Genomic DNA, 70635 nt, shown 5'->3' on the forward strand with positions numbered 1-70635 from the left:
CACGCACACGTGCACTTACACACGCACGTGCGCACACACGCGGCCCGTCTGCTGAGGAACCTGGCAGCACAGGGCTGCCTCGCGTGGCCCTTTTAAATGGGTCATTCTGTATCAGTGCTACAGCCTTCCCCAGACACAGCTCTTTCCCTGAATTCCATCTCCGCCACCCCCCCTCCCCCTGCCCCAGTTCCTTTCTGTAGGGGCCGAGCTGCTAACAAACCCTCCTTCCCCCTAAGATATGCATGTGTGTGTGTGTTGTGTGTGTGTGTGTGTGTGTATGTACGAACAGCACAACAGAGAGAAACAGACGTGAGTTCATAGGATGCCCGGTTTCCACGCCCTTCCCTGCCGCATGGGAAACAGCCCCGAGGCCCCCCCAAGTTCCCGCGGTGAGGCCAGAGCACCCCAAGAACCCTAGGGTGTGGGGTGGCGGTTGAGGAGGGAGGGGTGAACGCCCTTTTGTTCCAATTTACGCTTCTTTCTGGCAAGTAGCCCATGGCCTGTGGCGGTGGAGATGAGCAGTCCCACCGGAGAGCCCATTGCCCTTCTAGAAGGACATGGCTTTCCCTGGCCCCCTGGGAGCTTTGCAGTCCCCGGAGCTTGACATCTGTGGTAGCCTTTCCCTAGAAAGTTGTGTGGTGCTTGTTTGATGGGGAAAAAAATACCTCATGTTCTCATTAGAAAGATTGGTTTCCTTTCAACAAGAGGCCGCCTTTACCCGCAGTAGCTCAGAGCCCAGCACTTCAGAGATGTGTTAGGACAAACCCTATAAGATGGCCATTTTGGCGGGCCAGAAGCAAACATTGGCAGTTTCATGTGGTTCCGTCTGATAGATATGCTAGTATTTTAAATTGCCAAATGAAGATTTGCTCTGTGTGTATGTGCGCGCGCGTGTGCACAATAAAGTGCCTTGTCAGAACGGATAGGCGAAAAGAGCAAGACAGTCAGAAATCTGGATTTGAGTCCTGGTGTCACTACCTTAAGCCTCCGCTCCCTCATCAGCAACCCCTTCTCCACAAGGTAGTTGTGAGAAATACAGGAAAAGGATGGATGGAAAAATGCTTTCCATGTGGCGAATCACCACACAGCTGGGGGATCCAGTGTGTGCACACTTGTGTATGTGTGTATATGTGTGAATGTGTTTGTATATCCTCGAATACATGTAATTTTTATATTTATCCATTTTGCCTGTTATCTGCAGAGAACAATGAGGAAAATGCGTCCTTTTTACTTCAGATACAAAATAGAAAAGTGTTGAACACTTCTATTCTCAGGACTATTTAAGTGAGAGATTCTGCCTTAAATGAAAGCATGTCTTATTTTTCATAAAAATATTCTGAGTTCCAGGGATACTTGGCTGGCTCAGTCTGTGGAGCATGCCACCTTTGATCTCGGGTTTGTGAGTTTGAGCCCCACGTTGGGTATAGAGGTTACTTAAAAATAAAATCTTAAAAAAAAAAACCCAAACCACTTAGAGTTCCAAAAAGCTTGCAGTTTATATCGAGGGATTAAGTTCAGAAAATATTTCAACAAAAAAACTGGATGGCATAGACCTGCAATTAAGACTTGTTAGATTAGGGACGCCTGGGTGGCTCAGTAGGTTAAGCGTCTGCTTTGGCTCAGGGCGTGATCCCAGGGTCTTGGGATCGAGTCCTGCATCGAATCCTGCTCCTTGCTCAGCGGGGAGCCTGCTTCTCCCTCTGCTCCTCCCCCTGCTTGTGCGCTCGCTCTCTCTCGCTCACTCGCTCTCTCTGACAAATACATAAATTAAAAAAAAATCTTGAAAAAAAAACTTGTTAATTTAAATCCTAGAAGTAGGGGCACCTGGGTGGCTCAGTAAGTTAAGCGTCTGCCTTCGGCTCAGTGCATGATCCCAGGGTCCTGAGATCGAGCCCCACATTGGGCTCCCTGCTCAGCGGAGAGTCTGTTTCTCCCTCTCCCTCTGCCCACGACCCCCCACTCCCACCCGTGCTCATGCTGTCTCTTAAATAAATAAAATCTTAAAAAAAATAAATGCTAGAAGTATAAAGAAGAATAATTTATAAATTGCTTTTTGCTGGGGCCCACAGGCCAGCATTCCATTATTAAATATACAAGATGTTTTCTTACACTTCACTCCGTACAATGGATATTTCCCTAAAAAATGTTTGAGATCTCAGTTTTTGCAACAGGACCATATTGTCAAAGCACAAAGAAAGACTATTGTCTAAAAGACACCCGAGATCTCTATGTTGTAAGGCTCATTTTATTAATAAAAATCCTCTTGTAGGACAAGTAATCGCTCCCTAATTTATCTGTGTCATGCTCTCCCTTTCCTTGTGCTGGGTTTTCAGGAAGTTGTTTCTACCAGGATATGTAAAACCATCAAGCTCCCACCTGGGTTTCAACCTCTGTGCTCTTAACTGGTGAATGAGATGCCTAGGGTACTGGTCACCACCTTGTTTGCTGAGGGTGGGTTCTTTCTCACCCTGCAAGGCTCTGGGAGAGAAAAACACGAAAAGGCCTGCAAAAGATGTGTGTTCCCGGGGTCCGCAGGTGTTTCCACATTTATAGCAGCAGTGCTGGCTATAGGGAGATTCTCTTTTCTCTTATTGTTTCACTGCAGCGCATTTTATTGGAGGGAATAATGGGTTGGGAAAACGAAGCAGCTGGTGGGAAGGGGTGATTGTAGTTGAACCCCTCAGTGCTGTGAGACAAGTCATTGACCCATGTTCTCTAAGCTTTGGGGGTAACTGGAGCGGCCAGCAGGGACAGACAGAATGTGACCCTGTCTCGGAAGTGGGGCAGACAGAGCCCTGGACTCATTGTTAACTTACTCTGACCTTGAACCAGCCCTCCTGGACTGATTCTCAGTTTCTTCTTCCCCAAAGTGTAGGGTTGGAGATGTAACTGGATCAACCTGGCCAGTTCCAGTGCCGTCAGGGGCCAGGCAGTGATTCTAAAGGGAGCCGGCCTGGGGAAGCTGGGGAGGCTGGGAAGGCCAGAGCTGCCCGGCTAGACCAAGGTCATTCAGAAGTTTTAAAGGTGCTGTGCAGGGCAAACCCACTGTCTTTGCCTCAGGTCTCGATGATCATATCAGACACTTACATGATGCTTACCACATGCCAGGCAGTGTTCTTAGTGCTTTACGCATATGAATTCATTTTACTTTCACAACCCAGTGAGGTAGGTAATTGAGATAGGCACTAATGGTACCCCAGATTTACAAATGAAGACACCAGCCAAAAAGGAGTTCTGAGTCACCTCACCAATGGCTTTGCCAGACCAAAGATATGGAGGGTACTTTTGAAGACAGACCCCAGATAGGGCCTGAAGGGGACATGCATGGACCTCAGCTGAAGGACAGAGTGGCCAATATATTCTAGACTGACCTTACCTGATATTATCACTCAGAACACAGTGAAAGAGACTGACTTTAGGTAAGATGTTCATTTGGAGGGGTTTTATGAGGGAAAGGAATATTGGAAGTGTTCTGTATCACGTTTGTTTTTAATGGTGGTAAAATATACCATAGCATAAAATTTACCGTCTTAACCATTTTTTTAAAATTTTATTTATTTATTTGACAGAGAGAGACACAGCGAGAGAGGGAACACAAGCAGGGGGAGTGGGAGAAGGAGAAGCAGGTTTCCCGCGGAGCAGGGAGCCCGATGTGGGGCTCGATCCCAGGACTCTGGGATCATGACCTGAGCCGAAGGCAGACGCTTAACCACGGAGCCACCCAGGCGCCCCCTGTCTTAACCATTTTTAAGTATCCAGCTTAGTAGTGTCAAGTACATTCTCGCTGGTTGGGCAATCGTCACTACCATCTATCTCTAGAATTCTTTATCTTGCAAAACTGAAGCTCTGTATCTACTAAACAACTCCCCATTCCTCCCTCCCCCAGCCCCTGGCAAACACCGTTCTACTTATTTTCTCTATGAATTCGACCACTCTAGGTGTCTCATAGAAGTGGGCTCATACAGACAGTATTTGTCCTTTGGGGACTGGCTTATTTCACTTAGCATAATATCTTCAAGGTTCGTTCGTTACAACATGTCAGAATTTCCTTCCTTTTAAAGTGCATGATATTCCCTTGTAGCTCCATTCACCCGTGCATGGACACTGGTTTGCTTCCACCTCTTTTGGTTATTGTGAATCATGCTGCTGTGAACATGGGTGTCACTTTGAGGGGAGACTTAGGATCCGTGGGTGGACATCACAGGGAGGCAAAGCCTGGCTAGACGGTAGCAGGAAGGATTTTTCAGTGGTTAGAGCCCCTTCACAGGGCTGCCCCAGGGGTGTCCCAGTGGTGGGAGGGCCATTTTGTCAGCAGGGGGGCAGTAGGTGTTGCCCTTTGGGAGGAGATGGTCTGTCAGGTGACTCCTAAGCACCTGCCCATCCCAAGGTTTCCTCCCGGAAGACCATCAGCCAGCCGAGCTGGGTTCCATTGGGTTGCCAGATCCAATGGAGGCCACCAACCCCTGTTTTGTTCCCTGTCTTCTGGTGGGGCTTCTCTGTGGGCAGCCACCAGCAGGTGACAACGTTGCCCACCATCTGCTTCTTAGCACAGAACATGTCAGCAAGCAAAGATGAGACTTCCTCACCTGAAGAGGGGCTATGTGTTGCCCATCTCACCTTTTGTGACAAGGGCTTGCCTGTCAGTGGCGAATACTAGGGGAAAGGGAGGAGGTGTGCGGGACGCCGACTGCCTTCTGCAGGATTTCACCCTCTTTTTGGCAGTTGCCCTGCATCTTGCTCACTCCACCGAAGCTTCATAAACATTATTGTATGTGCCAGGGCTCAGGGCCCCTGGTAACGTTCAACACATGTGTTCCCCCAACATCAAAGGAGTACGAGATGTGCCCTCAGCTGGGCCTGGGCCAGGCGGCAAAGGCAGAGTGGGTGGGTGGGAGGCAACAGAAGCCCCTGGCTGTACGCAGTTGCCTCCTTCCCTAGGGCTGCTGTGTTCCAGGAAGATTCCAGACTCGTTTCTGTGTGTGCGTGTATCTGTATAAATGGAATGGTGCTTTGAATGCGCCGTGGGAGAGCCCCTCAAAGGAACCCCATGGCGAAGTCTTTTGTAAAGTGAAAAATCCTTTTGTAAGGTGAATAATTGTACTCTGTTTATCTGCTTTGGAGGTTCAGAGTGTTCTGAGATTCTCAGGGGAAAGGGAATTGTTTGGAGGCCCCCTTTTCCAATGCCTGATTCTGTAGAGCATCCCCTCCAAGTGATGTCAAGCCCCTGTTTGAACCTCTCAGTGATGGGAAACTCACGATCCCCCAAGATGGAATGTTCTGACTTATTAGAAATGGAAACATCTGGAGCTTAAAAAAATCCCTGAAGTTTTAATCTATGGAGTCTTCCGATTACAGATTACACTGAATGTGCCCTGTTCTTACCGTGACTCATTTGATACTTGACAACAGTGAACTTGACCCCCGGGTCTTCTCTCCATCCATTTCTCATAGGCTGGATTTTGATTTGTTTTATTATCCTGACGGTTCTGCTTTGACTTTGCTTGGTTTGCTGCCCTGCATCCCCTTCTGCAAACGTGGGATCCAGCAATCACTGCAGTTCTCAGGGGTTGTCTGCCCAAGTAGAGGGGACAGGGCCCTCATCTCCCTAGATCTGGATTCTCTTCCTACTTTACTCCAGCTCAAGCGCTTTTATGACAGTAATAAATTCACCATTGTCTGAAATCTCATGCTGGTGTGATCTGCTCACGACTGCCTCATTTAAGACTTAATGGAGACTATTTTTTTTAAGATTTATTTATTTATTTGAGAGAGCGAGAGAAAGAGAGAGCACAAGCACGAGCCGAGGGAGGGGCAGAGGGAGAGAATCTTTAATCAGACTCCCCGCTGAGCTGGGAGCCAGGACAGGGGGCTTGATCTCAAGACCATTGAGGTCATGACCTGAGCCCTGAAGCCAAGAGTCAGACTGAGCCACCCAGGCGCCCCAGTGTTAGGTTTTCTGAAGTGAGATACATCCGTAGAAGAGTGGTCAGATCTGGAACTAATGGCACTTTCTCCTTTTCCCCTAGAACTGGTCAGGCATGAAGTGTCAATTCAAGCTGCTGCGGATGGCTGTGGCCTTGATCTGTAGTAAGTGTGGGCAGGGCAGGCTGGGTGGGATGGAGCCCTGCCCCAGGCCTGGAGGACATAAAGATGGCGCAGTCCCTGCCCTGGAGGCCTTTGTGGTCAAAAAAAAAAAGGGAAACATGTCATCAGAGTGTGACAAAGTAGGGATGTTATGAGAGAAGTCTGGCCCACTCTGCTGCCACTTAGCCTTTCTTAAACTTTGTATTGACGTATAGTATGCACCCAGAAAAATACAGGATGAGTGTCCAGCTCAGTGACCAGTACCCAGATCAAGAAAAATAACTTCTTTTTAAAACATTTTATTTAAATTCAATTATTTAACATACAGCGTATTATTGGTTTCAGAGGTAGAGGTCAGTGATTCATCAGTCTTATTTGACACCCAAGTGCTCTCCTTAATGTCCATCACCCAGTGACCCCGTCCCGCCACCCCCCTCCCCTCCAGCAACCCTCAGTTTGTTTCTTAGAGTTAAGAGTCTCTTATGGTTTGTCTCAAGAAAAATAGCTTCTTCATAACCTTTTGGGTCATGGAGTCGATCCTTTGAGATCTCCTATTAGAAGCTAGAGACTCTTTCCCCAGGATAACTCAAGTATACACACGCATGTACACACACACACACACTTGCAGTTTAGCAGGTGAACAGACTGTAACTAATCCATGAAGCCCTGTGTACAGCGTGTGGTGGGGCCCTAGTCGGGGGAAGTCAGTTCTGCCTGCAGAGGTCATTTTGAGTGTCAAAGACAGCTCGGCGTTCACCGCGGAGGCAGGGTACAAGAGGACGTTTCGGGCAGAGATGCAGCGCGAACGTAGACACAGGTGTGGGGGAAGGGCCACGGCCATCAGGGCAGTTGACGAGACTGACAGCTTTGGGACTGCGTGTGTTAGTGATCAGAGATAATAGGAGTCGGGTCACGAGGGCTTTAAAGGCAAAGAGAAAGGTTGGACTTCATCCTGGATGCACTGGGAGGCCGCTGAAGGGCTGTAAACAGGAGAGTTACTGGCAGATTTGAGTTCACGAGACTATTCGTGAGACCAGAGGCCTCACAAGAGGCTCATTCTGAGGTGGAAAGAGGTAAGATGCGATGCAGGCAGAAAGAGAGACGAGGGGACACACGGTCTCTCATTCAGTCTTCAGGACACGGTTGTAGAAGAGGGTATTTTCTATAAGGCTAGGTTTGTAGGTAGACACTGGAGCTCATGTTCCTTGCCCACGGCCACCCAGCTGGAGGTGATAGAGGCAGAATGTGGAGCCGACCTGTGCCGTCGCTAATGCCCGCACTTTAGCCAGGCTGGGTGGGAGCACCTGAGCTGTCTGCCTGGATCCACCTGTGACCTGGGGAAGAGGAAGATGAACCAGGACAGACAGGGGCAGGAGGATGGGCCTATGCGGACTGCACTTCCGTCCACTTCCACATCCCTTGCTCTAAAGCCCACAGACTCTTTGAGCCAGGGCAGTGGGGGGCAGTGGGGTGCAGTGAGTGGGGGCGGGGTGAGCATAGCTTCCCTGTCTGCTCAGACTCTGAGTTTGTGTGCAGGGAAGGGAGGAGAAGCCTGCGTCTTTTTTTTTTTTTTTTTATAAAGATTTTATTTATTTATTTGACAGAGACAGAGACAGCGAGAGCAGGAACACAAGCAGGGGGAGTGGGAGAGGGAGAAGCAGGCTTCCTGCTGAGCCGGGAGCCCGATGCGGGACTCGATCCCAGGACCCTGGGATCATGACCTGAGCCGAAGGCAGTCGCTTAACCAACTGAGCCACCCAGGCGCCCTGCGTCTTGATGTTTAAAAAAATCCAACTCATAAAAACTAGAATGCTGTTTTGGAGCGGAGGGGGAGGTGAGGGGGGGAAACCAATGTCTTTCAGACCTCCTTTGTGGCACCCAGGGCCTGCTAAGCAAAGGCAGAAGGATGCCCCAGGGCCTGGGGAGGGCTTGGGGAGGACTCAGTGTCGGTCCCTGGCTGCTCCTCTCCTGCCATCTATTGGCCATCCTTGGACTTGCAGGGCCCAGGCCAGAAGATTAGGCGATCCCTGGGGAATGAACATCCCTGGAGGTCCTGGGTGCCCCCGCAGTGGCGACGGTGGAGAGAAGCACACTGGTTAACTAAATAAGTACAGAATTCCCCGCAAAGGACTTTCTTTCACTCGTCAAATTTGCCTTGGTTTCCTCATCTGCAAAATGGGGATAAGAATGCCTGCCCTTAGTGCTCTTTGGTGGTGGGCCGTGAAATGGCCATTTCCCAGCACCTATCCTTTGGAGAGAGTGCATCCCATGGGATTGGCCGACCCAACAAGTTCAGGCAAGAAGAGTCAACTGGAGGATGGGATGGGGGCATTTGAGCATCTGTTAGGAGGGAGACTCCAGCACTGTGTTGGGGCCGTGTATCCCCATTCTTTCTTTGTCCTTTTCTCCCTCCATCCCTTCCTTCCAATCACAAAAGTTCTGAGGGAAAGGTTTCTAAGGGTTTTGAAATAGCACACGAAAACACTTTCTAAACTATAACGTGCTAGCACATACTAAAGTTATTACTAATGTTCCAGCAGTGTAGCCTGGAACTCTGCAGATGGGGAAACTGAGCCTCCCAGACTCATGAACGTGGGGCCACAAGCCTCTTTGGGTTTCTGCACAAGCTCTCCCCTCTGCCTGGACTGCTCTTCTTAGGGTCTCCTCTTGATAGTCACGTCTCTGTGCACATTTCACGTCTCTAGGGAGATCTTGCCTGATTCCCCAAACTAACGAATCCCCCCTCCTTAGACCCAGCATTGATTTAAAATTACCTTTTTTTTTTTTTTTTTTTTTACCCCCTAGAATTTTTCTTACTGGAATTATCTGATGTATGTAATTGATCCTGGTCGATTGCCAGATCTGTAAGCCCTGGGAGAACAGGGGTTTGTTCGTCTGTCTTTCACTTCTCTATCTGCAGGGCAGAGAACAAACAGTGCTCGGCCTAGTGGGCAGTGAGTGAACTCACGGGTGGATGGGTGAGTGGGTGGCTGGGTGGCCGGATGGCGTGCAAGGCCTCTCCCTCCGCCCCTGCCCAGCGGCCCTCCTGTGACTTCTCTGTGCTTCCTCCCCTTGCAGTGAGCATGGAGTTCGGGCGGGCCGTGTGGCTCCGGTTCCACCCATCGGCCTACCCCCCGTGCCCTCACCCCAGCTTTGTGGCACACTTGGGCGGCGTGGCTGTGGGCATCACCTTGGGCGTGGTGGTCTTGAGGAACTACGAGCAGAGGCTGCAGGACCAGTCGCTGTGGTGGATCTTTGTGGCCATGTACACGGTCTTTGTGCTGTTTGCTGTTTTCTGGAACATCTTCGCCTACACCCTGCTGGACTTAAAGCTGCCACCCCCTCCTTAAGGCTCTGGGGGACCTAGGTCAGGGGTGGGAGGGCCTAGCAGCAGCAGGAAGGAACATGGACTTTCTTGTTCTCGGCACCAGCTCTGAGAGGCCAGGGAGGAGAGGACGAGATGCTGGGCCACGGTGATGTTGGTGTTCAGGTTTGGACAATGGGGCCTCTTTTTCTGAAAGGCGCCTGCTGGATGAGTTGGATGCTGCTACCATTGTTTTTCTAGACTGTTCTGAGGACATCAAGCCAGGGCGAAGGCCTGGGGTGGGGTAAAAGCAGCCCTCCCCTCGGGCTGGGCTTGTTCTGTGTGTTCAGGCGACGCTTCCCTCGTCACAGACTGAGCAGTAGCCTCCTCCCTCATCCCCACCCCGAGATGTCAGGAAGATCCGAGGGTGGGGTAGCCAGGCAGGCCCTTGTCCAGCCCAGAGATACAGTTACAGGCCAGGAAATGTTCGCTCTACAGCTGTTGGGTTTGGAGCTCTGGAGTGGAGGAGGGCCTGGCGGTGGACATGTTGGCTTTTGGTGTAGGAGAGCCCAGGGTGTGCTCCTGGTGGTGGACACTGGGGCAGGCAGAGGAGGGAGATGCTGTAACTCTAGGCCTCACTCTTGCCCTGGGGGTATCCAGTAAGAGAAACCCAAGTAGGAGGGAAAAAACTTCATCCCAAGCACTACCCTTGGCAAGGCCCAGTACCAGCTTTGGGTTTCTCCCTCCCTGTCTCCCAGAATGCTGACAACTCATATTGGTGCCCCAGCATCCCATGCCCTGCCTTGTTTTTAGAGCCTTTTCCTTCCCTTCCATTGCCCTGACCCTACATTGTGCCTCCCCTTTGGTCATGGGGATGTGTGTGTGTGTGTGTGTGTGGTTCGGTGGGTGAGGACATCCATCGGATGGTAAGAGATGCCATGGGAAGAACGTGAGGGAAGTCAGAGGCTGCAGAGGAAGCCCATGAGGGGCGTGGGGGTGTGTGGAAGGGTCTGCATGAGAGGAAAAAAGGCACTGAGAAGTGGGAGAGTGTGACCCCTGAGGATCTGGCTTTCGGCAAAGCTAGCCCCTTCTTTCCCATTCCTCATCCTTTCCAGGCGTCTCCCTGAAAACCATTGACCAGTGGGAGACTTGTCCTCAGTGGAGGGAGACCTTGGGCCCTCCTAGGGATGCTCAGGATGCCACGGTTGGCCTTTGCCAAGCTCCCTTCTTGTTCCCCTCTGGAATGACCTTCACATCTGAGATGGTTCTGTTCTGTTTTCCATAAGAGGGAAGGAACTTTGGGGGTGTCAGAGAGGCTGGGGCAGGAATATTGAAGCCATGTGTCCACTGAGTAGGGGGGACAGGAGGCTGCGGTACAAGAAATCCCAATTTAGGGGAAAACTGCTTCTGGACAATTGTTGGGTATTTGGATGAGGGTCAGAGGTGAGGGTAGCCCAGAGGCGCAGATGCTCAGAGCTTGGAGGGAACTTGGCTATTGTCAGGTCCATCCCCACCCCAAGGCACAAGTGGGAAAATGAGGCTAAGGGAATGACTCCCGAGCAGGAGCTGATACGGGCCCTGAGGAGAGGGGGAGGGGAGGATGGCTTTTGACAAAATATATGATTCCCTGTATACTGCTCTTGGAATTCCCAACCACTGACAACCCAGAAGGACAAAGAACTCCAGTCCGGGAGGCAGAGGGACTGGGTCCATGCAGGGGCGAGGGCAGGAGCTTAGTCTGGAGTCAGCCGGGCCAGGCAGTTGGGGGTCTTGGGCCGCTGTGGCTTCCTGTCCTCAGTGATCACATGTGAATGGACAGGGTCTCCATGCAGCCCCAGCCTATGCCAAGCCCTTCCCCCTCTTTGCCCAGTGCTCAATAGATTGTCTGGGTCCCCACGTGTGGCTCCTGAGGTCATGCTGCCCTCGTGCTGGTACAGTACTGAGGACTGCCAGGCCCAGTTGGCACAGGCCCAGATCGGGGGCTGGGCCGCGTCACCCTGAGGCATCTTGTCTGTGTCCTGCCAGTCTGTCTCTGCCCCACTGAGGGAAGGGTGTAGCTGGGAGAGTCAGCTTCCTAGGAGAGGAGAGTAAGTTGGAACTGGGGCTGAGAGGACTTGGGTAAGGATGGAGAGGGGGGCCCTGGCCATGGGCTGCAGCCCCCTAAACCTGAGTGGTGCTGTCCCTCCCTGGAGGAACGGAGGCAGCCGGTGCCCTCGGGGAGGCAGGGCGTCCCTCCAGGCCCCCCCCATATTCTGGGTAGTGGGTGGAGGGAGTGGAGAGTCCCCCCTGCCTTCGTCTGGTGCGGCCTGGAGAGGGGTCTACCTCTCGCAGGGGTGAGAAGAAGCCTCTAGAAAGACCTCAGAGAAGCACCCAGTTCCCTCAGGGCCGCAGATGGGAGCTTGCTACCAAGAAGGACTGCCTGAGGCGAAAATCCCATTTGCCATCCTGTCTCAGACCACCAAGGGAGCCTCATCTAGCCTCAGGCCACAGGCCCCAGCTGTTCCCTGTCAGCAGGGTCCAAAAGGAACCCCAAAGTTCTTTGGTCAGCTTCACACCCCCCTCCCCACCCTCGCCCAACCATCAGCTCCAAGCAGGGCCACCCAGTGGGGTCCACAGTCACTCCATACAACCCAGGTCTCCAAACCAGGACCAAAGATCATTGTCTGGTAAGAAAGGTTTCCGTTTTGGTGTCTGACTTTCTCCTCAGCCAGTCCGCGCACCCTCATCCCCAGCACCCTGCTGGCAACCCGTCCCTATCATCCCTCCTTCCTGAGCTCGTACAGCCACTGGCCCAGTGTGCCTCTTGGGACTGTGGAGGGTGGCTGGCCTTCCATCCACGGGACACGGAAACTGAAAGCTGGGGATTCCCCAAAAAGCAGCCATAGATTTGCTCGCTCGTTAAACGGAAGTGGAATCACAGAAACTAGGGAAGGGAAAACAAGTCTTCAAAGGAGAAATTTGGCTTTAATGACACCATTAGTCATTCATTTTTTTAATTAGGAAAAGCTCCCTAATGAGGTGTTTTTGCCAGCTAATAGGACTCTCCATTTCCACGAGGACCTTTCTTACTCAGAGGATTAGGGGAGTCATTGCTCACCAAACCCAGATCTTCCTCCAGGGTCCAATTTCGTTTTCAAAGAATGCAGATTCCTGGGTGCAGTGGAAGCCCTTTCCTGGCATCCTTCATGTTGCTCCCAGGGCTGGCCAAAAAGCACCAATACTCCTCTGCCTTAAAAAAACAGTGCCCATCCCTGAATTTCCGCACCCCCCCAAAGGACTTGAGTAAGTGGGAAACAAAAGGAAACACAAGCTGCAATGTTTGTTTCTAAATATTTTTGTATTGTGTACATTCTGTATATTTTTGTTGTAACATATTATTTGAACACAGATTCCATTAAAGATTTTTTTTTTTTTTTAAAGCCATCGGTGACTCAGGAAGTGACCTGAAGGGCTAGCACCGGAGCCTGTTTTGTCTCTGTCTGGGTCGGGGAGGTGGGAGGCGGCACATACAACACAGCTCCGGGGGTCGGTGCTTGGTGCTGGTGCTTCCAGCTCGGTGGTTCTTAACCGTTCTTGAATTACTGAACTCTTTTGAGTGGTTGATGGAAGCTGTGTTTTCTCTTGCTCTGAAAATGCATGGAGAGACAATGTGGAGGGGGGAGGTGGTGTGTGAATAAGGAAACTGGTCCGTGGTTTCAGGTCAAGAACTTCTGTGCCCGCTGTCCTGCCTGGCACCCCGTCTTCCTCTCCTCCTCTTACCCTATACTCTGACGGGAGATTAATATTTTGACTACTACTATTGGAGTGATCTTTGAAATATCTAGGCGCTTCCTTCTTTACCCCAATAGTCTATTCTTTAGGTCTTTCTAGGGGCAGTCAACACCTGGATCTTGAGGAAGGGATAGGAATTTTCTCAGGGTGAGAGGACATGGTTCACATACAGAAGGGGAGAGTGAGAGGGGCATAAATGGTAAAGTGTAGTGCTGGGTAAGTTTAATAATCAAATGGGCTTTGAATGGATGCAGTCTGAGAATTCAGTGAAGTGTTTTCTCCAGCTTTTCTAAACAGATGGCAGTATACACAGATTTGCCATTCATAACTGTTAAATTTTGTTGGGGGATTAAACGACCCTGTTAAATTCAGCATGGGAGCTGTTTCCCATAATGTTCTGTCACATCAGTTTCCTGTAGGTCATTGAAAAACATTTCTAAAAGCTGCAGAAGGCATCCCAGAACAAACTTGAGAGTAGAGCTCAGACTCAAGGTCAAAGAACTCATTTCTGTTTCCTGTGTGGATAAATAACTCCCCTGGAGGGAAAATCAGGACACTGTCTGAACCCCAGTGTACCCCCCAGTCAGTTCCAGGCTCCATAGCCGGGGCGCTTACTGGCAAGCCCCCTGGACAGCCAGAAGCTGTTTAGCTTTGGCCTCCTATCACTTCTCCCTTGACTTTTCTGGTTCCTCCCTCCTACCAGAGTCTCATTCTTCCAATAACTTTGTGAGACATCTACCGGTGATAAGTAACTATGAAGACAGTTTACTGATGACTTAGTATGTGCTGGGCACTGCACGAGCCATTTTCCACAGATTATCATCATTTAGTGCACAGCTACTCGGTGTGAAGTGGGTATCAATATGCTCATATTTATATGAGGGGCAGGCTTAGGGAAGTGTGGTGACTCCCGGGTACCTTATGGCATAGATGGATTCCCACTGTGGTTCCCGAGTTCATGCTCTCACTCCTCGGCTGTTTGTGTGGGACTTTAAGAGCACGAAACCCGTGGAAGGGCCAGGGCGTTCGTTTCAAGATCCAGTCTCACTGCATTAGTCACAGTAATGGACCTTGGAATATTCATTCCGTGCTCACTTGATAGGATTTCTGCTTTATCAGCCATCCTCAAATAGTTTACAAGAAAATCCACAGCTATGAATTCATTGTCACTCCCTATCACCGCCAACTTCCGGAATCTAGCATTTATGCAAGCTCAGAATGATTTGAAGTCTGTGACACATTCAGGAAGTTTAGCAGTTGCAGAGCTCTCCAGCTCTCTTAGCCCTCCAAATGGAAAGACTTCATCGATGCCGGGCTTTGGGGGGGGAGGGGGGGTGGGAATCTCCATGACTGAGAAGACACATGGCTGGGAAAATGTGGTCCTCATCTTACTTCCCAGATGCCAGCAGGCTTTCCTAGCATCCGGTATAGTGCACCTCTGGTAAAGGACAGGCATTCTGTCACGGTTAATAATGAATGAGAGTGAAGGGAAGGGACTTGGGTTATTGAGTTCTATGGGTGTAACTTCCCTGGACAATGAATAAAACATTGTGATGGAAATTGCCCTCACACCCTGCCTGATGCCTCCTGCAAGGTGCAGAAAGGTGTATTCCAGCAGGTGATGTGACTCTCTTCAACAAATTCCTTAGTGCAAGTATAATCTCCCCCTAAACTTGTTGCGCCTTAATAAAAATGTCAGACTTGAGAATGGAGCTAGTTAAATAAAAATGACTCTGCTGATGAGAAGCTAAGTTGGGTTATTATTATTACAAATATAATTACAATTAAACAGGCCATTTTTGATACATGACAAACATATATTTCCTCTGTAGAGCACACAAGCAATACATAAATGTATTCCACACGTGAACAAATCCTTTTTAAAACTTTAAAAACGAATACATTAGCTTATTAAAATTTGAGTACAGTACATGTTTCTGGTCATGAGCTCTTTGGGTTTCTTCTCATGGCCAACAAGATACTTGATTCCATGTCACCATTTTCCTTGCCTAGAATAGTGATAGTTTGTCATAGGCTTGTAATAAGACAGTATGGCACACAACTATGTACTGTAGTGACCCTGCATCACACAATATATATGTAGAAGTACACATAAGGAATAGCTAACTATACCTTGACTATATCCATAAATGGCTTGAAGCAGGTAATACATTTACTTTAAAATGCCATTTACATCATGGACTGTTGAACGATACGTGAATCTGAAAACGAAAAATATGTTTTTTAGACTCCAAGTGTTGGTGTCCTAATGTTGTCTATTAAAAAAATTGATTTCTAAATGAGTAACCAAGTACATTAGAAAAAGCCAGGTTCAAGGGCAGGTTCAATAAGCCTTTGAATTGCTTATTTCCCATGGTCATCCTGAATTTAATGCTATAAAAAATGCTATTTGGATTTTGTTTTCTACATTGCCTACAATCCAAGTTATTAAAATTTAAAACCATATGAGAGCCTTTATGAAGATCTTGAGAGTACAGCTGAATTGTATTTCTCATTAAAGGAAAAGAAATGGCTTGGTGAGTCATGTCCCCAGACTTCTGTAGAAGAGAAAGCATCAGGCCATTGTCAGTCATTTTCAAAGTTAAAACTCAGAACTTATGTATGAGTTTAGGAGAGGATTTTTATGGGCTTGTGTTCCTCTGAGCATCCTGAAGGCAGTGAGAATAAGACTCTGATCTTCTAACCAAAAATCATTATTAAATGGATTTATTAAAGAGCGTTGCAGAACAAACTGCCGTCATGTGTGTAGCTACAATTGGCTTCCATGGGAATTATAAATGGCTCCATTTTCAACTGATTCGGAGTAAAACAATATGAGGCTTATAACAAATATACAAAAAACTAAAATCAATAAGTAACTCTGATATGAAGAATCTGTTTGCATTCTTTATGTTACAGTTTGCTTGTAGAATTTGTGTACTTTGCTTCTTTTTTAACACTGTTGGAAAACTCCAGCATTTTCAACAGAAAAACAGAAAAGAAAATACAGGCTCTTGGCAGGTACCTGTGAACAAATGAATGAAGAAAGGGGCTGGCGGCCACTTCTGCAGTAGCTTTCTGTCAGAGATGATGTTTTGTCTTGAAGCTAGTGTATCTATTTTTAAAGCTCATTTAATTTCTTAAACAGTCATGATTTGTGTACTGACTTAACTTTGTCATCCATGCCATAATCAGACAAAAAAAAATCTATCCAAGCACCCACAGGATGCACAGATCTGTCTCTGAAATGGTGTCGCAGCGCTAATCTGTCCTGAGACTAGGAGGACTTTTTTTTTTTTTAAAGAAGCTATAGTATATTGAGAAAGGAGTATCACAATTTTTCTGGGAGGAAAAATTGCTAAATACTGCAGCCAACTCCTCAGAGAAGCCACAAAATGACCTTTCAAGATTTTTGAGCATCAACCCCCCGAGGCCTAGAATTTATGGGGCCAGCAGCGTCCTAAAATTCCACGACTCTAACACACATCTAAGACTCAGTGAAAATGGTCCTCGGATTTTTAGGTCTAAGTAAGTTAAATTTTAAAAGTACGAAATGAAGAAATCTAGAATGTGTCTGAAATAATCTTCAGTAGCAATCCTATGACAATTACAACAACCGCAGTTTCAAACACCAAGGCTGATATGTACAACTTCACAACACAATGATCTCAAAACATGTGATCAAAAACTTTGGACAAGAGCTTCTTTCATAAATTCTTCAAGGACAGCCACCACGTTTTTGGCTTCAGGCATTTCTTCGTGTTCCACTTTAACAATCTTCAAAAGGATATCTCCACTACCACAGTTCTTCAGGAACATGTAACATTTAAACAAAGCGTAATGATTCATTTCTGCCTGTCGGATAAATCTCTTCAAATTATTTGTGTCTTGTATGGCCTAGAAAAAGATTACCCAGTTAAGTATGTGTTTAGTGAGATAATAACGAAGCCTGAGAAATATCTCCTATCCAGCTGAGAGCTTGACATACGTTGCCGAGATGTTTGCTTTTTATTTTAAACATTTCCATCGTTCTTATTGCTAATATGCTTTGCCCTTGGGAGAACACAATTTCTTACATAAAGTAAAAATATTTTTAAAATCTGCAAAATAAAGTAACAATGCTCCTCCCCATCAGAATTTTGAAACCTTAGGCACCGAACCATTGTTTTTGGTGCTTTCCAACTAAAATACATCACAAATTAGAAGACTAATGTCCCTGAGATACAAGCAAGCACTCAACCCAATTAATTGGAACTGCAATGATATATATGCAGAAGCTCCTGGAAAATATAAATAAAGTAAATGCCTTCTGGGGATTCTAGTTTTGAGAACGTCCTATTTAATAGACATCACAGCTGTAAAGCAGATTTGTTACTCTGTCACTGGTACTAACTAAAATTCAGACAAAAATGATATGATGATATTTGGCACATAGCCAATTAATTACCTTTAATTTAAAGTTCTCCAGTACTTGTCGAAAAAGAAAAGGGTTACCTCCTTCAGTGCCGTTCAAAAAAGCCTGCATCCAGTCCTCACAAAACCGGTTGCTTCCTATGAAGTATTTTAGAAAAAAAAAAAATAAAACCGAAATCCTACAAAGCATAAGACATTCTTTCTAATCCTACAAAGCATAAGATTTATTCTTTCTATTCATTATTTATTTATTTTTAACTGAAGTGTAATTGACACTTCATAGTTTGTTAGTTTCAGGTATACATCACCTGTATCCATTGTGATTTTCCTTCTTGGTCAAAACACTTATAGTGAATTATTTTCAAGATTTATTTATTTAGGGGCGCCTGGGTGGCTCAGTCGTTAAGCGTCTGCCTTCAGTTCAGGTCATGATCCCAGCCAGGGTCCTGGGATTGAGCCCTGCATCGGGCTCCCTGCTCGGTGGGAAGCCTGCTTCTCCCTCTCCCACTCCCCCTGCTTGTGTTCCCTCTCTCGCTGTCTCTCTCTCTCTGTCAAATAAATAATAAATAATAAGAAAAAAAAAAGATTTACTTGAGAGAGAGACAGAGAAAGAGCAAGCATGCACAAGTGGGGGGAGGGGCAGAGCGAGAGGAAGAGAATCTCAAGCGGACTCCCCACTGAGCGAGGAGCCAGACACGGGGCTTGATCTCACGACCCTGAGATCATGCCCTGAGCCAAAATCAAGCGTCGGATGCTCAGCCGACTGAGCCACCCAAGTGCCCCACGTGTAGTGAATTATTTAAGACTTTCTATAATGGTCTAAAAAAATAGTCGGCTCACCACCTGGCTAAGAAATACCAAATGGCTGAAGCCCTGAGTATGTCTTCCCCATCACATCCCCCTCCTTTCCCATCAGAAAGGATTATTGTTCCCACGTATTTCTTTCAACTTTTGTCACATACTTTTCTTTTTTAATCTCTAAGGCCTATATAGTATTACTTTACATATGTTAAAACTTTTTCTTTAATGGCTCTTCCACTAAATAGTATGGTTCTGAGCTAGTTCGTGCATTTTCACTGCTATGTAGGGCTCCACTGTATGAATATAGCAGTTTTTCAGTTTTCCTGATAGACATTTGCTTCCATTCTTTGCTATTTCAAACAATGCCTTTATGAATATTTCTGTACTTGTCTCCTTATGTACACATACAAGAATTTCTCTATATACATAGGAGTGGAATTGCTAGGCATGATGGGATTTCCATGGTTCTAGAATTTATACTATTTTTGGTGAGTGTGAGATAAACAGAGACAAGTGTACAAGGCTGGAAGGCTAACTTTGTCTCATGTGTTCTTGGTGCAAAAATAGAGACTCCCACCAGGAAGGCTGCCTCGGGCTGTGGCTCACCTGCATTGTAGAACTGAGGCTGGGAGCCGCTGCAATCGATGACCACGGATTTATGTGGCTCCTCAGTCATGGCCATGCACAAGGACGTCATGGTGCCTTCGTGAATAAGGCCTTGAAGACTGGCCACACTCAGAAACCTGCCACACACACAGGTTCTTTTCCACAAACAGTATTGCAGGGTAGGAGGGAGAAAGCAAATTCATTCTGCACTGGGTGGGGGGTTTGAAAACGTAGTATCAGGCTTGCTGTGAAAAAGAAAAACTCTTCTTTACCTGTTAATGTCTCTCTTTGTTTTTTCATCTGATTCTTTAACTTCAACAGGAGTATAACTCAGAGCCTATGAGAGAAAAATAAAGCCTAATTGATACAGGGATTCTAGTTTTCCTTATTGAGCAGATACTCAACAGTAAACGTCAGCTTCCCCAATAAACACCACACTGGACCATTCTAGATGGGCACTACCCAGAGCCTTGTTCATCAGGTGCCCACTGACAGCCTAAAACCTGGCTTTACCACCCTGGTCTCATGGGACCATCCAGTTACAGCTGAATTTACCCACCACATATTTAAATAAAAGCCTGGCCATATACTCTAGGTTTCCCCCATTGTCTGGGTATTTTCGTGAATTTTTCATTTTTTATCTGGACTTTTTTTTTAAAGTAGTCTCTACCCACAATGTGGGGCTTGAATTTACGACCCCAAGATCAAGAGTTGCATGCTTTACAGACTGGGCCAGCCAGGCGCCCCTATCTGGACTTTTTATATAGTGAAAATCACTTTGGGATTTTTGTTTTCCTTCTCAAATTGTTTTGGAAATTGTGCCTCTCCCAGATCACTTCAAAAATATTATTTTAAAATGTTTTATCCTGGGGTGCCTGGCTGGCTCAGTCAGTTAAGGGTCAGACTCTTGATCTTAGCTCAGGTCTTGATCTCAGGGTTATGAGTTTAAGCCCCACTCAAGCTGGGCATAGAGGCTACTTAAAAAAAATAATAATGTTTTATCCTATTAGGAAGATTTAGTATTTGCAATTCTACCTGAGTAGTGGAACTTTCTAGATCTCAGTAAACAGAGTGTGGTCTACTCTGATTGCAAGCATAGTTTGAATGAATATTCAGCAGGGGAGGGGGGAGTAGTGTTCAGAGAAAGTGAGTATGTCTTCAAATAATCCAAACTCTGCCAAAGTGACTCTCAATTAAAGAAATGCTTTTGTTTGGGCAATACTTACAGCATGTAGCAGAAAGGTAAGCTTCTCCTGAAAGAGAAGAACCACCCTTTGGATTGGGCATACAACATCCTCAAACCAGCTGCTCAGGTAGGATTTTATGTGGTTCTCCAGGCCCCTTTCCTAGATCAAGAAAGAATGTCACCTGCTTTAATGTAAGCCTTCTCTTTAGTGGACTTAACATTTTCTTCATGATATTCTTGACAGTGCAAAGAACTCAAGATGGGGTGCCGGGGTGGCTCAGTTGGTTGAGGGTCGGCCTTCGGCTCAGGTCATGATCCCAGGGTCCTGGGATCTCGCCCCTCGTTGGGCTCCCTGCTCAGTGGGGAGTTTGCTTCTCCCTCTGCCTCTGCCTCTGCTCATGCTCTCTCTCTCTCTCAAATAAATAAATAAAATATTTTTTTTTTTAAGATTTTATTTATTTATTTGACAGAGAGAGACACAGCGAGAGAGGGAACACAAGCAGGGGGAGTGGGAGAGGGAGAAGCAGGCTCCCCGCAGAGCAGGGAGCCCGATGCGGGACTCGATCCCAGGACCCCGGGACCATGACCTGAGCCGAAGGCAGTCGCTCAGCCAACTGAGCCACCCAGGCGCCCAATAAATAAAATCTTAAAAAAAAAAACAAAAAACTGAGGATAGATACCTCCTTTTTTTAAGCTAACACCACCAACTCAGATAAGGAATTGTGATACAACTTTCCTGAGCACAGTGGGGAATAATTTTGTACTGAATTTTTTTTTTTTTTAAGATTTTATTTATTTATTTGACAGAGAGAGACAGCAAGAGAGGCAACACAAGCAGGGGGAGTGGGAGAGGGAGAAGCAGACTTCCCGCTGAGCAGGGAGCCTAACGCGGGGCTTGATTCCAGGACCCTGGGATCATGACCTGAGCCGAAGGCAGACGCTTAACTGTCTGAGCCACCCAGGTGCCCCTGTATGGAATTTCTTAAAAAAACACTTAGAAATGTATTACATAAAATAAAGAGACCGAATTAGTAGGGTTCCATGCTATTTCTTTGCTGGGAGAAGTTGGGCATTTACATGTCCATCTTCTCCTACCATACTGTGTATACTCAGAGATTTTTTCTTTAAGTTTTTTTTTTTTTTTTAAGATTTTATTTGACAGAGACAGTGAGAGAGGGAACACAAGCAGGGGGAGGGGGAGTGGGAGAGGGAGAAGCAGGCTTCCTGCCGAGCAGGGAGCCCAATGCGGGGCTCGATCCCAGGACCCTGAGATCATGACCCGAGCCGAAGGCAGACGCTTAACGACTGAGCCACCCAGGCACCGCAAGATTTTCTTTTTAAGTGATCTTTACCCTTAAAGTGGGGATCAAACTCACAACCCCGAGATCAAGAGTTGTGTGCTCTACCAACTGAGCCAGCCAGGTGCCCCAGGAGATAGTCTCTTAATAATCCTTGTCACCCCAGCACTTGGCAGTGCCTGAAACATCCATGCATGAGCTTATAGAGCGCCTGCTGAATGGCTGAAGAGTGAGACAGCTCACTCACATTCAGATAGGATCAGAGAAGGACACACACTAATTCATCAAAGCCCTCAAGCCCACTCCAGCTGTCAGACTGCTGCCATGAGCGCTGGCCATGAGCACATCTGGCTTTTTAGACTGTGCTGCTCACTGGGGACTACTGCAAGAGCTCCGCTCTGGGAGAGCAGCTCCCCCTAGACCCATTTCCTTGGCTTACTCCTATGCTAGCCTTTCCTCTCCTGCAGGATCTTGTAAGCACATGACAAGTAAAAGGAATTGGTACCACATGTAATGGGTAGTAAAGTTAGAAGAGTTATAACTTTTAACAACTACTATACAGTGAAGTGTAGTTTTTTAAAGATATAGATAATTTAATCAATATGGATAAATCTAGTTCGTAAAAGATCGACTAATAAAAAATGGAATTTTTCGGGGCGCCTGGGTGGCTCAGTCATTAAGTGTCTGCCTTCAGTTCAGGTCATGATCCCAGGGTCCTGGGATCGAGCCCCATGTCAGGTTCCCTGCTCAGCGGGGAGTCTGCTTCTCCCTCTCCCACTCCCCCTGCTTGTGTTCCCTCTCTGGCTGTGTCCCTCTGTCAAATAAATAAGTAAAATCTTTAAAAAATAAAAAAAAAGGGGGCGCCTGGGTGGCTCAGTTGTTGAGCATCTGCCTTTGGCTCAGGTCATGATCTCAGGGTCCTGGGATCGAGCCCTGCATCGGGCTCCCTGCTTGGCGGGAGGCCTGCTTCTCCCTTTCCCACTCCCCCTGCTTGTGTTCCTTCTCTCTCTGTGTCTCTCTCTGTCAAATAAATAAATAAAATTTTTAAAAAATAAATAAAAAATTAAAAAAGACTAAAAAAATAAAAAATGTGAATTTTTCTACAAATCTTTGATGTTGAGTTCAAGGACAGTCATACCATTGTATAGCATGTCTTTGGTGCCAGAGGCTTCACGGACATTAGTTCTGACCAGCACATAAGTCTTATGTGCCTAGAAATCTGGAAAAGAGTATCTTCTTCCTCACTTGGCATATTACCATGTACCCTGAATTCAGTGGATTCAATTTTTCATGGATACAAAACATCAGAAGCAGTCTTGTGAAACTTAGAGCACTTATAGGACTATGTTCCCTGCTTCCCTGAACAGGCACCTTCCTATTAGCCCACAAAGCAGTATTTTTAGCATTTGGCTGTCTTTGTGTCTACCTGTGTGATTTCATAAGCATAGCAATTACAGTGTGTTTATCATCTCAGTCTTACCAATTAAATCGATCATCTTACCTCACAGCTCATGTTATTTTTCAGCCCTTGAATATACTTGTCCAATTCAAGCCTGAAAGTACGTTCTTAAGGAAGCAATAAAGGATGCATCAAGACAGTGTTTTATCTCTCAATAGGAAACATAAAATCTCTCAGATGCAAACTTTAAATTAAGACATGCCAGGACAAACTGGTTGTATGAAGGTATGAAATGAAGTAAATATAGAAGGGGTAGAAAAGCTCTTTGGAGGTCGGTAGTAATACTCCTCCACTTAGCATCCCATGGTTTCCTTCCTGATATCCTCGAAGATCAAAGAAAGGATATAGCTCAAGTCCTTTTTCAGACCCTCCTAAAAAACAGACCACATACTCCGAAGCGTTATGTTCAGAGTCCACTGTTGCTGCTTCAGGAAGCAGTTTTTCTTGTTGGAAAAGACAGTAATAACAACCGACCCGGGATTCTGGAATCCTAGAAAAGACAAGACAGTAAAATGTATTATTTTGCTAAGTCATGTGTCTAGTTTTATGGACTGCTGCAAACCTTGGTCATCTTCATCTGACAATACTGTTAAGATTGCAAACTAGGTCAGAACTTCCTAGACTTCTCCTTGGTTTACTTGTAATAGCAGAGGAAAATTACCATGTACCGTTATGGGCTTTTGCAAAAGCAGCACCTAGAATTTCAAACATGGCATTTCTTTGAGTTCTCTTCTCTTAGTGAAAAACTCATGCAAATTTTATTCTTGTTCATAGTATATCCACGTTTACATAAATATAAACATGTTCTCTTTCTCCCCCCAAAACTTCACGAATCACTGAAGCTCCAGGCAGATGTGACATGTTAATCCTGGGGCTTTATCTTTGGGCTGTGGCTTCATACTCCTGAGGGGACTTGATGGCAAAATCATAGTCTAAAGTGAACTACAATCAAGGGGTGTAATGGAAAGATGGCTGGAAGTCAACAGAGGACACCTATGATTAAGCCTGCACTCCATCAATATGACCAGCTGTGTGACCTCAATGTCTTTGAGTTTATTTGCTCATCTGAAAATGGAAGTAAGAGTATCTGCTCTATTGCCTCTTTGTAGCGAGCAGTTTGGGAAAGCACTTTACAAACTGTATACACTTTTAGTTTTGGTAATTAACTCTTTTCTTCCAAGTACAAGACCAAATAAGTACTCTTAGGTGGTAGCGTCTGCCATTCACTTAATTCCATCCCACAAGTGTGTGTGTGTGTGTGTGTGTGTGTGTGTGTGACCCAGGGCTCAGGCTGCCAGAGAACAAAGACCAACTTTGCAAGTCCGGTAGGAGCTGATCTTTTGCAATTTCTCCACACTTCTCATATTCAGCTCAGAAATAAAAACCCAGGACACAGCACATTTTACACTTACCTCAGCTCCACAGATGCAACATTACCCAGCCCTTCAAATACTGCTCCCTTAGCAAGACGCTTAGCAATGAAACCACGCAGGTCTGGCTCCACTTCCGATGGCAGATTAGTACCCACCAAGGAGAGGCTGGACAAATAAAAGACACACATCTCTTACCAGTGGACTACGACATTCACACCTCATAAATCAGAATATTACTAAAAGCCAGAATCTCTTTAAGGATTTGACAAAGCTTTTTTTTTTTTTTTTTTAAGATTTTATTTATTCATTTGAGACACAGAGATACAGAGAGAGAGAGCATGAGCAGGGAGAGAGGCAGAGGGAGAAGGAGAAGCAGGCTCCCTGCTGAGCCAGGAGCCCGATGTGGGCCTCGATCCCAGGACCCTGGAATCATGACCTGAGCCGAAGGCAGATGCTTAACCATCTGAGCCACCCAGGCGCCCGACAACGCTTTTTATAGGACTCCTGCTGGGGAGGCTTCTAGGTGTGTATGTCACCAAGTATGATCTACCTCATCAAATGGTTTAAAATAGTCCTATCTTTCCAGCTCATTCTCTCTAGTATACTCCACCGGGACCCCTAATCCACTGACCTTACCTCCTTTTCACAATACCATAATGCTATTACAACACCTAAAAAATTCCTTAAATCATCTATCATCCTGTCAGTGAACATATTGTTGTATTATCCCCTACTTCGCATCAAGTGCTAAGATTCAGTCATTCATTCATTTACGAAATATGTCTTAAATGTTTACCCTGGTACCACTCAGGGTGCCAGGTAGGGAGACATCAATGAACCAAAGAGACAACAATCCATTCTGTCCTAGAGTTTACATTCCAGTGTGTAGCAATGGAGCTCTGAAAGCGTATTGAAGGTGGGGAAAAGGAGCATTTTAGATTTCTTTATACTCATATGACCTTGAATATTTAGTGCAGTTCCAATCAAGGAACTAAGATGGATTGCCTCTGGCTTAATCACCAGGGGCACTCCAGTATTTGGATCTGCCCAGCCTTGAATGAATGGACTAATGAGGAAATCCAGATGAGGTTCCTAGGGGATAGGTGGGCTTGGTGGTTTGACTCGGGGAAAGCTGAAGTGAAACAGGGTACCCACTGATATCTACAGGACAGAGATGCAGAGAAGATGAAAGCACACCCGTGGGTTAGGGTCGAGCTGCTTTTACCTGAAATCATCACCAGAGGGCGTTTCTGCATTTGTGCCGCTTGGGCTTCCATCATCACTGTCCCCTCGCTGTTGTGCCAATCTGCACACCACAAAAGCAATACAGCTATCAGTTATGGGCTCTAACTCAAAAGCAGTATGGCCCCCTCCCCGCCGGCAAGCAGGGTGGGGGTGAACAGTCAACTGAAAATGCTGCAAGTTAGGAGTGCGTGGATCCTCCACTGCCTACGTAGCCTCATGACAGGGAAAACCCATGAAACGGTGCGGACAAGAGCCCCTTCTCCAGGCCGTCTAAGAGGTGGAGGAAAAGCTAAATTAAACATCCACAAGAGTCGAGGAAATTTCGTCTAAAAACCAGACTTTCCAGGGCCAAGAGAGCCCCAGGAATGTCTGCCCCGACCGAGGAAAAGGAGGCAGCGAGAACAGAGGATAATCGGAGGGTGGGGTGGAGGTGTGAATGCGTGGGGCTAATGGGAGAAAGTGGGGCGGTAATTACAGGAAGGACGGGGTGGAAATTGACATTAATGAGTGTACGAGGCGCTGCGCCAAAGGGCAGGGGCGACAGGAAGGGGCTGAAAAGTCGAGAGGGACAGTTGGAGCGCAGAGGATTAGGAGGGGCGCCAAAGTCCAGGACGGTGGCCCGGAAGAACGGCGTGAGGCGAGGAGGGTCCTTAGGACCAGAGACTATATAGCTGGGAGAGGGGAAGAAGGGCTTTGCGAGAGGCCAGGGGTGGGATGCGGGGCCGGGGCGGGGCCACAGGGACGGTGGGCGCTGCACCTGCTTCCGCGGTAGCTGTAGAGACAGTAGTGGCTGCTGGGCGGCGGCTCGAGTCTCCGCTCCTCCGCGGAGCCTCCCTCCTCGCTGCTCTCTAGCTCCTTTTCATCCCCATCCAGAGATTCCTGCAAGGAGGGGAGCATCGCGGCGCCGGCCTCCGAGCGGCCCTGTGTTCCCGCCAAACCGCTCCCCCGCTGCCGTACAGTCCTCCGAGGCCGGGCTCGTGCGGCTCCCAGGCCTCGCGCACCTGCGTTCCGCCTGTTTCCCGGAGTCGCAGGCCAGGAAGCCGCTGTCGGGGGCGGGGGTCTTTACTCCCGGTAGGTGCTGGTGGGTGCGCCGAATTACCTCCTGCAGAATCTTTTACCATTTCTCTCTTGACTCCCTTTTCTCCTCTGGCTATCGTCTAAGACGTCTAGGAGACGTAATAAACATGGTACTATTAGCTAGCCACCTGGAAAAGGATGAATGGGCCCTCCTACCACCCTTCAAGAGCGTGGACACGCACTCACGTGCACCAGTTTGATAAAAGATATAAAAATTTATTTATTTGAAAGAGAGAGAGCACGCACAGGCGGGGGAGGAACAGAAGGAGAGGGAGACAAGCAGACTCCCTGCCCAGTGGGGAGCCTGACCCCAGGCTTGACTCCAGGACCCCGAGATCATGACTTGAGCCAAAATCAAGAGTAGGAGGCCCAACTGACTGAGCCACCTAGGAACCCCAAAATATATAAGAATTTAAAATGCTCCCTCCCAGGTGAAAACATGGAAGAATTTTGAAGATTCTTGAAGAAGGCCTTTCTAAATATTTAAAACACTTAGAAACCACATGGGAAAAGATTAATAAATCTGACCAGGTAAAGACTAAACTTCTGTGTTGCCCAAAGTCAAAACACAAATGACCAACTAGGAAAAATATTTGCAACATATATAATAGATGAAGGGCTGTCATTCATCAATAAAAAAGAAAGACAATAGGCAGTTCGCAGAAGAAATAAAAATGAAGAATATGTAAGTAAATAAACTGTTCAATTTCAAATGAAATTGGTAGTATATAGTACTGCTTTTCACCTGGCAGATTAGCAAACATTTGAAAGTTTGGTAATACCTTGCGTTGGGGTGTGTAAAGAAGCAGTCACTCTCCTAAACAGTTGATAGGAATAAAATTAATGCACGTGGTTAATTTTATTTGTTTTTCAGATTTTATTTTTTAAAGTAATCTCTACATCCAATGTGGGGATTGAACTCATAACCCTGAGATCAGGAGTTGCATGCTCTACCAATTGAGCCAGCTGGGTGCCCTCAATGCACATGGTTTCGAAAGGAATTTGAAAACATCTATCAATATTTTAAATTCACATACCCTTTGACTATCAATGCAACACCAGGACATCATCAAATGGATACATTTATGTAAGTGTGAAAATACAAGTCCAAAAATATTCCTTGCAACATGGTTTATAATGATAAAAAACTAGATACAATCTGAATGTTGGTCAATAGAGTACTGATTATGTAAGTTTTTGGTACATGCAGTGGCCGGCAGAATAATCACCCCCCACACTCCCCAACGAAGATGTCCACGTCCTAATCTCTGGAACCTGAGAATACTTTACCTCACATAGCAAAAGGGACTCTGCAGTTGTGATTATATTAAGGAACTTGAAATGGGACGATTATCTTGGATTATCCAAGTAGGCCCAGTGTAACCCTAAGAGTCTCTGTAAGAAGGAGACGGGAAATCAGAGAGAAGGCAATTGTGATATATAGAGATGGAAGTGATTTGGGACCACAAATTGCACATTCTCTAGAGGCTAGAAAAGGCAATACGTGATTCTCCCCTAGAGGCTGCAGAAGGAATGCAGGCCTGCCATTTCAGACTTCTGATCTCCAGGACTGTAATATAATAAATTTGTGTTGTTTTAAGCCACTAGATTTGTGGTTAATTTTGTTACAGCAGCAATAGGAAACTAATACACATGTGTACCTGAAGACTATGCAGCTATGAAAAAGAATGAACTAGAATATGTGCACATATAGAAAAACAATCCAGTATTTAAGTTTTTATCCTGGCAACACAATTGAAGGAGACAAGGTATACACATGGGGAAGGGCAGAAGGTAATTACTGCCAAGAAAGTAATGCAGACAGGGTGATCTTATGGAATCTCATTACTGGCTTTTTTTTTCTCCCATATTTTTTTGTTTGTGTTTTAAAGATTTTATTTATTTACTTGACAGAGAGAGAGCGTGCACACGAGCACACAAGCAGGATGAGTGGCAGAGGGAGAGGGAGAAGCACACTCCCTGCTGAGCATAAAGCCCAACTCCGGCTCCATCCAGGACCCTGGGATCATGACCTGAGGCAAAGGCAGATACTTAACCTACTGAGCCACCCAGGCGCCCTGATCAATCTATAATCTTAACTGTTATTTTATATTGTATTCTCCTGCTTGGGTCTTAGAATTCTTTTTTTTTTTTTAATAAAGATTTTATTTATTTATTTGAGAGAGAGAATGAGATAGAGAGAGCATGAGAGGGGGGGAGGGTCAGAGGGAGAAGCAGACTCCCTGCCGAGCAGGGAGCCCGATGCGGGACTCGATCCCGGGACTCCAGGATCATGACCTGAGCCGAAGGCAGTTGCTTAACCAACTGAGCCACCCAGGTGCCCTGGTCTTAGAATTCTAAGAAAAAGTCTCTGTGTGATGCACAGAGGCCTTCTTAATTTAGCCTCTACCACCCCCTCTGACTTCATTTCCTATCATTCTCTCCCTTGCTCAGTCTGTTCTGGTCACATTTCCTGGTGTTTTTCAAACCCTTCAATTTTTTTTTCCCCCAATCTTTTTTTTTTTTTTTTTAAGATTTTATTTATTTATTTGAGAGAGAGAGAATGAGAGAGAGCACATGAGAGGGGGGAGGGTCAGAGGGAGAAGCAGGCTCCCTGCTGAGCAGGGAGCCCGACGTGGGACTCGATCCCGGGACTCCAGGATCATGACCTGAGCCGAAGGCAGTCGCTTAACCAACTGAGCCACCCAGGCGCCCCTTTTCCCCCAATCTAACAGTCTTTTAACTTGTGCTTCTGTCTGGAATGCCCCTAAATATCTGCATGGCCTTTTTCTTTCATATCATTCAATTTTCTGCACAAATGTCACCTCCTCAGATATTCAGAAAATGCCCTATACAAAACACATCCCACACAAACCTCTGCTGTCATCCCAGCAAGTCTCTATCCTGTCCTCTTATATTGTTTAGTTATTTTTCAGTGCACTTATCACTCCTGACATTATACATTTGTTTATTGTCTGTTTCCTCTACTAGAGTGTCAGCTTGCTCACCGCTAAAAGTCTCATTCTGAGGTACTGGGGCTTAGGGCTTAATTTTTCTTTGTGGGTGATTGCGTGGTGTGGGGGACACACACACAATGACACAGTCCAACCCATAAGATTATGCTATCTGTGAACACGGTTTTACTTCTTCCTCTCCAGCTTGCATTCCCTCCCCCCGCTTTTTTTTCCTCCCTAAGATTATCTCTTGCCACCAGCCCCATCACTGTAAGCTCCAGCCCTAACACCATTAGTGTTTTTCAGGTGCTCAGCCTCAAAGACTTGCATTTTTTGCTCCTTCAATGAGATTCTCTCTCTTCCACTTCCCTTGCTCCCACGGACCCTTCAGAAAACCTTTCTTGACACCCCAATGACCGCCAAGACCCTTGTTGGTGCTCCCCTCCAGAGGTCTGCAGCGCCTTGTATTTCCCCCATCACCGCGCTGACCACACTGCCTTGATTACTCATCTGCCACCAATCTGTGTCTTACAAGGCAGAGACTGCCACCTCTTTAACTTAACATGTAATAAGCAAATGCCCAACACTTACTACAGAAAGGATTAATCCGGGCAACGAAAAATTAAAAGTTGGGCGCTGTCTCATTATTATTTGTAGTCTGTCCTTAATTACAATGATACTCTTTCCAGGTTTTTTTTTTTCCTTCAATTAGCGAGCGTCTCGGGGTACCTCGGTAGCCAGCTTCCTTAAAAAGGGAAACCGGAGGGATCAGCAAGCACGACCAACGAGGGCCGCGACAGCTTAAGAGGACAAGATGGCGGCCACACCTCAGCGGCCACGAGTCTCCCCCCACTCAGGGAGGAGGCCTGCGTCATGTGACCCTTCCCTGCCTGGCACCGCCTCCGGCCGCAGTGCCTGATGGTAGCAGAGCGGGGAACGAGGGCGTCAGCCATTTTGTGTCTGTTTCCTGTGAGACGCGGTGGTGGCCGTTGGGTCGGAAGAGTGAGCGATTTTTGCCTCGTTTTTTCTGTTTGGTTTCCCCCCCCTTTTACTTTGTCGGTACAGCGCAGTTATGGGTCGCAAGAAGAAGAAGCAGCTGAAGCCGTGGTGCTGATATCCTTTATCGGTTTGAAGTCGAGGCCGAGCGGGGGCGCCGGTTGGTGGTGACTGGGACTGGGAGGCCTTGCTCTGGCCTCTGGCAGAGAGCGTCTGGGATCTAGGCCTCGAGGTGGGCGGCTTGGTGGCCGGAGCCTGACTTGGGAATGCTTTGCAGAGAATGAAGTCCCCAGGGCGGGAGGCTCTGGCAGTTGGGGGTCGTGGGACTCCGTGACTCAGGAGGTTCTTGCTTTGGTGTGAGCGTTGACTCAGCCGCTGGGAGGCGGCTTGGACCCCTCCACCAAGGACAGTGTCCCCTAAGGATATTCTGCCACACTCCGTTGTTTTGGTGACGATTCAACAAAGGGACTTTCTTCGAGTATAATACGCTGATTGAGTCTTTGGAGGATTAGGGGAGAGCTTCCGGAGTCTGTCACCCACTTTTTTCAGTTTTATTGTAGATTCGGTGGTTTAGTAAAGGCTTGTGTTAGTCGACCCTGGTTTCGGACCCCCCCCCCCCGCCTTTTTTTTTGGCCGGGGTGGAGGAGAACTAGCTTCCGCGTCTCACCCGCTGGCGCCTTAATCTTCAAGAAGCGTTCTCTTAGAGGGTGGAGTTTCTTGTGTCTATTACCTGGCTTTGTAAGACTAAAAATGCTTCTTGTTGCTTACTAAAACGTGGCGTCTTTTTAACACTTTTTCCGGAAGCGCTAATACACTTTACGTTAAAATTGGTTTTACTTAATTGTCTTGTACTCAAAAACGGTTTGTTACAGAATTACATTTATTTACATGCTAAGTTGAAAAAGTCACTAATTTTTTTTAATGTGCTTTTAGAAAAATCTGACGAGATAAAAATTCTCAGTTTTATTAATGTAACTTATCTGTGAGTTTCGATACATTCCATGGCAACATACATTTGTAAGGAGTTGCAGACAACTATGGATTGTTCATATGGATATGTTCTTATTCATTATGAGCTTATTTTTGGATCTAAATAATATATTTTAAAATTGAAGATATTAGGTAGATTTTTAACATTTCGATTTTTTTTTTGTTTTCTATTTAATGAATTCTATTTTGAAATTCAGTCTTGACATAAACTTGGGGATTTTTTTAACATTGAACTGTCCAGTCCACAGTATGCATTTTAAATGTTTTAAATGTTGAAATATTGAATAAAAAAGTTAGTTTCACTTAAATCTTTGTTTAATGCAGGGATTTGACAAAACTATATTGCTGATTACTGAGATGTGTTCATTTAGAGGTCGTGGAGAGAGATTATGGGTTTTCCAGGAAACAGTAGAATTACATGGCAAGATAATTCCAAATTGTATAGTAAATAGCAGAAGCAAAGTTTGTATAAGTTACATTTTTGGTTTAAACTGTTTTTATATTTTAATGTTCTTCTTCCTGTTCTCTTATATGACCATTTTTTTTAATAAGCAGTGTCATTATTATGCTGGTTTTGTACCTTAACAACATTGATCAGGTATTGTAATAGAGATTTTGATGATGAGAAGATTCTTATACAACACCAAAAAGCAAAACATTTTAAATGCCATATATGTCATAAGAAGTTGTACACAGGACCTGGCTTAGCTATTCATTGCATGCAGGTAAGGATTTTTTTTTTCTGTATTTAATTATTACCCCTTTGTTTGGAAACCATATGGAAAAAATTTTTGAATTTCTCTTTGACAGCTGTAGGGTTTTGTTTATTGCAGAAGATTAGATGTCAGTCAGCTTTAAAAAAAAAAAACCTGTTTTTAGCCATTAAGATAAATAATTGATTTTTTTAATGTTCAGAGAAAATTTATGTTTATTTTTGAATTATTGATAATCTTTTTTATCCTAGGTTAGATCGGTGACAACTAAGTTGAGGTCCTGAAGTATCTCCTCTGTACTTGGGTTAGAGAACAAGTATCAGTGATGTAAATTTTGTAGTCAGGCTGACCAGTTCTAATCCTATGAGAATTAATACATAATTAGCTACCATTACTCATGCCATTGAAGGATTTGTTATAATCTGTTGCCTGGGGATAGGCTTACTTCTGTTATTCCATGGACCTCTTTTGGAATGGTAACATCGCGTTTCATTTGATAATTTTTGGGTTTCTGGAGTTTTTTCTCCTTGCTAGGTAGGAAGAGCTTTGCAATTTATATTTTTAATGATCTAGTAAGTGCCTTTATGTCTTATTCAACATTATTTCTTCTACTTTTGCCAATCCTAGAGCTGCCTGAATTTTTGCCTAATTGGACCCTAGAGGGATGAGAGATGAGCAAATCCCTATTCATTGGAAACTACTGTTGGTAGGAGGCAGGGAGGTAAATTAAAATAAGATGTTGTTTCCCTGAGTTTAAAAATAAGTTTATAAAAGAAAATAAGTTTATATAGATCCTTTTTACTCCAGTTATATAACTATAACAATAATATCCATTCAAAAATATTTTAGATCCTGCTACATGCTAGACCCACAGTTTTCCACTGTGGCAATCACTAGTTACATGTGGCTACTTAAAAGAAGCTTAGGGGTGCCTGGGTGGCTCAGTTGGTTAAGTGCCTACCTTCTCTCAGGTCATGATCCCAGGGTCCTGGGATTCAAGCCCCACATCACCCCCCCTACCCAGGGGGGCCCCCTCTTCTTCCCCCCCCCCCCCCCCCCCCCGCCGTGCTTTCTCACACTCTCTGAAATCTTAAAAAAAAACCAAAAAAAACCCCTTAATTTAAAAATTAAAAATTTAACGTCAGTCACGTTATAGCCACATTTCCAGTGCTCAGACACATGTGGCTGGTGGATAACTATTGGGTAGTTTAGATACAGAATATTACTATTTATCACAAAAAGTTCCTATGAGAGGGTATTGTGCTAGACGGTGTTTTAGGCACTAAGTATACAGCTGTGAAGAAGTCACCATTGTGGAGTTTAGATTCATATGGTAGAAGAAAATAAACTATTTAGGTTTTTGGTGATAAGTGATAGGGAAAACAAACTAGGTAGGGGGCATAGGGAGGGCCACAAGATAGGAAAGGCCTGAATGAGAAACTGACATCTGAACAGAGATGTGAAAGGAAGTGAGAGAGAGCTTCTAGGGAATAGCAGATGAAAGACCCTCGTGTTACAGGAGCATTCTCCTATATTGAAGGAAAAAGGAAAGGGTAGCAATGTGCTTTATATAGGAGGGCTTACTTACTGTAGGCCATTCTCTTTAATTCTGAATGAAATGGGAAGTTTGAGTAGAGGTAGAGCATGCTCTGATGCACTTTTTTTTTTTTTAAAGACTTGTCCTGGCTTGAGATAGACAGGCTGCAGAGTGCAGTGAGAACACTTAAGATGACTAGAGTATTCCAGGCGAGGTGATGGTGACAGAGACCAGAATTTGCTGGTGGATTAGATGTGGAGTAAAATGAGGTGAGGAGTTGCAGATGATCTGAAGGTTTTTGGTCTGAGGAGTGTGACATTAGTTAACCATACATAGAGATGTAGAAAGCTGCAGAAAGAATTGGTTTAGAGATGAGGATATCAAGGTTGTGTTATGTTAATTTTGAGTATGGGTATTTAATTTTGAAAAGGTCTACTGAATATCCAGATGGAGATGTCCTATAAGCAGTTGTGTCTATAAGCCTGGAGTTCAGAGAAGTGGGAGCTGGAGATAGAAATTTGGAAGGATACCGTGTAAGGACAGCTGTTTTAACTCATTATACTAGATGTTCTCTCTTCTTAGGGAGTAGAATATAGATAAAAAAGAAGTGCAGGGACTCTACCTTAGGCCACTCCCAGCATTTAAAAGTTGGAAGATTAAAATAAACCATTCAAGGACATTGAAAAGGTAGGAAATCCAAGAGAATTGTGCCCTGGAAACCAAATGAAATGTTTCAAGGAGTGAGTTATTCAACTGAGTCAAATGCTGGTGGTAGGTCAAGGAAGAAGAGGACTGAGATTGGATTAATCAAAGTGGAGGTCATTGGTCGCTTGCCAAGAGTGATTTCCTAGAATGATGAGGATGAAAGCCTGTTTGGAGTGCTTTCAAGAGAAAATAAGGAAGTAGAGGCACTCCTTGAAGAAGTTGTGCTATAGAGAAGGGCAGAGAAATGGAATGGAACTAGAAGATTAGTTGAGAAATTATTTCAGTAACATCTTTAATTGATTAAGTGCTTCTATTTCTATAGTCCTAGTGTAGTTTCACAGCAACCTGTGAGATAGGCATGGCAGTTAAATCAGATACATCCTCCAATTGTATAGATGGTAAGCCTAGGACATTAATAATTTAGGTGGTTCACATCAGTGCTTGCTCCTGTCTTTTCAGCCAAGACCCTACCAACTTCTAGGCAAGATTGTAAGAAATCTAATTCTGGCTGGGATATTGTAAGGTAGTTAGGTAAATCATGTTATTTTTCCTTCCTTTTGAACAGCTTTTGATATGTTTATTCTTGGCCTTATCATTTAGAAATATAACAAAGACTAATGTGTATGTGAATATAATTTTATTTCTTTGGAAAACATGAATTACTTAATCTGCATTTGTCAAGAATAGTAACATTCCAGAAAACTTAGAAAACAGGGTGATTAAGCTTGTTGAGTAGCTTTATTCATGGATCTTTGAATCACAATAAGGAACAGTGGTTAAAGATTAATCAAAAACTGGTAATTTTTTAATTTGATTTGCATGTTGCTGTTTAAAATCTTTGAGATACATACCTAAGAAGAAAATACTTAGCTTCCTTTAATTACCTTTCTATTCTTACATGAAAGTGTCTTGGGAGGAAAGAAAAATTGAGTATTGGACAAATATGTCCAAGTCATTACTAACCTGAATCAGTGGTTCTCAAGCTTGAGCATGCCTCAGAATCACCTGGAGGGCTTGTTAAGTCACAGATTGCTAGCCTTACCCAAGGGTTTCTGATGGGGTGGGGGTATCCTGAGAATTTGCATTTCTAATAAGCTTTCAGGTGATGCTGATAGCCTAGGCAAAATACTTTGACATTTTTTAGCCTAAGTTTAATGCAAGTTGCTGAAGAAACCAAGATGAGCAGGAATTTTACCTTATTGGCAAAAGAGACCCATGTTTGAGGGTTAGAAACATTTGTTCTAGCAAAAACAATACAGTGAAAAAAATTGTAGATTTCATAGAACTTTCTCCTCTTTGTGATCTACCAAATATAGGGTAATGACAGGATCACTGCTGTGCAGTGTTAAGTGCCTCAGGTAACTCATTAGTTATGGGTAACGCTAATTGTAAAAGTTACTTTTATAGTTTGTAACTATAGGCTTGTCTCAAGATCCGTTCTTGGGGGCGCCTGGGTGGCTCAGTTGGTTAAGCAACTGCCTTCGGCTCAGGTCATGATCCCGGAGTCCTGGGATCGAGTCCCACGTCCGGCTCCCGGCTCAGCGGGGAGCCTGCTTCTCCCTCTGACCCTCTCCCCTCTCATGCTGTTTCTCTGTCTCTCTCTTTCTCTCAAATAAATAAATAAATAAAATCTTAAAAAAAAAATCCATTCTTGGAAATTTTATTTTAATTCTTAATATAATAAGACTGTTTCATAAGTTTTATAGTAAACTTGAATTAATGTTTATTGAGCCCTTACTATGTGTTAGACATACTACCAAGTGCTTATTATATTCCTTATATTTTATTTAATCCTTAGAATGATCCTATTTGTTAGGTATTATGGGTGGAGTAATCTTAAATGATTTGCCTAATATACATACCTAGTTCGTAAGCAGCAAAACTGAGGAAGGATTGAATCCTGACTCACTAGAACCAAATATTCTTAACCATTATACTAAGTGTTCCCTAAGTAATTTCAAATTACTCTTAAAGGACTTTATGAGGCACTTTAGTCTATCTAATGGAAGTTTATTTTAATGTTAGGTGCATAAAGAGACAATAGATGCTGTACCAAATGCGATACCTGGGAGAACAGACATAGAATTGGAAATATATGGTATGGAAGGGATTCCAGAAAAAGACATGGATGAAAGAAGACGACTTCTTGAACAGAAAACACAAGGTAAGTATTAAGATCTATGCTTTTTCTTAATACAGCTTCACTGATGAGAGTATTATAATACTTTTGACATATAAATTAAATAGTGGATGTTAGATTTATTCAAAATTCCAATTTTGAGTGTTGTTTTTATGTCTTTTAATGTTTGAAGTTGTATATTTAATTTGTGTATATGTAATACCACGTGGATCATTCCAAATACTTTATTATGTTTTGTTCCTAACTGAATTCTAAGTGGAATTAGCAAGTGTTGAGGTTTTTGAAAATGAAGGTTGCTTGTTTTGATTTAATTGTATAACCACTAACAGTAAAAATTTTTTTTAGTGCTGTTATTTGACTTGGAATTTGCGATCACTATCCAGATGGTAGAAGTTATTAATCACCTATCAAATTTTTTTCTTTTTAAGATTTTATTTACTGTGAGAGCACGTTCAAGCGATGGGGGGGGGGGGTAGGGGGGGAAATAGAGAATCTCAAGCAGACTCTGCGCTGAGCCCAGGCTCAATCTCACAACCCTGAGACATGACCTGAGCTGAAACCAAGAGTTGGATGCTTAACCGACTGAGCCACCCAAGGCACTCCTTTATTTTATTTTATGTTCTTAGGGTTTATTTTTTTATTTTTTGAGAGGGAGGGAGTGAACAAGCGAGCTTGGTGGGGAAGGGCAGAGGGAGAGAGACTCTCAAGCGGACTCCGCAGTGAGTGGGGAGCCTAGACCTAGGGCTCAATCCCAGGACCCTGGGATCATGACCTAAGCTGAAATCAGGAGTCAGACAGTCAACTGACTGAGCCACCACACAGGCGCCCCATGAGATTTTTCTTAAAAGATTTTATTTATTTACTTGACAGAGCACAAGTAGGCATAGCAGGAGGGAGAGGGAGAAGCAAGGAGCCTTGCGTGGGGCTCGATCCCAAGACCCTGGGATCATGACCCAAACAAAGGCAGCCACTTAACCGACTGAGCCACTCAGGTGCCCCCCAATTTTTTTTTTTTTTAAGTAAGCTCTACACCCAATGTGGAGCGTGAACTCAAGACCCCAAGATCTGGAGTCACATGCTCTACCGACTGAGCCAGCCAGGTGCCCTGAAAATTCTGCTTTGAAAAGCATTGCAGAGAGGTCAGATCTCTTTGTCATAGTTTAGCTTTTGGGATGGAATAGAAAGCTATTTTTTAAAATAAAACTGACTTAGGAAAATTACTCTTATCTGTCATAAAATAGGGAAAGTATGTTAATCTTGGCTTAATATAGATTGAAAACCCATTTGAAGAGTAAAAAGAACAGTTTTTTTTTTTTTAAGATTTTATTTATTTATTTGACAGAGAGAGAGACAGCAAGAGCAGGAATACAAGCAGGGGGAGTGGGAGAGGGAGAAGCAGGTTTCCTGGCGAGCAGGGAGCCCGATGCGGGGCTCGATCCCAGGACCCTGGGACCATGACCTGAGCTGAAGGCAGACGCTTAACGACTGAGCCACTCAGGCGCCCTGCTTTTTTTTTTTAATTTTTTAAAAGATTTTATTTATTTAAAAAGAACAGTATTGACTGATTTTTTTTTGTAAGAAAAATCTCCTGAGCTAATTGCACTGAAATAATCATTATTTTTTAAAGATTTTATTTATTTATTTGAGAGAGAGTAAGCAGGAGGGGCAGAGGGAGAGGGAGAAGCAGACTCCCTGCTGAACAGGGAGCCCAATGCGAGGCTCGATCTCAGGACCCTGTGATCATGACCTGAGATGAAGGCAGACGCTTAACGACTGAGCCACCCAGGTGCCCTGAAATCGTTTTTTTTAAATGTTGAATGTCCAACTTGCTGAGTTTTTTTTTTTTACTTTATGGGAAAAACTAATTAAAACTTTTTTAGCAGAGAGTCAAAAAAAGAAGCAACAAGATGATTCTGATGAATATGATGATGATGACTCTGCAGCTTCAACTTCATTTCAGCCACAGCCTGTTCAACCTCAACAAGGTTATATCCCCCCAATGGCACAGCCAGGACTGCCACCAGTTCCGGGAGCACCAGGAATGCCTCCAGGTATTACATAAGGTTTCTTAGAATTTAACATTTTAAGGACTTTATTGATACGGTGTAAAAGTATTAAAATTTTCTCTTACTCTAATATATTTTGTGGTTGTTGTTGAAATTCTTACAGGCATACCTCCATTAATGCCAGGTGTTCCTCCTCTGATGCCAGGAATGCCACCAGTTATGCCAGGCATGCCACCTGGGTAAGAGAACTTTTAATTGACTTGTGGGCTTGTGCCTAGTAATGATCTTTTTCAACTTGGGTGTTATATGAATTTTAAAATGTTACTTTGCCTTTTTTTTTTTTCTTCTAAAAGGTATGGGCTCCATAAATATTAAACTTGTCTAATAAAGGGGTCTACCAACAAATTAAATGAATATAAATTTGCCTCTGAAGAGAATAGATTTTTGGGCTTTAGGATGTCTGTAGGCAGCCATCTGCTTCAATTGCATCTGATGTAATTAAAGTAGTTGGTTATAGATTGGTGTTTCTGAGATTCAGAACTGTCCATGACACTTTGTAGTTCTGACAAGAAGCAAACTCTGTAAATGATTTTATTTGTCAAATCCTCAAGAACTAAAATGGATATGAGGTGCTCGTGCCTATCACTTTTACTTAAATATTGTTGGATGTGAGAGGTATACAATACACTTTCCCACTGTATTTTGAAAATCACAGTTAGATTTTGATTTTGTCATACATTTTCACAGATTGCATCATCAGAGAAAATACACCCAGTCATTTTGCGGTGAAAACATGTAAGCATCTCATTCATAATGTAATTCAGGAGGTATAATCATAATGTCATTTTTTTGTGTGTTTAATGGTATCTATTCAGTTGACTTCAGAAATTTTCTAACCTTCCTCACTAAAACTTCTAAAATGTGCAAGCTGGTTGACACAGATCTCTTAATGGAGGGAAATAAAACATCTGTGAGGAAATTATAATAGACCCATATAAATAAAGCATTTTCTAAATGCAGCTGTTTTTCCCCAACTGCTAAAGTAATGGAATTTAGTAAAAAGGTTATTTAAGAAAGAATAGATATTCTTTTGCCAAATTACATGCTTTATTATTTATAGAAGGTAATTCGGTTTTCTTGTAATGAAAACTATATATATACATATATATGTAGAAGTTTATCTTTTGATAAAGTCCTCAGTTAAGAATTCACAAACTTTTAACTGTTTTAAGTGAATTGGACACTGATATTTGAAGGTGAGCTCTTTTAGGGGAAGGAAAATAAATACGGGTTATGTTTTTAAGTCATGGTTTAGTGTAAGGTAGCTATTACAAATAGAAATTAGGCAATTGTGTGAGTTTACTTTTGACTGTCTTTAATTTTGGTGGTAGTGGTTTTTTTTTTTTTTGTAACCCTCAAAAAAAATCTTTACTCCACAGTGTGTATTCAGTACTTTCCTTTTGAAAAATCTGATGATTCTGAAATAGTTTTTCTTTTTTATTTACATTTTGTGTGGATATTTTCAAGTGAGACAGAGGTGATTTTGATTTCCAATTACACATATTTTAGATGAGGCCTCTTATATTAAGGAGGGTATAATTGTGTTTAGTGACTTTAAATTTATGAAAATGTTTTGTCAACAAAGACTGATTTTTTTTTATTTTACTAGTAAACCCAAGAGTTTGCTGATATTTAGAGAGCTTATTTTGATAGAATTGTTTTAGTGTTGTGTGTTCTTTCAGGTTGATTGATTTCAATATTAGGGGTCAAATTCAAGTCTTTTATCTGTTGTTTCAGGCTTTAGCCAAAATATTTTCTAATGGTTTATACTGTTCATTAACTTGGTTTGTTTCTTGAAATTTGCTTTCCAATAGAATGATGCCAATGGGTGGAATGATGCCACCTGGACCAGGAATACCACCTCTGATGCCTGGTATGCCACCAGGTATGAAACATTAGATAATTTCCTTTTTAATGTGACTGGCATGCTTTATTCTTACTATTTTGGACAATAGGTTTGTGGATTTTAGTGCAATTGTAATGTATAATTTCCGTAGGTTGCTGAATTCTTTTTTAAATTACTTGAAGTGTTGGAATGGACTGTGGGATTTTTTTTTTTGAGTTCTGAAATAGGTAATAAACAGGTTTCAAAGCAGTCAAAATGAGTTACAGAACCTACGCACCAAAGCTCATGTACCTAAGAGGCATTGTATTTGTGGGTTTGTTGTTTTAAAGATTTTATTTATTCATTTGAGAGAGAGAGCGCATAAGCACGGGGAGCAGCACAGGGAGAGGGAGAAGCAGATTCCCTGCCAAGCTAGGAGCCCAACGCTGGGCTCGATTCCAGGACCCTGGGATCATGACCTGAGCTGAAGGCAGATGTTTAACCAACTGAGCCACCCAGGCACCCTGAGGGGTTGTATTTGTTAGGAATATTTTAGGTGAGTAATGGAAACTCTTCTGGCAAGTAATGGAAAAACCCATCAAACCATATTTAAAAATGTAGGCGTTTATTGTCTTACTCAACAGAAAGAAAAGTGGTAGCCTCAGTGGCTGGTAATGTCAAGAACCCATGTGTTTTTTTTTTGTTTTTTTTTTTTAATGTAAAGATTTGTTTTATTTTCTACTGGGAAAAGAAGGAGGATAAATAGAACTGTTTCCCAATTTGCTCTCCACTGTATACACACATACCCACATACATACATAAACATACACACACCAAAAATACCCCAACAAAAAAACAAAACAGAAAACTGAGAATCAAACACCAAAACACCCTCAAACTGCACCAATACTTCGTATTTTGACCGAAAGAATAGATCCTGGATAGGAAGTGCAAAATGCAAAATCAAATGACCGAAAAATGCTGAACAAACAGCATTATTAATATACAAAATATTTATATTACTGAACTAGTAACAGTTGATGTTCTCCATGTCTGTAAAACTTTGGAACCACATAGCTGATTTGTTAAATCTAGTCCATGCCAGCTTCCAAACTCCAGAAAAACTTTGTTAGCTTCATTCTTTGATGCCTCATCAAAATTTTCTCCGAGATCTGGAACATCATCATCCTCTTCATCAATGTCTTCTGGTTTTGGTGCTTTGCTATCCAACACTTGCCAAGGGAACTGTTCAGCTAACTTCCTAAGACTTGTTAAGCTGTCAGCACCAAGCTGACTTAATATTCCAGGAAGCATTTCTGTGATTGGTTTGGCTTCTGCATGACCAGTAATTGCAAAGGTGTTAGCAGAAAGGGAAGCTTGGACTTTGGGATTGTTGAAATGAATAACTGTCCCATCATCTTTAATCATGTTCACCTCTTCAATACCAGCTATATTATTCACAGCCAGTTTTTTTAGAGAACTCTGAAGTTGTTTGTCATCAGCCGTAGCTGTTCTGTGTACCACCTTCTTCTTTCTGCGAGCTGTACCCTTGCCCCCTATCCGGACCTGAGCCTGAAGTTTGGCTAACTTTTCTTGATTCATGCTGTTGGTAAATCTGAAGCAGGGAGGGTCCTCCAACAACAGCACGTGGCAAGAGCAAGATGGCTGCCTCACAAGAACCCATGTGTTTTTAAATGTTCTTCTTTGCTAGCCTTAGCTTTTCTCCCTCAGACACATCACTCAGTTGTTAGAAGATAATGCAGGCAACAAAGAGTGTCAACAGCAAAGTGTTCTTTTTTTTTCCATTAGGGAGCAAAGTAACTCTCCCAAAAGCTTCCTAGCCTCCTGTTGTTGGCTAGAAACAGTTCTAATGGACCCTCTAGCTGCAAGGGAGTCGTAAAAAAACAAAACAAAACCCTGTCTTGACTTTGTAGCCTATAACGTGGGGTTTTCCACATTAAAGTAAGGCAGCAGTAAAATTTGCATCATTGCTGGTGCAACCATTTATTTATAGGCAGTAGCTCCACATATGTTATGTTCTGAGATAATTTTAGGCAAAGTAATGTTGAGGAAGTTTGAAGAATGCATTAGTGATGGATTTTAGGAAAATTTATTTCAAGTGCTTAAAGGAGGGGCGCCTGGCTGGCTCAGCCTGTAGAGCATGCAACCTTTGATCTCAGGTTTTAAGTTTGAGCCCCATGTTGGGTGTAGAGTTTACTTAAGAAAAATACAATCTTTAGGGGCGCCTGGGTGGCTCAGTCATTAAGCATCTGCCTTTGGCTCAGGTCATGATCCCAGGGTCCTGGGATTGAGCCCCACACCAGGCTCCTTGATGCTTCTCCCTCTCCCACTTACCCTGCTTTTGTTCCCTCTCTTGCTCTGTCTCTGTCAAATAAATAAGTAAAATCTTAAAAAAAAAAAAAAAATACAATCTTTAAAGTGTTTACAGGAATAACTTAGTTTTCTGGAAAAAAAATTTTTAAGATTTTATTTATTTATTAGAGAGTGAGAGAGAATGATCGGGGAGGAGAGGGAGAAGCAGACTCCCACCGAGCAGGGAGCCCGATGTGGGACTTGATCCCAGGACCCTGGGATCATGACCTGAGCCGAAGGCAGATGCTTAACCAACTGAGCCACCCAGGCGCCCCTGGAAAAATTTTTATGGGTATATGACGTATCAAAGTTTTTACAGTAATTTGAGTTAGAGTTCAGAGAACGTCCAGCTGTTGGAAGATTGCTCTAATTCACTACGTGTTTCAAAAAGTTTGCCAGTCACTAAAATTGGTAAGCTTAATTGCTATCTTCCCCATATATAGACTCTCTCTAGTGGTATCTTTCACTTTCCAAAATTCTGAAAATACACAAAGGAATAGAAAGGTTGAGGCAAGATTGTTCCAATGGGCAAATGCCTAAGTTATTTGGACTTCATTGAATTGAACAGTTCATCAGTAACTTTGTAGCATAGAAGCATTATTTATTTATTTATTTTTGTTTTTCAAGATTTTATTGATTTATTTGAGAGAGAGCATGCGTGCAAGCAGGGAGGAAGGGAGGGAGAAGCAGACACCCTGGTGAACAGGGAGCCTGACTCGGGTCTCAATCCCAAGGACCCTGAGATCAGGACCTGAGCTGAAGGCAGGCGCTTAACTGACTGAGCCGCCCAGGCGCCTCTTTATATTTTTTATTTTTATTTTTTTAAAGATTTTATTTATTTGACAGAGACACAGTGAGAGAGGGAACACAAACGGGGAGTGGGAGAGGGAGAAGCAGGCTTCCTGCCAAGCAGGGAGCCCGATGCGGGGCTCGATCCCAGGACGCTGGGATCATGACCTGAGCCGAAGGCAGATGCTTAATGACTGAGCCACCCAAGCGCCCCTTATTTTTTATTTTTATTTTTTTTTTAAAGAGAGCATGTGAGTGGGGGGATGCAGAGAGAGAGGGAGAGAGAATCTTAAGCAGTCTCCATACCCAGCATGGAGCCTGATGTGGGGCTTGATCCCATGATCTGAATAGAAATCAAGAGTCAGAGGCCCAACCAACTGAGCCACCTAAGGAGCCCCTAGAAGCATTTTTAATACGGTATATTTTAACAGTTTTGGGAAAAATTTTTTCTGAGCTAAATGTTTCAACACCCCCCCCCCCAATCCTCCCAACATTTCTTCTCTATAGGTATGCCCCCTCCTGTTCCCCGTCCTGGAATTCCTCCAATGACTCAAGCGCAGGCTGTTTCAGCACCAGGCATTCTTAATAGACCACCTGCACCAACGGCAACAGTTCCTGCTCCACAGCCTCCAGTTACTAAGCCTCTTTTCCCCAGTGCTGGACAGGTAAGGTGAAATTCCTGAAAAGGAGTGCACTTATATTTAAAGGTAAAGTGTAGTTGTTTATAGAAATCCTTGAAATTGTCATAGGTCAATTTTTTGTTTATAATCTTTTTAATATAATTTATTAAATACAAACAAGTGTCCTATTCTCTTGCATGTTTGCACACATTGACTAGAGCCAGATAGTATGTTATTTTTTTCATAGCTGTGAACTCTGGTTAGAAATGAAAGTTTAATTTCTGGGGACTTAAATACATGATAATGTTTAGAGATCCTCTTTTACCGCTTGAACTGTGAGTGGAATGAAACGGACTCTTTAGTCTAGAACAGTGACAAATGACAATGCTACACTTTTGCAGGAAGGACATCATTTGACCTAGACTTAATCTTTCCTACTGAACTTGTCTTTTTTCAGAACTCAGAAGCTAAAGATGCTTTTGTTATATATATCGTATGTGTATAATGGTTGTTTACTTTTGCTATTTTTTCCCAGTTATATTCAAAATTAAACAGATGTATGTAATTCATTCAGAATTAAGATCAGGATGTGTGTTCTTTTTTTCACTTTAACATTATCCCATAGAAGTTTTGTTTTCTCAATTTTTTTCTGTTTAGGGTTGCTAAATTAAAAGTATTACTTTTTAAGTCCTCTGTAAGCACATATCTTACGTTTTTGAGGTGGGTGGGGATTTTGTTTATTGAGAGATGTCAAACTTTTGGCAAAAACCTTGTGGAGTCATTGATAGAGAATTGGATTGAAGTGTCAGTAGTAATGCATCTTTATTCTCAATTAACGTATCATTTTTGGAAAATCACAGTGCAAAAGCACATCCAGTTTTAGAAAAGAAACTGGTTAACTAGGTTTATTGGTGTAGAATTAAAGATTTTTTTTGAGGCTCATACTGTCACTTTGTTTATTGTAAATGCATCAACTGCCTGCCTCTTTAAATAAATCAGATTTGATTGCATTATATTTTGCATTTATAAAAATGCAATCTATACTAAAAAAAAAAGTCTACCACATGGCTTATTTTCACCCATTTGTTTGGAGACTTTTCATTGTTTCCTTTCTTTTATGCTACAGATGGGGACACCTGTAACAAGCTCAAGTACAGCTTCATCCAATTCAGAAAGTCTGTCTGCATCTTCTAAAGCTCTGTTTCCTAGCACAGCACAAGTACGCAGGAAGTTGCAGTTTAAAGTTGTTAAAATGGCTTTATAAACTTAACCCTTTGGACCCTACTTTAAAACTAAATCTTTTCCCAAAAAAATCACTATGTTAAATTTTTTTAAAGTTAATGGTATAAAAATCAACGGTATTTGAAAATTTGAACTCATACTAATAGAAAAAAATGTACCCCAAACTCCTATGGTTCTAAAGGGTTAAAAGCATGTAAGCAGTAAATGCATTATAGTGGCCAATGGTTAGCCTGATGCATGATTAAGCTTTTTTGATTTATGCTGTTTAATGCATCACATATAATGTAAGGAAATTTAGTACTTTGCATTTGGTTCTAAAGTTTGGCCTAGTTTTCATGTTTCAGATGTTTGATATTATGAAAAGTAATACATATATTACTATTACTGGTAACTTTACGTTTAAAAGATCCTACTAAGCCCTTTTGTCCATGATAATCATCTAGCCATTGTTAATTGGGAGGACATTGTATTATCTATATAAAGATATCTCTGAAGGGACACCTTTAAAGTGCCACCACTGATACTGTTCATGCTATGCTTAGTAACTAAAATTTATCCAACATTTGTATTTTGTAATTTCTAACTTTTTTTTTTGAGGTGCTTGGTAGATTGATTAAACAACTAATTTAGAATAGTAAACATAGAACATGCTATTCTGATACAGTGTAATTCATCAGTCTGAAATAACTACAAAGCTTTGTAAAGCAAGTAAGTTTTGGTGAGAAGGTAGATAACATCTTAGAAGTTACATATGCAGTCTTTGTTTCCACTGCTGAGTTTTGGATGTGACTTTGACCCAGCATCTTTTGATATTCTTGTGTATCATCTTGATTTTTTGTGGAGTTTTAGTTATGTTAACTTTGTTTTAATTTCATTGAAAGTTTGGTCCTTTATTGAATGTTGGTATCTCACTTTTAAGTTAATTATAATAGATATATTCAGTTTTGGCTTTTGAAGTTTCCTTAATGAAAGATTGTGTTTTCCAGGCTCAGGCAGCTGTCCAAGGACCTGTTGGTACAGATTTCAAGCCCTTAAATAGTACCCCTGCAACAACTACAGAACCCCCAAAGCCTACATTCCCTGCTTATACACAGTCTACAGCTTCAACTACTAGTACAACAAATAGCACTGCAGCTAAACCAGCGGCTTCAATAACAAGTAAGCCTGCTACACTTACGACAACCAGTGCAACCAGTAAGTTGATCCACCCAGATGAGGATATATCACTGGTAAGTTCTTTACAGGTTTTTATTAGTGTAGTTTGAATACCGTTGTAGTAACTTTTCCTCTTAAAGTATTAATTTGTACACCAGTGGTCTTATAATCTGATCTAATGCTTACTGTGTGCTTTTTATTCTGATTATTAAGAACCACAAAATAAAGGGAATATTGCGTGTTTTGATCTTAGACACACTCTTTCCCCTACTCCCAGATTGTGTTTAAAAGAAGACAGTAAGTTGGGTTCTTAACTCTCAAAAATCATTTTGGTTACACATAAATTTGTAAATGATGAAACAGTTAAGTGGTGAGGTAGAATATACAGATCCTTTGAAGTGACTTTCTTCACTAGACACTTTCTTGCTGAGGCAGTGTATAATTCCTGGGAAGTTATTAGCCATTTTTCAAATATAAAAATAGGTGAGGTTTTCTTGAGGCATTGAGATTTTAAGCAGTTGGACTGGTTCGTGGAGCAAAAATTGTGGTTGGGAAGTAAGGGTACATTTTTAAAAAGTTACTCTAAGATTTTGGATGTTTGTCTTTTATGCTTAATGACTGCTCTCTGCATTCAAGTGTTTAACATTGTGTTCATTTTTATTTGTAGGAAGAGAGAAGGGCACAGTTACCTAAATATCAACGTAATCTTCCTCGACCAGGACAGGCTCCCATTGGTAATCCACCAGTTGGACCTATTGGAGGTATGATGCCACCACAGCCAGGCATCCCACAGCAACAAGGAATGAGACCCCCAATGCCGCCTCATGGTATTACTTTTTATGTTTACTGTATTTGTTTATTGTATTTAGTGGATTTTCTGAGTATACACATAAATTTATCTGCAAAATACATTGCATTTAAAAGTATAACGCACAGACCAACTCAATTTATTTTTTGTGTTTTAAATGTGTTTTTTAGGTCAGTATGGTGGTCATCATCAAGGCATGCCAGGTTACCTTCCTGGTGCTATGCCACCTTATGGGCAGGGACCGCCGATGGTGCCCCCTTATCAAGGTGGGCCTCCTCGACCTCCGATGGGAATGAGACCTCCTGTAATGTCGCAAGGTGGCCGTTACTGATCTTACTTCATCCAATCTAATAGGTTTGGAGATTAAACCTTTTCTCAACTTGTGCTGTTTATATAGCCAAGCTTCCGTCAATAAGGCTTCATTGTGACTTTAACAAACATTATCTTCCCACATACCAGGAACTATTGGACATTTATTTTACATGGGAAAAATTATTTGGAATAATAAAGCAGGAACTTTTCCTGAAGTTGCAATTTATACTGTATGGCTTCTTTTTCATGTTTCATCTAGGTTTTTAGAAGTGAAGTATAGTAAATTTGGTTCGTTATATTGTGAAGGCGCTGGAATTACATGAACATACCACCTTAATAAAGGCAAGTTCTGTAAGCTTACATTGCTATTTGTAAAGTTATGCCTTCACAGCATTTCAGATGCTGTTGGACTTCATGTCCCCAACCTAGCTTGGTGAGGGCTGTAACTGTTTCTGAGACCTGTACATTGGAAGTCTGAATGTATAACAATATTTAATGTATTTAGAGTTCCTCATGTTGCAGGGTTTAAGAAATCTGACCCACCAAGGTCATGTGACTTTTCTGTACTGTTAAACTTCATTGTAATAAAATGAGAGAAAAACTTACGCCTTTTTATTCATAACCCAGCTGTGGACCACTGCCTGAAAGGTTTGTACAGATGCATGCCACAGTAGATGTCCACATAATAAAATTCGTAGTTACCAATACAGTTTTGATATATCATTGGATTCTGTCTTTGAATTGTAGGTTGTTTCTTAGCTGCATGTTTTAAACTGGACAATATATATATAGAATTGTATGTTAGTGCTTAAGTTGACAGAAAAACTTAGATACATACGAGTCATTACATAGTGGGTATGAAATCTTTATATTGTGTCACCTTTCCACGCCCTTGGTGTCACTACATGTTAGATGTCGTAGATATTTAAAATGTAAACCTTAGTATGCCCTCTCCTACTGATGAAGTTTAGAGCCTAGTGCCAGACCCACTCATTTCCTTCTGATTATTTTTGAGACTGCAGTACTGCGTGGACCTCAGAAGCTTTTCAGGTGCAGACTTCTAGAAGCTTAGGTGCATGCAGTAATAGCTTTTTGCTGTTAATGGATTGGAATCTTTTCTAAGTGTAATTACACCAAAATAATCTAAATGTGCCTCTGTTAGGACAGTTAACAGATGGATTAAAAATTTATTATGTTCCTGGAAAATTACATTATTTCTTTGATTAAGATGGCTATCTTTTGTTATTATAAAGCCTAAATGGCTTTCCTGTTAACCTTTTCATTCTTGGAAATTTGAATGTTACTGTGTCCTGTGAAGTAGTTTTCTGTAGAGGTGACACTGCTATTAGTATCTTGTGTTGCAAGTCTCCTACAATAATAGCTCTTGTTGACCTTTTTTGGTACCCATTTTTTCGATCTTTATTTTTGCAAGGTACTTTTATGATTATTTAAGTATCAAATGATTTGTACAAAGCATAATATAATGAACTCAAGTTGAGTTTTTCTCAACATAAAGACTTGTAAGAAAATGGTGATAATTTTTTATAACCTATATGTGAAGGTGTAGATATGACATGAAATCTGAGTTTTTGTCTTTGAAAACTTCTAATCATCATAAAAGAGTCTGTATTTAGGTGACAAGTAAAAGTCATTCATTTAAACAAAACATACAAATATTTACAAAGCTGAGTGCTGTTTTAAATCGGATATTTTGCTCCAGTGAAATGTTTTATAGCTCTTTTCTTGTACCATCGAGGTTCAAAAAACTCCATAGTTTGAAAAGGCAACATCTGTGTATCACCAAGAACGCATTTCCTTCTGCCAGTGGCTAAGCCCCGTACTGCTACCCTTTCCCTCACCAAACACCTGCCTACTAAGTAGTTTTGGAATTAACATATATTTAGATTTGGCAGCACATTTATCAGACTGCCAAAGAAGAGCCTGTGTTGAAAATCTGTAAGGTAAAAATGGCATGATTAAATTTAGAACGATTAAATAGGAAATGTTTTCCCAAACCAAATGCCCTTCTAGCATTTCATGTACAGGCTTATCAACAAAATACAAATGGGTTAGTAATGTTTCAGAACTTATGCAAAGCTTATTTACATTTACTGCAAAGATAACATATTTTATATTAAGGTTTGTTGTTTTCTGAAGTCTGAAGGGAGAAAATACTACTTTTAAATAAGTTGTAGAATTTTAATTTTAATTAAAGTTAATCCAAAGTGTTATGCATGACTCTTAAGCACACACCGTCTCCTGTTGTGTTAGGTATATGGCTCAGGTGGTGCCCATTTGGTATATTTAAAGTTGTTTGTGCATGCATCAGCATAATTAAGCTTCTAGAAAATACCTTTTACCTAACTGCTTCTGGGGTCCATAGTGTGGTTAAATCATGAGAGGAACAAACCATGTTGAAATAATTAACTCTTACTTTGACTTATGCTTCCTTAAAATAATAGATGGAGTTGAGTTGAAGTAAACTTCTGTTTGCCCTCACAGAAGACATCCTTTAGGACTTGCTATATTCAGGCAGGCATTGTGATTGCCATAATTTAGGAAGTTGTAAGATTAATGGGACTGCCAACTTTGGCTCTCCCTTAGTCCACTCCTATGTTATCTTTTTTAAAAAAACAAAAAAGTGACAACGTTTTGTCTGGCACTAGTTTCTATCACATACAGATTTTACCTGCTGTATGACAAGACCAGCAGGTGAGGATCAACTTTTGAGTGGCTGCTGGAATTATCATTTAATTTGAATACTTATATTTTAGTAATAATCGCACACATTTACCATTAGGAATGGGGAAAATACTCCTAGTGTATTCCACTGATCAAGTTCAGCTTAAACTAATTGAACTTAGTTATTTGGGGGGAGATCCCCAACAAAAATAAGTATGGGTTCAGAGTGGAATTACAGCAGACAATAGTTTTTTTAAAAAAGCTGCTCTTTTTTCCTTTGCTTGCTTGATGATTGGGATTTTTTTTTTTAATGCATGTCTTTTAAATTAATTGGGTAATGTTTTTCTAAAATCAAAATTTTCTTCTTCCTATAGCCCTGCCATAGGACAGGCTGAGGCTGAGTCTCAGTGTTGCCCTGTTCAGTCTGAGGCAAGTGGGATTTATTTTATTCCTTATAGGGGCTTTCACAGCTTTATGGCTGTTGGATATTTATGTCCCCAAACTTGCAGCAAGTTTGGTGAAGGCCCCTAAATTTAATTAAACTTAGGATTTTTATATTCTTTTGGGCAGAGAAGGCTCTATATTAATATTCACGTTTGACTGTGGTGTTAATAAGCGTAAAAAGTATTTGATCTATGTAATTTTATGTAATTTACTTTGTGTTAACAGCCTCAGTAAAGCTGGTATTGCTATATTGATCTTTATTAGTAAATTGACAAAATTTGATGTTCTTGATTTGGAGGCATGAAATGTTTTGTCAAATTTTCCACTTTCACTTTTAGGAAAAAGTTACTGGTCATTTTTTCCTCAAACTATTAAATTTAACTTCATGGATAAGTTTGATCATTGGAAATGCCACAGGATACTGAAATCTGCATTCTTAATCCCAAAGTTATGCATTGAACATTAAGGTTGAAGGGTCATGTGAAAATGCTTGTGATTTTTTTAATATTTACAAACTTCACCACATTAGAGCAAATGTTAATGTAGAGCCCTTGTGAAGAGTGGGAAGGTGGTGTGTGTGTGGTATGTATGCGAATACACTACACATTTGATAAAAGGATAATAAAAGAGTTTGGGTATCACAGACCTGTCAGTATGGATAGATTACTAATTTTCAGGTAGCCAAACAAATTGAATCGTGGTAAACTTAGTACATTGAATTGTTGTGGTTTTGGAACATTTTTGAGGTTCTTCTTCAGCTGTACTGAACATTGTTTTATGCAATATGCACACATGAAAAGTATCCACGTTTGATTCCAACTAAAATTTGCTTTTACTTGGTGAGAAACATGTTTATGTGTGTATGTTGTGAGGAGTAAAGAAAGAAATGGAAGAGAGGCCAAAACATAAACCTGTATTACTTTTGTTCCTTCCTGTGTTTAAGCGACACATCTGTTCTATCCAGATTGCATTTTCTTTTGAACAGTAACAACATATAATACAGTGTTTAGCTAACCCAGGATAATGTTTTCTATATGGTTTTAATTCTTGGAAGCATAAAGAAAAAATATACATTAAATGAATTCCAAATTTTCACCTGTGCAATTAAAACATACGATTTTCTCTGTAACTGAATCATGGAAAAAAAGATTTTAGCGTTTGAAAAAAAATTTTGTCACAACAAAAGAATACATTTATAACCTGTTCGGTAATGACACCTCTTTAAGTCTCCTTAATTGGAGCTATTTTCTGTTGCATCCACCATCCCCCAGTTTAGGGAAATATTCAAGAGTGAGGCTGCTTGTCTTAATTCTAATAGTGATAGTTGAAGTAATTGAAATAGGCTCTTAACATACTTGACTACTGGGTGTTGGAGGGATTTTCTAAAGGTGGCATAATTTGTTGAAGTTAATTTTCTTGATATCTCTGAAGTAGTATGGTTTTGAGAGTTACATAACTTTCAGGTATCTATTCCTTCCACTGGTAATACTTGGTAAATGAAATGTTGAACTAGTTACTTTACAGAGATAAAATTTGTTTTGAGTAAACTGATAACTTGTATTGGCTAGCGATAAGTAGTATTTAAAATATAAAAATTTTGTGTTAATTAGGTATGTCTTTTTAAAGAGACAGTATTTATCTCTCTAATATTAAGTAACCTTTGTATGTTATTCCAAAACAAAGTCGGTTTTCTTGTACTGTAACTTTCATGGAAAACTCTTCTAAAAGGAGGGATTCATTTATAAGACTATTGACTCTAAGGCAGTTTTGTAAGTAAACATTCCCCCTAGTTACACTTCTGCTTACTGTCTCAGAACTTGAATATTAGTGAAGGTTACTTTTTTTTTTAACCCTTTCTCAATATTTTGTTTTCTGTCATCTGAATCATTTTAATAAATGACTTTTTGTTTTTCTAGCATAGAAATCCTCTAACTTCTGTGTGATATTTCTTGGCAAAATGAGAAGCAGTTACTTTAATGATGTTGTACATAGTGTTATGCACATAGTGATTATTCATAATTTTGTGATTAATGTTAAATTTTTAGAACAATACTTTTTAATATCTTGCTGTTAGGCATTCCCTATTATGGGATCTAAATCAAACTAGTAGGAAATGCGGGACTTGAGTTTGAGCTCCCTAATACTTGAAATATCTCCAGCTTTTCCCCAGTGTCTTCATGCATGTCCTTACTTGGTATTTTTGTTGGGAAATAGTAAGTTTGAAAGTAGCATTTTAAAAAAATATGAATAAAGCTCAGAAGAGAATTGCTTTTTATAAGAATTGTTGTTTCTGCGCTGAGCTCTATACATTCTTGTATAATAATTTGGCCATAAAGGGCAGAGCTTTTCATTTTCTTCCTAACTCTGGAAAAATAATAGCTTGAAACTATATTAATTTGAATTTTTAAACCTTGTCTCTTTAAATCTGTTCAGTTCAGCTCATGTATCCTCAGGGGAAATATCTTTATTTTACTAATAAGCGGGATGTAGAAGTGTCCTATTAAGGCAGGAATTGAAGACCTAAAGGAGCTCTTCACTGAAGCTAATTTGAACTATTACTATTTGAAGCAAATTGAATCCTGTATTATAAGTCAAGACTGTTCATGGTTAGGTTTTTTAGGAGGCATATAATCAGCTATATTAGAATATGTTTGTATATATGTTTTAATCTTGATCAAATTAACTACAGAGAAGATACATGTGAGTAAATTATTTTAATGATTGATAACTTGGACCTAACTTGGACCCCATCCATTCTAAATGCTGTGTAAGGTTGTGTTACGGCACAGCTTCAGTAATGTGTGCTGTGTGTTTGGTCAGGGGTTTGTGTAATGCTGTATAGAGAGGGGGAAGGCCTTTTTTGGAATTCTCCTGGCCCTTTGGCATTCTTACCGTGTCTGGGTTTTTATGGTTTTTTGTTGTTGTTGTTGATTTTTTTTTAAACCATCATTATAGATAAAGAATCTGTATGCCTTCACCTTTGGTTAAATTTGAGGAGCTGGCAGTGAAATTATTGATGCCCAACTTGGATAAAAATGAAGAATGACGTTTCCCCAGTTTACTACACACAGACCAATATTATTTGAGAGAGAGGTCATTATATAATGTTGTTAGGCTTAGGAACTTTAAATGTAGTGAAAGGTAACAACATTCCTGCTTCTGGTTTGCATTTGTGATTAAGGTTTCACCAAATCATTTATTATAATGTAACTTACTCTTAACATTTTGTTCATAAATATTTGAGCAATCAGATGAAAATAAAATTTGCAGCATCATTTCCTTTCTCTACTGATAAAGCTGCTTAACCACCCAAGTGAGCCAAGGGAAGTTCTTGAAGTTTCTGTAGGTTTGAGTTAGAATAGTATGGGGCATATATTTATTGAGCAAAGCCTCTGTTTTTGTTACTAGTTTATTAGTGTATTTCCAGGAGAAACATTTACTTTTCAGTCCATGTTTTAACTCTCTGATAAAATCGAGTGTTTTGAAAATTGAATTTTAAACTATTAAAAGTTGCTTTCCTCTGTGGAGTATGTCTGCACACACTTAAATTTAGAAATTACCTTTTCCCCCCGATACAGGCACCCCCCCCTTTTTTTTTTAGAGGAACCAAAATTTCCACATAATATACATGTTGGAATACATAGTTTATTAAAAGTAGGTGTGTCCAAGAGATAGTGTTTTTAAGTCTCATAAGGTCACTTTAAGAGCCAATGCAAGGTAACTTTTGTAAGACTTAGGGAAAAAGTTTAAAATGTATTAATGTCAGGTTCTGAGGAAATTTAATGCACATTGACTTTTTAAACTATGGATTGAACTCCTCAGTTTAATACAATTTGTGTTTTTGTTAACTAGCAGCAGAATTTCAGCATTTGCTACTTACTGGTAGAGAAGAAAAATCCCACAGCCCTGCCAGTACAGGTTAGTTTAATCTGTAAGTACCTGATGTTCCTATTTTTTTCAAACATATCCATATAACCCACACAAGGAAGAAAGCTGTGCAGTTACTTAAATGTGAGTATAACTAATAATAGATCCATTGGACACTTTTTAAACACTCAGTACTTGGGCCAAAGTAGCTAGGTTTGCTAACCTCCGTTGTGAGAAAGGTGTAATACTGCTCCTTTATTATCTGGTTGTGATTGACCCTAAGTAGATCTGTTGTACATAAAAGGAAAACACAGTGAAAGTTTCGATTGGCTATATGCACATGTTGGTATCTGAAAAACAGAGTGCAGGGCTTTGGGTCCAGGCTCTTTTACTTAAGCCTCTCCCATGGTGGTACTCATATTTTACCTTTTAACTTTTTACAGTATGAATCAACCCAAGAAAGTCAAGTTTCCTCACCTCTAGCAGTGATAAATGGTGTGCAGTCATAAGCTAGAAAATGTTTTCATACTGCTTTTTTGTTAAATGTTTTTAGTAACTCTTGCTGTAAATAGTACTAATTTTATTAATCTTTTTTGTAAACTATAGCCTATTTTGTTGGTGCACCACCATTGTGGGCTCGTTTTACCTTGAATTAAGAATAACAAAACTGACTTTTAATACTCAAATGAAAACTGTGACCACCCACCATGAAACCTAGACAGATTCCTTGTGTATTCCTTTTGAGGGGCAGTGAGGGTATAATGGCTTGTAAAAGATCTGTTAAGAGTTTTATTACTGTCATTGGTTCTACCAGAATTCATTGTTTTCTTCAACCATCTTTGAGACCTTTCCTTTAACCTTTAAATATTATGCTTTTATGTTGATAAGCATTTTAAATACCAAGGAAAAAAGAATGAAGCTTACAATTTGGTTTGTACAAGCCTGAACCATCCTTCCATTCTGTAGCATTGATGAGGATGCATGGCTACCTCCTCTACGCCCTAAGTGTAATGATGTCTAATTTGAGACAGTCCATAAAACTAGCTGATCTTGTATTCTATTAAATGGGGATGGTGATTAGCCACTGAAAACAGACCATCTTAATTTTATTTTATATGAAAGTCGTGCACTTAATTAAAAATCTCGATATATCAGCTGATAATAAAATATATTTTATAAGATATCCACTTGTTTTTTAATATAAAATTGCCTAAGGGCTTAAGTTTCATTGCCTTTCACAGTTTAATCTGTATAAGAAATGGCGTAGATAACAGTGGAAATGGTTTTCCTTAAAACCATCTCTATAAAGCTGCCTTTCTGGTGAGTATTATTTTATACTTCTATGTCACAATTTTTCCTTTTAAGTTTAACTGAAATGGGATACTGATGAAAGAAGTGAGCAACCTGAATTTTGACGCTCTTAGGTAATACCTGAATTGGGAATGTATTTTAAAAGTTGATTATTTTCACTTCCTGACATTTCCCTAACAATCCAGATCATTTTTCTGACTTCCACTTAGTAACTGAAAAACCTTTTAACATGCATTTTTTTTTCTTTTGGTAAGATAGAAAAAATGTTTTTACTCAAAACTAGCGCTTTTAAAAAATGATTTTAAGCTTAAGATTTTCCTTTTAGCTGACAACCAAAAGTTTTGTCTCAATGCTTTTGGTTCCCGCACTGCACAGGTGTAAAATTTAAACATCAGAATTTATGTCTTCTCTGTGAATCTGTTGTTGCAGTGATTCGTGAGTAATTAAAGCTGAGGGTAGGCTTGAAGAAGGACTTAACCCGAAATGCTCCTGCAGACTATTGCTTATAGGATTCTCTGTGAATGAGGCTTGAAAATTTCAAGTGTATCTTTAAATCTTTCTAACCTTGCATGGAAAACTTAGGTTAGAAATACGGTTTCTGGGACTGTGTATACCAGTGGAAATTAACCTCTGGGTGTATTTCTAATCACTTTATGCCCTGTTTAGTACTTTCCTTCAGAGTGACATGGATTTTTTTCTCTCTAGTCTTTAGCCACATCCTAGCTGATGTCAACATAAGCTAAGGATGTTTTCACATTGTAGTTCTTGCTGTAATGTTGTAAAGCAACAATGAACAGGAAGCTCCTCCTAATGCATTTTAGTGTGGAAAATGATAGTCTTCTAAAATAAATCTGAAAATTGATATTTTGAGTATGTGATAATGGTGATGTATTCTTCTAGATAAGCACTAAACAAAGTATGGACCCTCAATTTATGTCTTTAAGATTTAAAGTGAAGTAAATTTCTAAGGAACTCTGTCCTTTCCTAGCAAGGATAAGCAGACATTGAAAATGTGGTAAGTATGTAACTCTAAATGCATGTAATAGTGGTGAGAGTAAGTAGCCAGATTTCCATAGTTTAAAAATTTAGACATGAACAAGAATTCTTGAATTTCCTTTGCGACTTCATGTATGTGTGTCTAGCATTTTTACAAATTTGTGTGCACAATCATTAAATTGAAATGTATCTTAACTCCTTTGTCTGGTTTGTTTTCTTTTTATTTGGTATGGTGCTTTAAACACTAATTGTATTTCAAGATTTTTTCAGTAGAAGTAAGTGGCTGATAAAATACCTTCAAGAAGAATTATTTAAATGTTTCTATTTTAAAACCCAGTGATGACTTCTCAGTTTATTTGAAGCCTTCTGTTTTTCAGCTCCAGTTAAAACTGACAATAGACAGCTGATAAGAAATGGGGGTGGTGGTGGTGGAACCAACCTTGTCCTCTTTCTGGAATATTGTAGGAATCATTGTCTAATAGTAAAATGTTATGAAGCTGGTATTTGATTTTCATGGAGGCAGTGCTTTTTAAATTAAAAGAAAAGATGATGAAATTTGGAATCTCCCCTGTTCTCCCTGGGATGTTGTATTTAATAATAAGATAGTAAATGGAACTTTAAGTGAAAACATTTAATTGCTACACCAGGGAAGGTCATTTATTTCTGAGTAATAATGTCCATTTCCTTCCTAACTAGGATAGCATTATTTTGTGAAGCTGTTCAAGATCCCAAAGGGTTGTAGGAAAGAGGGGGACCTTCTCAGTTCAGTCTACAGGCTTCACTCTAGCATTGTACTGGCAAGAGGGGAATGGAAAAGCAAGTTATACACAGAATATATGATGGTAAGGAGGACCTGAACAAGCAAGAGAGAATAAAGGACTAGTCCCTTTGTATGGTTAAATGATCTAGCTAAACAAAAAAATTTGACTGGTAGCATAAATTTTCTTACGGGGCACCTAGGTGGCTCAGTTGGTAAAGTGTCTGACTCTTGATTTTGGCTCAGGTCATGATCTCAGGGTTGTGAGAATAAGCCCCAAGTCAGGCTCCACACTAGGCATGGAGCCTGCTTAAGATTTACCCTCCCCCACCATTAAATAAAATTTTTTTGCACAAATATTAGTAGTGTATTTTCTCACTATCATGTATCACCTGAAAGCTAATGCAAGAGAAAAACGAAGTGGATGACCACAATTATGGTGTTTACCAGTGTTGGATTTTAATCTGTTCTTAGGGTTTTGGAGGAAGAGATGTTCTTTAATGTATAGCCATACACTAAGACAAACTCCAAAAGGCACTGAAGATTTGTTTCTCTTTGAGGTAGTGGGGGGGCGGGGGCAGTGTTTGCTAGGCTTTAAGAAAGCTAAAACTACCATTTGAGAGATGGTGTTTTATTTTCATAGCTGAAGCAGTTTTCAGTTTGTGTTCTCATCTAAAAGTTGAAGGATTTTTGCTTCTGCATTATTAAAAGTAAGCCTCTTTGTCCTCTGATTATGGTTAACCATTAATATTTGAGCACCTGTTATTTATAAAGATGAATAAAATCTTTCATTTATTATTTATGATACTTACCTGAGCCCATTTTATTAAGTGTATCCAGAACAGTTTGTATTGAGCTGTCCTGAGCAGTTTTTGGTGTGGAAAAGAAAGACAGTTATTTTTATTAAAAATGGAAATGTCTCTTGGGAGAAAGAAGTAAATGAGGTTGTTTAGGCTGTGGATATATGGGGTATGTGATCAAGTGTTGAGGTTGAACAAGTGGAATGAACCAGATGTAGCATAGTGGTTTAGATTAAGCATAAGCTGAGATCCTGCAGTCAAATTCTTGTCCATTTATTTACTAGTTTTATGACCTAAGTTTTTTTTTTTTTTTTAAAGATTTTATTTATTTATTCATGATAGAGAGAAACAGAGGGAGAAGTAGGCTCCCAAGGAGCAGGGAGCCTGATGCGGGACTCGATCCCAGGACCCTGGGATCATGACCTGAGCCGAAGGCAGACGCTTAACCATCTGAGCCACCCAGGCGCCCGCTTAAGTTATTTCTCTAAAATGATGTAATTACAAACTTCCTAGGCTTGTGAGAAGTAGTTACTATATGTAAAGGAACTTAGCCTTGTCACACCAGTGGAGATTACAGGGGTGGAGTGGGGGCAGGTGGTTACTAAAAATTTTTATTTAGGAAATGCATCTGAAAAGGGACCTTGGCACTGAGGATTTAAGAAGCCAACCCTTGCAAAAAGTCTTGCTGGGTAACCATATGCCAGACTGAAGGGATAGTTAGGTGCATAGCCGGAGAGCATAGCCTTTTTTTGGAAGAACAGAAAAATGAAGTAAGAGTGGATGGGAGGGGTTATGTGTATAATATGAGGAGATTGGACAGGTTAGATGGAGCAGATCACACTGGACTGTGATTTGAATCTTATTCCAGTGGAAGTCATTCAAAGACTGAGCTGGTAAGTAATACATAGTTTGATTTTTAAAAGTTAACTGTTGGGTGGGGGTGGGCAGTGTAGGGACTAGTTAGCAAGAAGAACCCTTTGGTCAAAACAGAACTCAAGAGGAACTGGTGTTATGAATTACTGTTACTGGATGATCATTTGAGAAGTTAGGTGATGCCAATCCTCTTAAGCACTTTGCAAAGAGCAAAAAGATTAGGAATTTAAACTTTTTTTACTCATGGTTTGATCCACACCGCATCTGCAAGATTTTCCTTTAGGAAATGTTTATTGAGGATCTAGTAAGACATTGAGAGGTAAAAACCAAACCAAAACTTGGTCTTAGAGTCTAAGAAGGATCGATGCTAACGTAAGAAACCGAAAATGCCCCCAGTGGAAGTTAAGTTTGGAGAAAGGTAATTCCATCTGCATTGTGTCAGGGAAAAGGTGGACATTTGAACTAGGTCTTCAAGGATTGTTAGGATTTGGACAAATTGAAAAGTGTTTGGAGAAAGACTGGAAAATCTAACAGTACAGGGAGTTATGTGAATGAAAGTTGGAGAGAAGGGGATACAGTAATTTGAGGCTAACATGTAAAGGTTCTTGAATACCACATTCGGAATATACATTTATTTTTAAGATATTATTTATTTGACAGCACAAGTAGGGTGAGCGGCAGGGAGAGGGAGAAGCAGGCTCCCTGCCAAGCAGGGAGCCTGATGTGGGGTTCGATCCCAGGACCCCGGGATCATAACCCAAGCCAAAGGCAGACGCTGAACGACTGAGCCACCCAGGTGCTCCCGGGATATACATTTCCTATATGAATTGGAATGATTTTGATTTTTAGTATTAAAAAACAATGGCCAGGGGCATTTGGCTGATACGGTACGGTCTTGATCTTGGGGTTGTGAGTTCAAGCCCCACCTTAGGTGTAAAGATTAAGTACCTAACACTGACTAGAGCTGTGGTTTTGGACTTTACATCTCTTCAGAAGTGCCCCAAGGCTCTATTCCTGCATTACCTGAGGCTGCCACCGTTTCCTCATTACTATTGTCCTGGTGATGTGGGGTAGTAGGATCTATAGGAACTATAATTGGTTCTGACTGCTACTGAGTTGGTCAAGTTAAGAATTTCTCCAGGCCCCTGGCTGGCTCAGACGGTTGAGCATGCAACTCTTGATTTCAGGGTCATGAGTTCAAGCCCCATGTTGGGCATGGAGCTTACTTTTAAAAAACACAAATTTCTTACTGTTCACCAAGGCTAGCTTAAAATGTTTATAGAAATCGTCTATACCTCACACCTTTGTTTTCCTTGGTCGTCTTCCTCTAAATATCTCAATTTTTACATTTTCCTCAGTGGTAAAACGTTGCTTCCCTCAATGACCTTTTTGTTATGCCCACGTAAGTCCTATTGCATGTAATTGAACTCCCCTCTCTCTGATTTCTCCATAGAAACTTCCTGAAACCTCCTCCTTCACAAAGGTGCAGTTTCTAATAGTTGTCTGAAGTGAGTGTGCTATTCATTCTTCCAGATTATTTGTACCTGGAGTTTGAGATAATCATTATCTAAAATGAAACAAGCCATTTATGAATATGTTTGTTCCATTTGTCCTCAAGACATCTTTGTCCCTCTGCCTTTAACCCACTGACATCTGAAGTTCCCCTTCACTGAGTTCCCTTTTTTTTTTTTTTTTTTTTTTTTAAGATTTTATTTATTTGACAGACAGCGAGAGAGGGAACACAAGCAGGGGGAGTGGGAGAGGAAGAAGCAGGCTTACCGCTGAGCAGGGAGCCCGATGCGGGGCTCGATCCCAGGACTCTGGGACCATGACCTGAGCCTAAGGAAGTCTTTAGATTATTACTTACGTAGTAGGTGCTCAATAAATTTTTTGAGTAAATGGTTAATATTCTCTTTGAATATTGGTTATATAGTGCTGCACTACTGAGGACAGTCACATAACCTTGCAATTTCATGTCTAAGTGTATCACACATTATAGGTGCTTAGTGTATGAGCACACATTTTGGTGTTTGCTGGGTTCATGATGCTGCAAAGCAATTCTGTGTAAGGATAATAGTCACCTTTCCCACATCTCTTCAAATCTTTGTGTGTTCCCAATATCACCCTGTACCACTTACACATGCACTTGTCTGATGACTTTGTTCCCTAATTCATGAAAATAGTAAAAGCCATGGTCTTTAACTTTTTAGATACCATATCTATGAAATAACCTGCAGAAACCTGCAACTACACTTTTTTTATTGCTTTGGACTAGGTATCCATTTTTTTATGGCTGACCCCTTTTACTATGTTCTGGAATACCACCTCCTGCTTTATTTTTTATTTTTTAGAGCAGTTTTAGGTTTACACCAAAATTGAAAGCAAGGCACAGGGATTTATCATGTCCTCTGCCCCCACACATGCATAGCCTCTCCCTTTGTCACCATCATTTACCAGAATAGTACAATTTTTACCAAGGATGAACCTAAACTGATACATCACAATCATGCACAGTCCATAGTTTACCTTTGGGTTTGCTCTTCGTGTACTGCATTCTGTGGGTTTGGATAAAAGTAAGATGGCATATATCTGTCATTATACAGCGTGCTTTCATCATCCTAAAAATCCTCTCTGATTTGCGTATCCTCCATTCCCATGCCTGGCAACCACGGATCGTATGTTTTTTCTTTTTGCTGTCTTTTTTTCCCCCTCATTACATTTATTAGTTTCAGGTGTACAGCATAGTGACTTGACAATTACAAATATGAAATGCTTACCAAGGTAAGTGTGTTTATCTGTCACCATACAGTTACTACAATGTTGCTATATTATTTGTGCTGTACTTTTCATCCCCATGGCTTGCTTATTCTATAACTGTAAGTTTACATCTTAATTAAATCCCTTCACCTATTTTGTCCATCACCCCTCCACTTCTCTGGCAACCACCAGCTTATACTCTTAAAGTCTATTTGGTTTTTTTTTGTTTTTTTTAAAGATTTTATTTAATTTATTTGCCAAAGAGAGAGAGTGCAGCAGGTAGAGGGAGAAGCAGGCTCCCCGATGAGCAAGGAGCCTGATATGGAACTCGATCCCAGGACCCTGGGATCATGACCTGAGCTGAAGGCAGATGCTTAACTGACTGAGCCACCCAGGCATCCCTGTTTTTGTTTTTTAGATTCCACATGTAAGTGAAATCATGGTATTTGTCTTTCTCTGTCTGACTTATTTCACTTAGTATAATACCCTCCAAGTTCATCCACCATGTGAATGGCAAGATTTCATTCATTTTTTTTTTTATTGTATAAACACCATCCATTCACCTATTTTTGGACACTTGGGCTGCTTCCATAACTTGGCTACTGTAAATAATGCAGTAAACATAGGGGTGCATATAGCTTTTCACATTAGTGTTTTTATTTTCTCTGGGTAAGTACCCAGAAGTGGAATTACTGTAACTGTATGGTATTTCTGTTTTTAGTTTTTTGAGGAACCTTCATACTGTTTTCCATAGTGGCTGCACCAACTTAAATTTCCACCAACAGTGCACAAGGGTTCCCTTTTCTCAACCTCACCAGCATTTATTTTGATCCTTTTATTGTCTACATAGTTGTGCTTTTCCAGAATGTCATATAGTTGGAATTATACAGTATAAAGCCTTTGCAGATTGGCATAAGCATTTAAATTTCCTCCATATCTTTTCCTGGCTTGATAGCTCATTTCTTTTTAGTGCTGAATAGCATTCTATTGGATGGATGTACCACAGTTTTATCCATCACCTGCTGAAGGACATCTTAGTTGCTTCCAGGTTTTGACAATGAGTAAAGCTCCTATAAACATCCATGTGCAGGTCTTTGTGTGGACACAAATTTTCAACTTCTTTGGGTAAATGCCAGGGAGCACAATCTAATTGCTGAATTGTATGGTAAAGATATGTTCAGTTTTGTAAGAAACTGCCAAACCATCTTCCACATTGGTTATACCATTTTTTTCTTTTTCTTTTCCTTTTTTTTTAAAGATTTTATTTATATGACAGAGAGCACAAGTAGGCAGAGCAGCAGGCAAAGGGAGAGGGAGAAGCAGTCTCCTGCTTGCGACGTGGGGCTCGATCCCAGGACCCTGGGATCATGACCTGAGCCTAAAGCATACGCTTAACAACTGAGCCACCCAGGCGCCCCTGCGAGTCAGGTGCTTAACTGACTGAGCCATTCAGGTGCCCCATCTCTCTACCTACTTTTCTTACATCCTTTGGTTCTCACAGTTTCTCAAAGACAGTGTCAATCTATGGAATCTCTCTTTTTCCTTTCCTTTCCTTGTGCACTTTTTATAAGAAAAACCCATTATGTTGTGTTACAGAAATTTGTTTGCAAATTCCGGATGCTTTCTGAGAGGTGTCTCTGTATTCAGAACTGAGAATTATGTTCTCTGCCTCCTTTCAAGTGAGATACTGTAAAACCATGTTAACCTTCTTGTTTGGCAGTTGAGAATACTGGGATTAGCCCCCAACAGCAAGATTAAGTCAGGAAGAAGCAATTTACAATGCATATATATACAGAATATTTAAAGCTTTTAGTTGACAAAAATATCCACTGGGGGCGCCTGGGTGGCTCAGTTGGTTAAGCAACTGCCTTCAGCTCAGGTCATGATCCTGGAGTCCTGGGATTGAGCCCCGCATTGGGCTCCCTGCTCAGTGGGGGGTCTGCTTCTCCCTCTGACTCTCCCCCTCTCATGCTCTCTCTCTCTCAAATAAATAAATAAATCTTTAAAAAAAAATACCCACTGGAAAAATGAGCAAAAAGTATTGACTAGAGTGAAAGTCTAGAATGGCCAATAAATAGAAAAGTTGACTCCTAGTAGTCAGGAAAATGCAAGTTAAAACGACAGTGAAATACTATTTCAAAAACCTATCAGTTTAGCAAAAATTTCATGATAATGTTGGCAAAGATATGAAACAAAATATACTGGCTGTTGTAACAGAAACCCAACTATAATAAGGTTTAATTAAGTGGAAGTTTTTTTTTTTTTTAAAGATTTTATTTATTTATTTGAGAGAGAGAATGAGATAGAGCATGAGAGTGGGGAGGGTCAGAGGGAGAAGCTGACTCCCCGCTGAGCAGGGAGCCCGATGTGGGACTCGATCCCAGGACTCCAGGATCATGACCTGAGCCGAACTCAGTCACTTAACCGAGCCACCCAGGCGCCCAATAAAGTGGAAGTTTTTCTCTCCTGTAACAGTCCAAGCATGGGGCTGATACAGTGTTTGTGACAGATTCTTTTTAATTTGTTCATTTGTCAACTTCAATAGGCACCTTTATTCTCTGGTTTAGGATAGCTACTCCAGCGACTGCAGTTATCGTATCTGCCTACCAACCAATAAGAAGGGGAGGGTCCATTATCTTTTTAAGGTATAATCTAGAAATGGTCCAATTACTTGTTGTCATGTACCATTGGCCAAAACTTAGGTACATGGCCACAGATAAGAAACAATGAGAAATGGTATGTATTCTAGTTGGCTACACACCCATCTAAAATTGGGAGGACCTGTTATTAAAGGAAGAGGAGGAAAATTAATATTTTGGACATCTTAGGAGCTGGTGCCACATGCAGTAAACCAGTTCAATCACTTTGGAGAGCAATTTGGCAAAATTCAGTGAAGTTGGAGATGTATATATTCCTAGACCTTCTATACAAGGAGATGCACAAAACTTTATTATTTGCAGTTGAAAGGATAAAATAACCAAAATGTTCATCAATAGAGAAATGGATAATTTAAGTATATATAGGAAATGCAGAAAAATACAGCAGTTAAAATGAACCAGGCATTATATGTATCGCTACGGATAAATATCAAATAACATTGTGCAATAAAGGGTTGAGTAAAGGTATGTACAATATTATGACATTTAAATGTTGGAAAACATGCAACATGATAGTATTTACGCATACATATATGTGTAACAAAGGTATGAAGACTTGCATGGGAATGATAAATACCAAATTTAGGGTAGAAGTTACCTCTTGTGGGGTAGAGTGGATAAACAAAGCGCTTCAACTGTATCGTCATGTATTCTTGAAGGTGTCTAGCAAATAACAGCATGATGCTAAAAATGGGTGGTGGGTATGTAGATACATTAAATATCTTTGCAGTATTTTATTATTAAGAAAATACCACATGTTCCCATGAGCATAGAGTCCAGTGGAAGAAACAGACACTTCAGTGGCACTTTGAGCGTTCAGTCTAAGCTAATTTTACAGAGATGCAGAGAGATGAGCTGCTGGAATAGGTGAATTAGAACCTGTAACCCAAATTAGCAGCAAAGGCTTAGTTCTTTAAACTGTAACATTTTAGGCTACTGTTTCTTTCATAACTAAGGTGCACCTGGCTGGCTCAGTTTGTAGAGCATGCCACTCTTGATCTTGGGGTCCTTAATTTAAGCCCTATGTTGGGCGCAGAGCTTACTTTAAAAACATAAAATAATAGGACTTTTTTTTCCTGACTTGTAAACGTAGGTATATATGTTTTTCACTTTTTAAAAAAAGATTATTTATTTGAGAGAAGAAGTGAGAGAGAGAGCACACGAGAATGAGCAGAGGGAGAGATGGAGAAGCAGGCTCCTTGTTGAGCAGGATCATGACCTGAGCTTAAGGCAGATGCTTAACCGACTGAGCCACCCAGGCACCCCTGTTTCTCACTTTTTGGTCTTGTTTACTTGAAATTCTTTTTAGAAATGAAGATAGATGGGGTCCCATGGTAATATGACATTTTCCATCTCCTGGGAATTTGTCATGTAAATTTCTAAAATATTTAATCATCACAGAGACATAATAAATCCCCATTTTTATCTTAAAAGTTTTCCTTAAATTTTTGTGCATTAGAATTTTATCAAGAACTTCCTACCTTCCTGAAAATGAACTCTTACTTTGCCAATGTATTATACTTTACATCCCTGCAACTCTTTCACTAATAAGCTTTATGTGCAACCAAATGGCATCTAGTGATTTCCTTTCTTCTCTCCAACTCAATTAGTGCTGTACTTTCTACATGTTTTCTTGAAGTTAAGATCTGTAAAGCGAGGCACCTGGGTGGCTCAATCAGTTAAGCCTCTGCCTTCAGCTCAGGTCATGAGCCCAGGGTCCTGGGATCAAGTCCCGCATTGGGCTCCCTGCTCAGCATGGAGTCTGCTTCTCCCTCTGCCTGCCGCTCTCCCTGCTTGTGTGCTCGCTCTCTCAAATAAATCTTTAAAAAATTACAGTTAAAAAAAAGATTTGTAAAGAGTACCAGGTACAATGTTTTAAATTTACATGAACCTAACCTAACCAGTCTATTGGTTAGTAACCAATAGATTGCCTTAATTTTATTGCTGACAGAGTGCATCTACATGTGAAAGAAAAAAGGTGATGCATCTAACTTAAGAAATTACTTTGTATTGAAAATTGTATTCCTATAAGTTTGTTTCAGTTTGCTCCTCTCCAGGATGTTTTTCTATCTTGGACTCTCCAGGGCCGAGGTAGGTGCTCTCTTTGTATTCTCGTGGAATTTGGGATAATAATGGAATTTACCTCATAAGATTATTGGGAAGATTAAATGAGGTACTTCCTGTGAAGTGTTTAAAACAGTTTTTTTTTTTTTTTTAAGATTTTATTTATTTATTTGAGAGAGAGAGAATGAGAGAGAGCACATGAGAGGGGGGAGGGTCAGAGGGAGAAGCAGACTCCCTGCTGAGCAGGGAGCCCGATGCGGGACTTGATCCCCGGACTCCAGGATCATGACCTTAGCCGAAGGCAGTCGCTTAACCAACTGAGCCACCCAGGCGCCCTTTAAAACAGTTTCTAGCTTAATAAAAAATAGCTGTTTTTCTTAACAGTGCTTCAAATACGTATCACCTATCATCCATTGAGCAATATATATTAATTGAAGACCTACTATTCCAGATATAGGGAATACAATTGTGAGTAAAATATGGTTGGCTTTAAGTGAGAAGCCTAATGTAACTCTTAAAACTTTGTATCTTTAGAACTAACATATTATTTTAAAAAGAATTCATTGTTTCTAACCAAAATTCCTAATGGTACAATATTTATATTTGAAAAATAGATATGATCAACTCCAATGTGAGGTCCAATTTTTTATTTTTCTTTCCTTTTTTTAACAGTATCTGACACAAAAGAATATATGAACGTGTTTATTGTACTTTTGCTTTCTTTAAGTTGAAATATAATTGCTTTTACTTTTAGAGTTTTATTTTATTATATATCCACTTATATCTAAACAGTGTATTGTATGGTTTTGTCTCTAAGCTTCATAAGATTGGAATCATGGGATGATAAGTCATACTAAGATTCATCCGTGTGTGATGTGCCAGAATTTATTTATTTATCCATTTTCCTTTTGATGGACATTTGGGATTCCAGTCTTCTGCCTTTACAGTGTTGCTGTAAGCATTATAACCTATGTCTCCTGGTGCACATATGAAAGAGTTTCTCTAGGAGTGAGTGGAATTGATGGGTAATAGGATACACAAATGATAAGAGAATGCCAAATTGTTTACCAAAGTAGTTGGATCAGTTTATACCCCACCAGCAATGCATAAGGGTTTCAGATGATCAGTATCCTCTTCAACATTTAGCATTCTCACATTTTTATTTTATTTTTATTTTTAATTTTTTCCCTCCCTTCCCACTCTCTGGGAAGGGAGGGAAAATTTAAAAATTTTTTTGCCAATTAAGTGTGCATAAAATTTCTGGTCTCATCTTTCACTTTTTCAACCAACTTACTCTCTTTGCTCTTCTTTTCTCAAACGAAAATAGCTTTTTCTTTTCTGATTACAAAACTGACTTATGCATATTCATATTTCAATGAATATTATGTGCCAGGGTGTGCTTCAAGGTCCTAGGGGAGAAATACAGACAGCAGTGAAACAAAGGCAAGTCTTTTCCCTCATGGAGCTTCCATGCTAGTGTGGGAGATTAGCAAGATTAAAAAAAAATGATAATTTTGAATTTTGTTACTGATAAAGTGCTGTGAAGGCACTTCACAGGGTAATATGGTAATAAGACGGTAAAATAATAGTGGTTTGTGGGGATGGCATTGCTCTAGACTGGATGATCAAGGAAGGTCTTTCTGAGGAAATGAACTCATTATATGTGAGCTGTATCTAAGTAGTGAGAAGGAGACAGCCAAGCAGAGGAGTTAGCCATTTGAAGATAGGCTAGAGTGTTACAGACAGTGGGAGCAGCAAGCCCTAAGGTCATGAGGTGAAGAACAAACTCTGTCAAAACTTAAAGAAAATGGAACTTACCATCAATCCAATCATCCGGACAGAGCGTGTTAACATTTTGATGCATGTTCTTCCAGACATTTCTCTATGTATTGTGGTATTTCTCTCCAGCTTCTGATATATTAAGTATATTCTGGTATATTAGGCTCTCTGCTATTATTAGTGGTTACTTTTTTGTATCTTGAAATAATGTTCATATATATATATCAATTCATCAAAAATGAAATTGATTCACTCTATTAAATGTGAAGAAATTATCATACTTTTATTTCTTCCCATTATCCTACCTAACCTCTTAGTTTTGTGTGTGTGTGTGTGTGTGTGTGTGTTTACATTTTAGTTAATATTGTGGGCTTATTCATGAATTGTGGCATATTTAAATCGAGCTTTGTAGCCATAATTACTACACTTATTTAGCTTTAAAAGTTTAAATATTAACTCTTAGCCCTTTAATTTTTTTTTTTTTTTTAAGATTTTATTTATTTGCGAGAGAGAGAATGAGAGACAGAGAGCATGAGAGGGAGGAGGGTCAGAGGGAGAAGCAGACTCCCTGCCGAGCAGAGAGCCCGATGCGGGACTCGATCCTGGGACTCCGGGATCATGACCTGAGCCGAAGGCAGTCGCTTAACCAACTGAGCCACCCAGGCGCCCCTCTTAGTCCTTTAATATCCAGAAATTCCTTGGGACACCTGGCTGGCTCAGTCGGTAGACCACATGACTCTTAATCTCAGGGTTGTGAGTTCAAGCCCCATGTTGGGCATGGAGCCCACTTAAAAAAAAAAGTTACATAACTTACATTTCCTTTTGTAGGCCAACTCTTCACTCCATTCTCTGCCCTGCAAGCTAAGCCAGGGAGCCAGGACATCGTGCCCCAGACAGGAGGGTTGACTAAGCATTTGCTTCCTTTCAATTTGCCACTCAGCCTTTTATTCCCAGATCACATTTTCTAGGTCACTGAAAGTTTGACTTTTTCCTGTTTCTGATTCTAAAATTTATGTGGAAATGCAAAGAACTTATAAGAGCAAAAAAAAAAAAAAACCTTTGGAAAAAAGAATAAAGTTGAAGGAATTACCAAAAAAAAAAAAATCACAAATTCCAAATAAATGTGTTTTCTTTTTTCATTAGTTGGTTGGCTGGATGATATAATCAGGTACATTTTTGAGGAAGGTGTATATAGCTGGTATATTTTTTGACTTTGCATATTTGAGAACATTTTTTTGTTGGCCTTCAAACAATTAGGCTGGATAAAGATTTCCCATCAATACTCTGTAAGTTTTGTACTTACTGGTGTCTAATGTTGCCAAGAAGGAGACCAAAGCTTCCCACCCCCTTTATAGATAAACTAATTTTTGTCTGCGTTTTTATATAATTTTTTAGAATGAAGTAAAATTAGTATATAACATTGTATAAGTCTAGGGTATATGACTTTTTTAAGATTAAAAAAATTTTTTTTTTTTTTTTTTTTAAGAATTTATTTATTTGACAGACACAGCGAGAGAGGGAACACAAGCAGGGGGAGCAGCAGAGGGAGAGGGAGAAGCAGGCTTCCCACTGAGCTGGGAGCCTGATGAGGGGCTCAATCCCAGGACCCCGGGATCATGACCTGAGCCCAGGGCAGGCACTCAACAATTGAGCCACCCAGGTGCCCCTAAGATTTTTTTTTTAAGATTGATTTATTTTAGAGCGTGCACAAGCGGGGGAAGGGGCAAAGAGAGAGGGAGAGAGAATCTCAAGCAGACTCTGCTCTGAGCACGGAGCCTGATGCAGGACTTGATCCCACAACCCTGA

At 41.2% G+C, this 70635-nt stretch overlaps 4 protein-coding genes across 14 annotated transcripts in view; 2 read left to right on the plus strand and 2 right to left on the minus strand.

Moving 5' to 3' along the window:
- RHBDL3 (rhomboid like 3) overlaps positions 1-12792 on the plus strand; it is a 48706-nt gene extending 35914 nt beyond the window's left edge. For both annotated transcript variants that reach the window (XM_035027790.1, XM_035027791.1), the window contains 2 exons: positions 6027-6087; positions 9163-12792. In XM_035027790.1, the coding sequence (XP_034883681.1) occupies positions 6027-6087; positions 9163-9434 (333 nt within the window). In that variant the 3' untranslated portion in view covers positions 9435-12792. The remainder of the gene's footprint in view (positions 1-6026; positions 6088-9162) is intronic.
- Positions 12793-14899: 2107 nt separating this feature from the next.
- CUNH17orf75 (chromosome unknown C17orf75 homolog) lies at positions 14900-26492 on the minus strand. Of its 3 annotated transcripts, none has more exons than XM_035027792.1 (10): positions 26298-26486; positions 25521-25601; positions 24335-24460; positions 23269-23412; positions 22965-23022; positions 20206-20325; positions 19252-19316; positions 18980-19134; positions 17607-17710; positions 14900-17056 (listed from the first exon to the last, which is right to left on the minus strand). In XM_035027792.1, the coding sequence occupies exons 1-10, from the start codon at positions 26435-26437 to the stop codon at positions 16841-16843; spliced, it is 1209 nt and encodes a 402-aa protein (XP_034883683.1). In that variant the 5' UTR covers positions 26438-26486; the 3' UTR covers positions 14900-16840. The 3 variants fall into 3 exon arrangements, with proteins under 3 accessions (XP_034883683.1, XP_034883684.1, XP_034883685.1); XM_035027793.1 differs by having other exon boundaries at positions 18980-19116; positions 26298-26485; XM_035027794.1 differs by having other exon boundaries at positions 16945-17056; positions 17654-17710; positions 26298-26492.
- A 3981-nt stretch (positions 26493-30473) lies between these two features.
- ZNF207 (zinc finger protein 207) lies at positions 30474-50935 on the plus strand. Of its 8 annotated transcripts, none has more exons than XM_035027797.1 (13): positions 30474-30684; positions 32156-32282; positions 36538-36676; positions 38533-38703; positions 38822-38897; positions 39406-39453; positions 40533-40603; positions 44213-44370; positions 45452-45544; positions 46554-46796; positions 47390-47549; positions 47701-47884; positions 50899-50935. In XM_035027797.1, the coding sequence occupies exons 1-12, from the start codon at positions 30644-30646 to the stop codon at positions 47859-47861; spliced, it is 1488 nt and encodes a 495-aa protein (XP_034883688.1). In that variant the 5' UTR covers positions 30474-30643; the 3' UTR covers positions 47862-47884; positions 50899-50935. The 8 variants fall into 8 exon arrangements, with proteins under 8 accessions (XP_034883688.1, XP_034883687.1, XP_034883686.1 ...); XM_035027796.1 differs by lacking the exon at positions 50899-50935 and adding an exon at positions 48102-49608; XM_035027795.1 differs by lacking the exon at positions 50899-50935 and having other exon boundaries at positions 47701-49593.
- On the minus strand, positions 41523-42207 carry LOC118025331 (transcription factor BTF3 homolog 4-like). Its single transcript, XM_035027806.1, has one exon. It carries the CDS (start codon positions 42143-42145, stop codon positions 41558-41560), a length of 588 nt encoding a protein of 195 aa, XP_034883697.1. The 5' UTR covers positions 42146-42207; the 3' UTR covers positions 41523-41557.
- Positions 50936-70635: the final 19700 nt, after the last annotated feature.

Source organism: Mirounga leonina, unplaced genomic scaffold (genome assembly GCF_011800145.1).
Source record: "Mirounga leonina isolate KUSES-001 unplaced genomic scaffold, KU_Mleo_1.0 Mir_200, whole genome shotgun sequence".
NCBI classification, from domain to species: domain Eukaryota; kingdom Metazoa; phylum Chordata; class Mammalia; order Carnivora; family Phocidae; genus Mirounga; species Mirounga leonina.

Coding starts and splice junctions, on each gene's coding strand:
- CUNH17orf75 (XM_035027792.1), bottom strand. CDS start 26,437: ATGCTCCCCTCCTTGCAGGAATCTCTGGATGGGGATGAAAAGGAGCTA. Junction 24,461..25,520: donor CCCTCTGGTGATGATTTCAG/GTAAAAGCAGCT, acceptor TTATTTGTCCAG/CCTCTCCTTGGTGGGTACTA. Junction 23,023..23,268: donor TCTGAAAAAGGACTTGAGCT/ATATCCTTTCTT, acceptor TTAAGAACGTAC/TTTCAGGCTTGAATTGGACA.
- ZNF207 (XM_035027797.1), top strand. CDS start 30,644: ATGGGTCGCAAGAAGAAGAAGCAGCTGAAGCCGTGGTGCTG. Junction 32,283..36,537: donor TAGCTATTCATTGCATGCAG/GTAAGGATTTTT, acceptor TTTTAATGTTAG/GTGCATAAAGAGACAATAGA. Junction 44,371..45,451: donor TTTTCCCCAGTGCTGGACAG/GTAAGGTGAAAT, acceptor TTTATGCTACAG/ATGGGGACACCTGTAACAAG.
- LOC118025331 (XM_035027806.1), bottom strand. CDS start 42,145: ATGAATCAAGAAAAGTTAGCCAAACTTCAGGCTCAGGTCCGGATAGGG.